The sequence below is a fragment of a genome, unplaced genomic scaffold (assembly GCF_019419815.1).
Source record: "Pyrus x bretschneideri cultivar Hongxiangsu unplaced genomic scaffold, Pyrus_bretschneideri_v1 Contig25, whole genome shotgun sequence".
Classification (NCBI taxonomy): Eukaryota; Viridiplantae; Streptophyta; class Magnoliopsida; order Rosales; family Rosaceae; genus Pyrus; species Pyrus x bretschneideri.
In genome coordinates, this window is record NW_025999557.1 from 2,546,557 (window position 1) to 2,610,702 (window position 64,146).

General features: G+C 35.8%; 3 protein-coding genes and 1 long non-coding RNA gene across 4 annotated transcripts in view; 2 read left to right on the plus strand and 2 right to left on the minus strand.

Moving 5' to 3' along the window:
* LOC103949957 overlaps window positions 1-5,349 on the plus strand; it is a 5,527-nt gene extending 178 nt beyond the window's left edge. The window contains exons 1-7 of the mRNA XM_009361095.3: window positions 1-839; window positions 1,813-2,052; window positions 2,562-2,651; window positions 2,770-2,919; window positions 3,068-3,192; window positions 4,010-4,139; window positions 5,084-5,349. The exon at window positions 1-839 is cut by the window's left edge and continues 178 nt beyond it. Of these exons, the coding sequence (XP_009359370.2) occupies window positions 273-839; window positions 1,813-2,052; window positions 2,562-2,651; window positions 2,770-2,919; window positions 3,068-3,192; window positions 4,010-4,139; window positions 5,084-5,209 (1,428 nt within the window). The 5' untranslated portion in view covers window positions 1-272 and the 3' untranslated portion in view covers window positions 5,210-5,349. The remainder of the gene's footprint in view (window positions 840-1,812; window positions 2,053-2,561; window positions 2,652-2,769; window positions 2,920-3,067; window positions 3,193-4,009; window positions 4,140-5,083) is intronic.
* A 3,520-nt stretch (window positions 5,350-8,869) lies between these two features.
* LOC103949955 (probable LRR receptor-like serine/threonine-protein kinase At1g53430) lies at window positions 8,870-16,848 on the minus strand. Its single transcript, XM_009361092.3, has 24 exons — window positions 16,651-16,848; window positions 14,356-14,527; window positions 14,196-14,267; window positions 14,012-14,080; window positions 13,844-13,909; window positions 13,691-13,762; window positions 13,405-13,476; window positions 13,250-13,321; window positions 13,060-13,131; window positions 12,868-12,936; window positions 12,711-12,782; window positions 12,536-12,607; window positions 12,359-12,424; window positions 12,147-12,206; window positions 11,981-12,016; window positions 11,851-11,894; window positions 11,389-11,756; window positions 11,066-11,264; window positions 10,835-10,969; window positions 10,636-10,757; window positions 10,228-10,438; window positions 9,918-10,155; window positions 9,556-9,706; window positions 8,870-9,423 (listed from the first exon to the last, which is right to left on the minus strand). The coding sequence occupies exons 1-24, from the start codon at window positions 16,763-16,765 to the stop codon at window positions 9,019-9,021; spliced, it is 3,030 nt and encodes a 1,009-aa protein (XP_009359367.3). The 5' UTR covers window positions 16,766-16,848; the 3' UTR covers window positions 8,870-9,018.
* A 19,002-nt stretch (window positions 16,849-35,850) lies between these two features.
* On the plus strand, window positions 35,851-49,388 carry LOC103949974 (probable leucine-rich repeat receptor-like serine/threonine-protein kinase At3g14840). The gene is made up of 24 exons (XM_048586901.1): window positions 35,851-36,155; window positions 36,538-36,718; window positions 40,631-40,702; window positions 40,851-40,919; window positions 41,198-41,269; window positions 41,372-41,443; window positions 41,574-41,645; window positions 41,757-41,828; window positions 41,916-41,987; window positions 42,073-42,144; window positions 42,229-42,300; window positions 42,516-42,587; window positions 42,973-43,029; window positions 43,648-43,707; window positions 43,794-43,829; window positions 43,968-44,008; window positions 44,112-44,497; window positions 44,653-44,848; window positions 46,797-46,937; window positions 47,294-47,412; window positions 47,540-47,750; window positions 47,868-48,105; window positions 48,383-48,533; window positions 48,673-49,388. The coding sequence occupies exons 1-24, from the start codon at window positions 36,053-36,055 to the stop codon at window positions 49,066-49,068; spliced, it is 3,033 nt and encodes a 1,010-aa protein (XP_048442858.1). The 5' UTR covers window positions 35,851-36,052; the 3' UTR covers window positions 49,069-49,388.
* Window positions 45,327-46,814, minus strand: LOC125478593. Its single transcript, XR_007259400.1, has 3 exons — window positions 45,934-46,814; window positions 45,673-45,696; window positions 45,327-45,522 (listed from the first exon to the last, which is right to left on the minus strand). It is a non-coding gene; the product is annotated as an uncharacterized LOC125478593 (long non-coding RNA).
* Window positions 49,389-64,146: the final 14,758 nt, after the last annotated feature.

The following is a 64,146-nucleotide window of genomic DNA, read 5'->3' on the forward strand; positions in this document are numbered from 1 at the left end:
CTCGGCAACTTCCATTTCCAAGCTCCAAATACATTTCACTGTTTTCGGTTTTTTCCTTTTCGATTTTGATCTGAAAACTCTTAAGTTTGAAAGCTTAAATTTCAAGCTTGGGATTGTAATTTCACTGTTTTAGGTTTGTTGGACCTAATCAGTAGCTAAAATTCCCAAATTTCATTGTTTTTGGTAACGATATTCGTCCCGTTGATTTGTGCTATGAAGAAGCTGTGATTGTTTCAGAGGAATAGCAGAAAAAGCATTCAAATTTCGTCGAAATGTCGGTCGAGAGCCCCTTCGAAGCATGGGAGGAGGTACAGCGCCATGGGCAGGACTTGGCGGACCGCCTCACGCAGGGCTTCACGGGTTTAATTCAGTCCCACATCACTCCGCCGTCGTTTCATTGGCCAAACCCTAACACATCGAAGCTCTTCGACCTCGAATTCCCGAACCAGAGTTTTGGCAAGAGGGATTTTGTTGGGTTGGTGGCTGAGAACCCGGGCATTAACGGGGTTTCTGCGATTCTTGATATCGGTAACAGGATTGGGCAAGCGGGGGCGGATTTTGGGGCGTGCTTGAATGGGATGGTTCAGCAGTTCTTTAGGGCCTTACCCGTGCCGTTTAGGCATGATGAGAATGTTGATTTGGCGGCAATTCGGATTGATTCGGGTAAGGCTAAGCACAGAGCTGATATGATTTTGAGTGGCAAGGAGGATTTGGGGCCATTGAAGGAACGGTTGAAGGATTTCAGGGTTGTGGAGGGTGATGGTGGCTCTGATGGTGTGGTGGATGAGGAGCTTGGCGGCTTGAATCTAAGGTCTGCCGGTCTTCTGGGTAGACCACTGGTAAGTTTTTTCAACCTATTGTAGTATGTAATTTATGGTCTTTATGTATGAACTAGTTGCACCTTTCATTTCTAATTGGAGCACCAAGTTACATTTTTAACTTGTTACAGAACCACACATATGAATTATGATAGAGCATAATTGTGTTTCATAGACAATCACTTAGTGCTGATAGAAGTGGAAATTTGCTCAAGTTGTTTTTTGAATGGAAAATATGTCATGTGATAAGTCCTAGATTAAAGTTTACCACTTTATTGTAATTAGTAAGGTGCTCAATAATTTCATGCAATGTTAGAATTCGTGATAGAATGTTATAGTCACTTTTTCATATATGCGGTGCAGTAAGGTCAGGATAAGTTGTAGGATTTTTTGTTCTGAGGATAGATTGTATGCTAAACTAGAACTCATGATGAGGGGAATTGTTGAAACGGATGCTATTTCGTTTTTCTTCTGGGAAGTTTTGTAGTGTTGTGATTGGTGGTAGAGTAAACTATAACCATTTGCCTATAATCTACAGGGTGTTTAATATTTTCATCAAATTCTAGGATTTCTAATGCACATTGTGTTTATGATCAGTAGAAGTTTGATTGATATGGGAAATTTATTCATGAAGTGTATTTGGAATGCCATTTACAGTTAACTGGTCAGGGCAACTAGTTGTGATCATTACCAATATCCTGTTACCAGCATCAATTTGTTGTTATCATTCTCATCACTTTGTCGTTATTCCTAATCACCCATACAAGTAGTTGCAATCCTTTGGAATTTTAGATGGTTGGTCTTGGTAGTATAGTGGTAAGTATTCCTGCCTGTCACGCGGGTGACCCGGGTTCGATCCCCGGCAACGGCGCATCGATTGTCATCTCCACTTAGTGGGAAAAGGCTTTGTTGTTGTTGTTTTTGTTGTTGTTGGTCTTGGTTATGCAATTATTGACTGCATTTTTTTTATTTTTTGTGGGGTTCTGGAGTGCAGGGGACTGTAAATAGCACAACAAGTTATGATACTAGAACCCGTAAGCTGGAAAGTTCTTTCCATGCAAGGGGAGACTTATGGAGAGTAGAGGCTTCTAGTGGCAGTTCCACATCTAGAAATGACAATTCATCACTTTTCCTTGTCCAGCTTGGGCCGTTACTCTTTGTTCGTGATGCAACTCTTCTTCTTCCTGTGCATTTGTCAAAGCAACACCTGCTTTGGTATGGCTATGATAGGAAGGTATGAATAAATTCTGTTGGCCAATTGTATTTTGTTACTTCAAGTGTAAAAGTAATTGTTTCTCAAATCTGAATAGTTATACTCTATCTAGAGATAAAATGATAAATAGAATATGAGTCTCATTTATGTTTGAGTTGTGCTCTACTTCTCTCTTTTCCCCCATCATCCAAAATTGACTATTTGGAATAGATTTTTGACCTAGCATTTTATTTGAAGATCTTGTCAATGCATCACTAATATCATAAGAAAGGAATAATCTTGTGCGTGACTGTTTCTGTAACAAGTGAAAGTCTCATTAGAAGTCACCAGTAGAGCATCCAAATGCACCAAAAGTATGGAAGAAGAAAAGAAAAACCTGAAACTGAAATATGTGAATCAATTGCAAGGTGTACAAGAGTAAAACTAATTGGGTGGACTGTTGAGGCATTATATCATGTATAGAAGCTTGATGCTTCCCCACATTTTCCAGTTTCCTTGCCATGTTCTCATATACTCGTTTCATTTATCAGAATAGGGTGCATTCTCTTTGTCCGGCTGTATGGTCAAAACACAGAAGGTGGCTCTTAATGTCAATGGTCTGCCTGAAACCATTAACTTGTGTAAGTTGATTCTTTAGAATACATATTTCTGTGCTTTCATATATATATTTTTTTTCAGTGTCGGCACTATTATTGGGTCTATGGCATTGGTTCTCACGATCACTCTCTCTGTGCCCAGTCATTTGTTGATTTACAGTTTCCAAACGGGCAGTTTACATATATATCTGGTGAAGGACTTAGTACAAGTGCTTTCTTACCTCTTTGTGGAGGCCTTCTACAAGCTCAAGGTCAATATCCTGGAGAAATGATATTCAGTTTCTCTCACAAGGTTAGATTGCAAACTATTAATATGCTTTTTACCAAGAATTGTAGTAGTTTTATTCACAATTTGTATGAGAATAGACTTTATAGATTATTTTACGCTTAGTCTTCTTGTTTGATTATAGTTAAGATTGTTTAAATCTTTTTTGTTTCAGAATAAGTGGGGAACACGCATCACACCCATGATACAATGGCCAGACAAGTCTTTTACACTGGGTCTTTCGCAAGCCTTGGCTTGGCAGCGATCGGGTCTTATGGTGAAGCCTACAATTCAGTTCAGGTTTGGTTAAGCTGTCTCTCTATTATTTTAGCTGTACATTATTGTCTTTCCATTCTAGAGGTTCTTCTCTTATATGCTATGTTGAGGGTTTACAAGAAAAGACGTATATCAGTTGTTGATACTGGTCTCTATAATAACTAACCACCCAGAAAAACTCAAATGAATGTTACTTATGCTGTTCTCTGATGATAATATGACGTTGAAGTGGTATTTCCATTCCCTTCTGGTCTCTGCACATCTCTTGACGCAAAATTATGCCACAAAAAAATGAAGAAGAGCATTAAAATATTTTTACCCTAAAAGGGCTGGGTCCGAAGGACGCCTTTGAGGCCACTGATTTGTTCCAGCAGGACTTTCTCATCCCAATCTTAATTCTTTCTCAGCTTTTTATGATTCTAGGGGTTGAGTTGGGCAAAAGGTATGTTCTCAAGTTGAACTGGGGCTTAACAAGAGTAATTTTGTTGTGATATTTCATAGAGTTACACAAGGTGATCATCATATGACGCATGTCTGCATGTGACTGTAGGAAATGGTTGGAAATTTTGGAATCTTTGACTTGCGCATGTTTATGTGGCCTAAGATGTGATATTAATCATTAGAGGTTAATTCGCATCTGATTTATTTTGCGGAGGGAAAATTGGTACCAGCATGTTTTAAACTACTTTCTTACATCCCTGTTAAGACTCTGCACATCAGTAATATTGACATCTTTTAACTACGTTAAGTTACACATGCAAATTCATCTTTCATCTTCATGTGCGCTTTTAACATTCATTAGTTGGTGTTGATATGTTTCATGGAATTTTACAATGGTCAGTTTATGTCCCACTATTGGTGGAAGCAATCCTGGTTTGCGGGCAGAGCTCATTCACTCAGTGAAGGAGCAGCTGAATCTTATATGTGGTGGTTCATTTACCGCACATCCTTCTGCTTTTGCTTCAATATCGGTATGTTATTGCTGATACCAGTGCTTATTCTATCATTTTTAGCCTTTAGTTCTCTGGGATCTCACTTATTTTCTTATGCAGCACAAACTTTGTCACCTTTATCCTTACTTAAGCTTTTAATTTCATGAAAACATCTCAAGAAAATTTTATTTCACTCTGATTTCCAAGTAAAATCAAAAGTTATTGACTTATTCGTTGGAAAGCTGTTTGCTTGATTGTGAAGTATGTACCTTCTGATTTTTTCTTGTATTGATATTTTGGCAAACTTGGCAATGTTTGGGTGAGGTATTACCAAATCCCAGGGAATTGTGGTCAAGTTAGTAAGGAATAGATCACAAAAAGTTAGGAGGGATTAGAAATGCATCGTATGAGCATAACCAAGGAATGTTGGAGGGATTTGCAAAAAAATCCCCTACTTGGAGGGAGTCATTTACAAATCCCGCCTATATGCTTGTTGATGCTCATATGATGTATATCTAAATCCTCCTATCTAATATTTTGTGATCCATTCCTTACTAACTTGGCATTAAACCCTTGGGACTTGGACATTCCTCACCTAAACATATCTTATAAGGAGGTGATTTGCGAAGCTTTTTCATTTAACTTCATTGTATTTGTATAAATCGTGAAACACACATTTACTAACAACTTTCCTACACGTTCACTAACAGCATTCCTTTATATGTTTATCCCGTATACAATTACTTTATATGATACGGTTCATTTCCATTAGCATTAAGTTGTGTTAGGTATTTGACCTTGCAATTTGGTTATGATACACAACGTATATAACATATTTGTTCGGGCTCTTGGATGTTTACTTTTTTGCTATAAGTTGTGTTTGAAATAACTTACGCACAAGTTACTTTTTTGCTATAAGTTGTACTTTGCCGTACTCGCTTGTCTCTTACTATCTTCTTCTTTGTCCGGTCTTGCATCGTCAGGTTGGCAGATCCAAGTGGAATGGAAATGTTGGGGACTCGGGGATCGTTTTAAGAGTGGATGCTCCTCTTTCCAATGTTGGTCGACCATACTTATCGATTCAGTTAAATAATGTTCTTGAATTTTGATGGCTTAGGTCCCAACAGAGTGCAAAATGCAAGTGTATATAGTCAGTCTCAAGCTCAAAAACACCCACCACATGTGAATATGTGAATACGTGAATCATGTTCTACTGCTAATTATACCAATGTTACCTGTTTTTGCTCCACTGAGACCTTTTTTGTTTTCTTTTAATTATTTGTTTTTTTTTTTTCAATATTTTTTTTGCTTGTAATGTTCACTAATTAAAAATTTTGCCCTTCTGGAGAGAAAAGTCTTATCACTATGTGTGCCTTCAGATGTTCCCTTGTACATAAAGCTAAATTGAAGTACGCAGTAAGATTTATTGCACAGGATATGCAAAATCATTGCATATCGTTTTTAGTTTTCATTTTTTGTGCTCCGACGATAAGTTCCTGTCCGGCGGCAACTGTTACGTCACTACCAAGTCCAACCCGTGTATGCCGAATGGGTTCATACGGACCAGCTCGTCCTTTCTTGGATAAATGGCTCTCTGGGTCATCAGGTTCTTGCCGCGACTGTCTGATATACGATAGCCCGTGGAGTTTGGCTTGCTCTTCAACTGCGCTATGCCCAGAAAACGAAAGCCACGTTCAACTTTGTGCCGCTTTCTTCCAGACCAGGAAGAAAAGTTGTCATTCCAATCCATCCAAAAATGAGAGGATTAGAATGGAGAAGAATTTTCACGTCTAATCCTCTCAGAATGAAAAATCACTCTCCTCTCTTCAATCTACCTTGAATTTCGAGAATTTTCCACTCTAGTTCAATCATCTATACCAAACAAGGCCTAATGGAAGGATTTCGGAATAGGAAAAACCAAACCTTACAACATTCAGAATGACAAAAAGAGTATTCAGCTCTACAAAAAAATGAAAAATAAAAAACGAGACACAAAATTGAGAAAAACCTTAATCATGCTTGCATTTCAATGGCTGTTGAGCAATTAAAATTGGTATTTGCTACAGTTCAGCTCAAAGATTTATTTAGTGTTCCTTGGATTGGAAGCACTTAACTGTTTTCTGCCAGAAAGTAATGTTTGAGTGATCAAATTTCTTAGTACTGTAGCCAATTTTCGGTCTTCCTCTTGGGACAATAATAGGTCTGAAAAATGGTAGGATGAACATCAACTCTGCCAAAAATGCAACAAGACTTGTCCACACAAATATTGTACTCCTCCACTTCCAAACAAACCTTTTCGACCAAGGAAGCTCAGATTCGAGCACTAGCGATGCAGCGTAAATTTGAGGTAAGCCGGCACCATTTTGGAACTCGGCTCTTTGCTCTAGTGTCACCTTCAAGCAGGCAGTCAGCTCGAGTCCTTCAATGTGTCCCCTCATTTTTATGTTCAGAACTTGGGTTTCTGATTGTAAACCGGCAATGAGAGGAGCAGTTTTGAGAAATGTTTCGATGAAGTGAATTGGCCAGCTTTTGTATCGCAGCATGCACAGATGGCTTGAGCTAGCTTTGACACTGCCGTTTGCTGACAAGAACTCGACCCTTACCTTGGGGCACAAGAAACGGTAAATGGTAAGTCACAAAAATGCTATTTCAATTAGGCATATAGAATTTACTTGGCTGAAAAATGTGGTGCATACTAACAATCTGTGATCAGATGTCATACCTGAAAAACACCCAGCTTGTGATTATATTCGGATTCAGGTGCAGTTAACGAGACAGTGAGCTGCAATTTGTGGTTATAAGGTATCGCACGGTCGCTACTGACACGAGAAGATGACATGAGTGGTGCAAAAGCAACTGGACTTGATTGGGTATAATCAAAGTTGAGGTTGTCTGAATTGGATTCTCAACCGTCTCATAATAAATCCACTTGGTACGAACCCGGATGCCAGAATTCCAAGAAGCATGGAACACACATAGAGTGACCCGAAGAAAGCAAACCCTACTGATAGGATACTGTTGATAATACTTGTACAAGGTTGTGATAGGTTGATATTGTTGGTGACAAGTGTCTGGGAATCATTGATTGAATGTGTGGTTGTTAATTGATGATTAGTTAGGAAAATATCTTGTAACTACCCTAGCTTGCAATCTAGTATAAATACTAGATAATTGTGCACATGCAGGATTATGAATTGTAACAGAAGTTTGTTAGTAATACAAGAGGAAATATCAGCATATGAGTAAAGGTTAGAACAGGGGTTCTATTACCTACATTCACTGCCACTGACTTTTGAGCTTGCACACGGCGGGATACCGCTGAAGTAACATTTTTAGATATGACACTGCACATTCTTGGTACATTTTTTATACTTTGAAATGGAAACAACAAGAGCATGAACAAGAGCATGAACAAGAAATAGGATAATCGAATTGGAAGCGTGAAAAATGCGACCACTAGACTAAGTTGAAAATCTATGATTTTCATCAGTAATGCCACAACGAACGTCAAAGTTTTCAAAAGAAACGGATTGTAGCTTCGTAATGGAGAATGTACCATTTCGGCCAAATTGATAAAATCTCTTCTTTCTTCAACCTCATTTTTCACACTCCAATCCGAACTAGGCCTCCTTTCTTCTCCATGTTCACTACCTGACCCCGAGCGAGATTTGCATGCAGCAAAGCTAGGTTTCAGCGTCCTTCGGTCCATGATCGCCTTGTCAGCTCCATCTAGGGCTAGTTTCAGCACAGAACATTTCAGGACATGGAACAATTGGTGTGAATTCACGTCACATTTGGGATCGAAACTCCATAAACCATTCTGGGTTTTTAAGAAACGATGATCGCCAGGAAGACCGGTATCAAGAATTTCTGGCTCATCCATGGTGATGAATTAGAACAAAAAAGTGGCACTTGGAACTGGATACAGTTAGACTAGGGAGTGAAAGGGCTGCAATTTGCAACCATAATAACTGTATGGAGGACCATTTATAGGCGGGAAAGAGATGACGTGGCAATAACTTTAATTTCTTGGGATGCTAAATGACAAGTAGGCGGTTCAGATTGGATGGCGCATCATGACACACAATTCAACACTGGACTTGTTCATGTCTCAATCTAAGAAATCTTCAAAAACTTTGAGCGATAGTGGGAGTGTTATCTGTCTGTTGGCGAGTGGCACACCTGCCCAGGTGAATCCCCGGCTAGCTCAATTAGGAATTTCCAGATTGTTTTCTTTCACCAACTTGTATGGAGTAATGGATGATACATCAAAACAAATCTTGAACGTTGAATCTCGAAACTAAACTCGTATTTTGTCTACTGGTAGTTGTATCTGCTTAGTTGGAGGATATCCCTGATTCAACTCACATAAATGTGAAGATGATACATATTTATGATGAGTTTGATTTGGTACATAACTTTTCCGCGGAGGTTTATCCCATTGTAAATTCTATCGTTCGTAAAAAATGTTGGATTTTGATGTATTATGTACAACAATGTCATGTCATTTGGCGATTGAAATGTATGAAAATGAATACTTGAACACTATTTTCAAGGGAGCTGCAGTCACACCCAGCATTTATCTCTTAACACCAGTCCACTGAACACTTGCAGAGATGTTCGGGGGAATGTGGCCGAACAATTTCGCGACAAGCAGCACCAAATTTCACACAGCATGCCAGAATTTGATTGTGCGGGTGAAGAAAGAAAATGCCGGTTTCTTTGCACCAAATGTGGGAGAAATATAATATTGACATTAACTGGTAGAATAAAATCAAGAAACCAATTCTTCTTCAATAACTTCAAAACATATTTGTCTCATAATCTCCTTTACAAAAAATATGGACCAATTGAATTGAGAAAAAACAATTGCAAAACCTTCATTTCTTCAGCTTTTCATCACTGAAAAGGTGAAAATTCACATATTATTAAGTAGCTTGCTTGTTGAAGAATGTTCCATATTCTCATCCTTACTAGGAAGAGAAACCGAGGAATCAACCCACGGACCCTCCATTGACATGCCTCGTACATGACTATCTTGTGAGAGCATGGAAACGTTGGTTTGACTGTCTTGTGATAGCCTCTCAAAGGCCTTAAACCTTGCATCTTGTTCCACTGGACCACGCTTCATTGGTGCTTGAACTGGAGTTTTTCCTTCGAGCATGCTTACTACAGAAGTCATGGTTGGTCTGAGAGTGGGAGATGGATTTGTGCATAAGAGCGCCAGGTTCAGCATTGTCATCGCCTCCGTTTTAGAGTAGTTTGAACCAAGATCTGGATCCACGAGTTCTAGCATGTTTCCTTGTTCTTGTAGAACATAGGCCTTCACAAACATTTAGCACCTCTTAGAACATATAAATTTTGTTTATTTTAAGGACATTTTGAATGTTCATAACAAGAAGAGTGGACCAGGAAGATCTTCTAAGGATTATGGAGTAGAATGGATAAAGCTTACCCCATCAAGAAGATACACGAACTCCTCCTTTGGCTTGTAACCCGTGTTGCTCTTTCCACTAACAATTTCTAAGGCAACGATACCAAAACTGTAAACATCTGCCTTGTCAGTTAAGTAACCTCTCATTGCGTATTCAGGAGCCATATAACCTCTGCAGAAATAGCATATAACTCCAGATCAGTGAGTGTGGTGCCATAAATCAACAGCAAACAAAGGCTAAGAGAAGCGTATATAAATTAGAGTATCAATATCTTTGGATACATAAACCATGCTGTCTTCCTGACCTATTAACACTGAATGTTGTAAAGCAGTCATACTAACGCATTATAGTGAAGTTCAAATATGTGAGAGATAACACTCACATTGTTCCAGCTATTCGTGTGCTGATATGCGTGTTTTCTTCTTCATCCAGCTTAGCTAAACCAAAGTCAGATATCTTGGCATTTAGATCCTTATCAAGCAGCACATTGGTTGCCTTTATATCCCTATGCACAATTTTCAATACTGATTCTTCATGAAGGTAAGCTAATCCACGTGCTATACCCAAGCATATCTTCTTTCTTGTTTTCCAGTCCAAATGTAGCCGTTGTTCCTCACGACCTACAAATTTACAGAGAAGTCAGATACAAATACCAAATTTGACATTCTGCTCAAGATGTTGCAAGTGTTTACCAAAAAGAGCGCGAGCAAGACTATTGTTTTCCATGTATTCATATATAAGCAACAACTGGTTTCCTTCAATACAGCAACCGAAAAGCCTCACGAGATTTGGGTGCTGCAAAGCTGATATCATGCCTATCTCGTTAACAAATTCACGGTTGCCTTGCTTTGATTTGGCCGAAAGCTGCTTAACAGCAATTATAGAACCATCTGACAGTACACCCTACGAATTGAGGAAGGTTATTTCAAATTCACATCTATATACAACGTATTTCTCTATCCGTTCAACAAACTCTCCCTCCGGCAGAAGATGGGTTTTGGAGGGAATTATTTCTTGCGCTAATAATCATTAAATTTCACATTCGTGCTATTACTGCCGACGCCAAATGTGAAAAATAATATTGTTGAAGTAATCATTACCTTGTAAACAGGCCCAAAACCTCCTTCACCAATCTTGTTTGAAGGATCAAAGTTACCAGTGGCTGCTTTAATTTGTCGTAGAGTAAAATAACCAGTTTTTTGTTCCAACCCACGACGCAGTTCTGCCACAAGGAAGAATCTTAGAAAATAACATACAACGAGGCATATGAAAAACTTTGTATGCAGAGATTATCCTTACCTTCATCCTCGTCTTTACCCCCTAAGTAACCAGCCTTTCGGAGGACTACCAAAACCAATACAACAGACACAAATGATGCTACTACAATACCGGCAATAGCACCAGCAGATAGCCCCCCAGTATCAACCTTAAAATCTGAGAAGTAAAAGTTCTGATGAAGTTAAGAGGCATGCAAGTAGGAAAAACAAAAAAAAATAAAAAATAATTTCCTACAACACGGGTGAAACTTACTTGGTGTCACAGTAATTGCAGATATAAGAGGCCCATAGACACCTCTGTTGGGAATGGCAGTAGTTCCTTTCCCTGCCCAGTATAAGTGAATCTCTAGAGTGCTGCCATTAACAATAACATTATCCAATTCTTTCACGACAACTTTACCAACACCTCCTGCTTCCTCCATAATATTGAAATCCTTCCAAACCAAATTCCCCTGCGCAAGAATCAAACTACAACATTACTTGCTAGCTTCCACCGAATTTACTGAATAGCCAAACCAAATCTTGTAAAACCAGCATATAGACGAAAATTCAACAATAATAAAAATCCACTCATACTTGAATTGAGATGTCAAATATGCGCTTCCCAAGGCTGCTGAATGTCTGGTCATCAGTATACATTATTTCAGAAAAGTGGAGCCGAACTTTGTAACTGCCCTTTAACATGCAAAGGCCATAGTACTTGAGTGAGAGAGGAGAAAGGCGAGCCGTTTGATAAAAGTCTGGACCATCCACATTAAGAGAAAATGTGTTTTTTGCGATGTAATCTGCATCATCGTTGTTCATATATACCCCTGTACTACTATAACCCCATCTTTCAGACGTTGAAATGAAGTGTGATTGTCCCACAGTGCTCAAGTCCTCTTCGTATTCATTACCCTCGAACTCGATCTTCCTCCCTCCACAATTGATAAATATGGAATGGTCTGTAGGTGTGACAAGAATCGTATTAGAAATTTATAAATGACATAAGTTGTTGCATGGTCATAGAAGAAGAAAATTAAATGAAACTAAACTCACGTTTCGGTTTTGACGAGCAAGGGAGGTCCTTCTTTAAGCACCATCTACACATTGAAAGAATTAAGGCTTAGTCATACATACATCTTGCAAAGGTTGATGAAAGGAGAAGTAAAAGTTTTAGAAAACTTACAAGTTTTCTGAAGACGAATAACTAGAAACTAGATTCCTGTTTAATAATCAATGGAATTAGCTAGTAAACAATATCCAACGAAGAAAGAGCATGTAGTAAGGACATAACAACTTGGAGAATAACATAGAAAGAATACAGTACTTGGGTTTGGATATTAACGACTTACACAGTCAACTGCTGGCAACTAACAGAAGGCGATCCTGTAAAATTGTTGTAAGACAAGTCCCTGCAACAGATTTTACATGGGATTGATTACAACTCTAGATTCATAGAGAAGCATAATTGAAATTGAAATCGAAGTTGGCTAGCATTTTGCACATAAAGAAATAAACATAGATAAACAGAACTTCATAGATTAGTAAAAGAGTATAGACTGACAAGTAATTTTTGTTGTTCAATATCCAGGTTGGTACTTCTCCGGTGAGTGAGTTGTTGGTCAAAAACCTGCAAGCGTAAATTCTTAAGATCAGTGCAGACATAGCTAACTCAATGAATAAATAAAACACGAAGCATTTGCTCGAATAAACGAATGCTTCTTTTATTTGATTGACTTACATATAACTTAGAGTGTCAACACGCTGAATCGTTTGTGGAATTTCACCAGTCAAGTTGTTAAAGCTCAGGTCTCTACAAGTTAGACAGAGGAAAAAGCCATCATATACTAGCTTACATCAGTGTGGTGACGATAAATTTATGCATCTATAAGTATACTGATTCTAAAAGCACTCACAATGTTTTTAATTGCCTCAGCTCGCCAAAATAATTTGGGATTGTACCACTAATTGAACAGTTTCTCAGAGTCCTGAGTCATAGATGCACATAAATTAGCATAACTGCATTACTAATTAAACGGTAGTAGAATTTTGATAGGGCTGTGTTATACTCACACTAGCTTGATATCCTTCATATCTTTCAAATTAGGAAACGGTGAACTTCCGTTTAAATCAGATATTCTCCTGATACAAAGGACACATCAGAAATATTTATTTGTTTTATTGTTGCAGATTTTGAATTAGCAACCAATCATTAGATCAATACCCTAAATATGTAATTACAAGATAGAGGAGCGGTGATCTCACAATTCAGTTAAGTTTTTCAACGAAGATATGATCGAAGGTATAGGGCCTTCCAAGGATGTGCCTTGCATATCACTGCAGTAGATTTAATACAATTCTTCAGCGGAAACAGTATAAACATTAACCAACATTCAAAAATTTGATTTAAAGAAGTGAATGATGGGAGATGAATATAATGAGGAGCAGCACGCACAGTCTTTCAAGTTTGGTCCAGTTTCCAATAAAACTCGGTATCTTCCCTGATAATCGGCTCCCATCTATCCTACTGCAGGCAGTAAAAGAAGATGTGAAATTGTCTGTTCAAGAATCCTACACATCTAAACAATTGAGTTGTGCCACATCACTTACAAATCAGTTAAGTTCTTTAGGTTTCCGTATGATTCTGGTATAGTCCCTGTAAAATTGTTGGCAGAAAGAAGGCTGTGGAAAATGAAAGAGACGGTTATGCATTTATTTCGAAGCTGATAGATTTCTCCGGTATTTACATACATAACAAGGAGCTGACGCTAATCATATGTACATGAAGAGCATAGTCTGATAGAAAATTTCTGATTAATCAACAAAAGTTTTCTACATTGTTTGGATAATTAATGAAAGATTTCGATGATGAATAGAAATGAGAATTTTGTCTTACAGTCTTTTTAAGTTAGTTAGCTTTCCGATGTTTTGGGGAAGATGCCCTTCAAACTGATTATCTTCCAACACCCTGGAAAATGCAATTTGGCAGTCAAGGTTATGCACATTCCTTCTCTTTTTGTCAATAAGCAAAGAACATTGCAATACTTACAACTCTGTAAGCATAGTAAAGCCATCAATGGGAATTGAACCATTGAGTCGATTTCCCAAAAGATTCCTGCAGCATACCAACAGTTAAATTACATGTTAGGCCTACACATGCTAAAAGTGGCCACACGACCACTACTTAAGGTCTCGGTGATATGAAGGCATCACTTACAGAGCGCGAAAAGGAGCACGAGAGAGGCTTGCAGGGATTGATCCATTGATGTAATTGCGAGTGAGATCACTGTTTAATACGGACAAACAATTGAAATTCATCTCCACAGTCCATACCCCAGCTAACGTCCATAAACAAATTCAATAAGCTGAGAGACAAAAAACGTAAAATGTGTATCACTTACATTGCTTCCAGATGTGTAAGATTTCCGAGTTCCTCAGGTATAACTCCAGTTAAATTGAGACCCTTCATCTCACTATAAAACCAACATTTAAGCAAAACTAATAATTAGAAAGGAACAACAGAACTAAGAACAATAGAACTTCAGACCAACAAAGTTATACATGATTGTGACATGGCAAGTGTTGCTTGGAAAGGAACAGTTGCAAGTGACATTGCTCAGAATATCATCAGTGAAGTATTTGTAGAAGCCTGCTCCACCATCTTGGCAAGAACTTTGACTGATGTTCCAGTGAGTGTTGTGTAACTTTTTGGAAATTGTTTCAAGAATTTTCACTGCAACGTATGCAAAAATCGATTAGCGATATTAAGTAAATAGGTTCAGTTGGAGAAACAAAGATTAGAGGTAACTAAAATAACACAAATCTACCACTTCCTACAACCAATTATGCTATATAGTACTTTTTATTGCTGCCTATAAAACTACTCATCGCACCCAACTTTAGATGAAATTAGCTTACTTCATGTTTACAGCTAATCAAAACTGTTCACCGCACCCATGAATTCACAAGTCGCACCCAACCCAAGCACAAACCCACACTTACTCAGAATCAACATTACCAACCCAAATCACATTACAACACTGAGGTTTTATGGGTAATTTCGGACCCATATCGAAGCATCAAACTGCTCCGGCTAGTAGGTCAGGACGGTATGCCCGCTTATAACCAAATTCAAATATCCCGACTCATAGTTTAAGTAATTTAAAATATAAACGGTCTTGTCATATACAAAACGGCTAAGAGGATCTTACGATATTAAATAGAGGTTATAAAATTACATTTCCGTGGGATTTATTGACAAATTTGAACAAATGTTTCGTAATATATTGACAAGTTCTGGTAGAAGACTTTTCAGCCAAAACCAAAACAATATAGCAGATTTGGAAGCAACTTGAAGAACATCACGTGGTCAAAATTCAATATGCAGAAAAACAATGGTCAATATTCATATATATTTAAAAATATCCTCTTTTTGGGTCTGACCATTTAATCAAAAAACTAGATCATGTGCCCCTGTTCACACTTCTAAGGCATTTACGTAGTCGTCCAACTCAACTATAACCTAATTCCGGTCGACCTAAAACTAATTGTGAAACTCTATCCAGGAAAATAATATAATTCATAATTTAATATTTTAAATAGTATATCAGCTACTTAGTACTAACGTCTAGTGGTACTCCTCTTAGTTTCTAGGTGAGAGGTCTTGCGTTTGATTCTCGCCAAAAAAGAATTTAAACCACATTATTGCTAACTCGTTGTGAGGCTTAGTCCGCTTCTTTATCTGCCTAGTGCAAATATTATTGTTTATTAAAAAAAATAGTAAATCGTTTGTCATTTTGTTTTGATTGGACACATTATGCAATCACTGTTATTAAGAAATTGCCACATTATGTAATTATTGGACACTTGTGAGGCAATCAACCTACAACATTTTGCTATATGATAATCAAATATGCTACAAACAAAACAGATAAAGATAATTGAATTAAATTAAATACAACCATGAAGATAATTAAATTAAAATTACTATTTTTTATTTTATGAAAAAGAAAGAAGATTTTGTAGATCTGGAACAGGCTTATGTCCTCGTCTCCTTCAAGGTTTCAAGACATGCAAATCAGTGCAGACAGATGGACTGCCCATTTTGCAACTTGTACTCATGTGAATTATATAAGGACTATTATGTCCCTTATCATCATCTTTTTTTCTCTCTCAATTGCACTGGTACAGCAGGGTAAAACTGTAATCTCAGATACAAATAGCACAGAGCCAACTGGGAAGACAATGCATGTGGCATCAAACAGAATTATTGTCATCGTTGCGTTCTGATTTAATATTGCAATATCATGTGAAGAAAAGTTTTTAGGTGACATTGTTTTATTTGACAAAAACGTCACGATAACAATGAAACTCTTTTATAAATCATTCCCCTAAGATGAGGATCCTATGTGTAAAACAAAGAAATGGGAATATTTATAAAGAAATACGGTTGAAACTGATCTTCTTAAGCCAAAACTAAAAGATGTTTGTTTTAAAATGAAGAAAGTAGAAAGATTTTAAATCTCTGATACTAATAGTTGCAGTTCCCCAATTATATTTTGGTTTGCAATTGTTTTATGAAAATTCATGGACCAAAAAGAGAAACGACATTGACAGCGAGCCAGAGAAGCTTGAAACATAGAGCAGTTAGCACAACACAGATGCAAATGAATTCAATCTCCTTGCTTTTTTGCAATTTTCTTAGCAACCAAGCAGAGAAGTTGTCACAGCTCACAACACAAAACCAACTGCAATGCAATGCCCTCCTCAATGAACGCTAAACCCAAAAACCTAGAAAATATTTGCAGTTAAAATTAAAAAAAGATTAAAGCGAGAATGAATGATTATAGCACTTACCTTCTTCCAGAGGCAAAAGTTGAGCATTCGATTCGAACTCAGTGAAGCAATTCAAAGCCAGAAACCCCAGCAGAAGAACGAAAGCAATCTCAGAACTCGTAAACATGAATCTCATTTTCCTCCAGGACACAATAACTGCTTTTCTTCGATGTTTACAGCAAAACCAAATTCCAATCTTATTGTCTTTACATTCAACAAACGACAACAAAACGGAAATAGAATGAAGAGAGAGAAAGAAACAGAGGGAGCGGATGGTTTTTGGCGTGGAGGGAAAGGGACAAAGAGGTGAGTATGTTTTTTTGGAGAGATATAGGGAGGTAGAGAGAGGGAGATTCTGGTTCATATACAATGTACGGAGTCAAAAGGAAAGAGATGCGAAAGAGAGAGACAAAGAGAGAGAAAAAGAGTACCGCCGGCCCGCCGGTAAGGAGTGAGAAAAATCAATGTTTTTGCTTTGTGGTTATGGAAAGCGTCAAACTGCTTTGGTCATGGCGGTCAATAAAATAACACGCAAAAGTTTCAGTTTTCTGTGATATCCCTCCGCCCTCCTTCCTTTAAAGCACCTTGACCAAAATGAAAAATACGATAGATTAAATTTTGTAAATTAAATAACATAGAAGTTGATGATTTAATTATTACTTAAACGTACTCATTTTCTATTGATAACACATCATTTAGTTTACAAATTTAGCCTCCTTAACATTACTCAATGAAGAAATGAGATAATGCTAGAAATATTAAATTTGCAAACTAAATGATGTGTCACTAATAGAAATGAGCACGTTAACGCTTAAATAATAAACCAATCATCAACTTTCATATCCTTTAGCTTCTAAAATTTTGTCTACAAATTTAATTTTCATAACATTATCCAACGAAATGTGATGTTCCAATACGTGCTGCGACTTTTTTTTTATTATTATTTTAAACAAAACGTGTTGTGACTTTTAGAGACTCATTTTTTAAACTTATTTCTTTTGCTTCAGACCATTGATTTATCATTGATTCGTTCAATTCTATGACTAAAAAGCTAGAGTGATGGAAGACAAAAAAAGGTGTACAAATCAATCCGGTCTATATGATGTATGGTGTGTAAATTTTTGTTCATTTTGATGAATTTTTATATGTAATGTCTTAAACTATCATTCTTTTATACAAAAATATTATTTTGCTAAGGAGTGAGATATTTTGGCCTAAATCATACAGTGAGGTGGTCATAATAAATTATTGTAATTAATTTTAAACTCATTATCCACGAGATTCGAATCTTAATTTTTTTTTAATAGAAAAAAATATTATCATGACTGGTAACTACATATTTGACAAAGAAAAATATTTGCATCTTAGTTAAGAAAAAAAAAATATTTGCCTCCACCCCATGGGATTTACTGTGACAGCCAATTCCGGATTTTTCGAACTGTAGGGGTGAAATGACGTTTTTGCCCCTAGTGTGGTTATTTCGTTGTGTGGTTGTTTTTGGATTTTGTTGGCAGGTTTTGGACCACACACACACTCTCCCACACCCCCTCACCCTTTCCCCTGTCCTGCATCCCTGTCCCGAGCCCTCTCTCTCTCCCTTTCCTATCCTCTATGTACGGACACACCCAAAAACCATCCAAACCTTCACAGATCGAGGAAACAAATTACATATTCGTGCTCGTGAGGTCCTTGGGAGTTCAACCATACCCATTTCAGGTAAGGATACCTTCGTTTTCACGTCGAACTCGGGATACCCCGATTTGGTCACTGTTTATGCACACGTTAATTCTTGTGTTTTTGGGAATTTCAAGCTTGTAGGAAGCTTGGTGAGGTCCTTAGGAGGCTCGGGGTGGTTCGTTTGAAGGTTTTGGACGTTGGGATCGTGAGTTACAAGGTTGGGCGGAGTTGGTGGTGTTTTCCCGGCGAGATTCCGTGTGTTTTAGTACTTGAAAGTGGTATGGATTTGTTCCTCTCGTTGTAAGCTTCATTTTGGTATCAATTTTGTGAAATTTGGTTGAAAAACGAAGAAGTTACAAGGTTTTAAAGTTTTCCCGATTTTCAGGCGCCGGAGCTTCGCCGGAGAAGATAACGGAATGTTCCGTCAGTTTGGACGGAATATTCCTAACGGCGTTAACGGAATCCGTTAAAGTTAACGGAATATTCCTGATGCCGTCAGTGTGCCAGGCACGTGCCGGCGCGTGTGGCCGTGCCTTGGGCGGCGTGTGGGGGCGCGTGCGGCGGTGGAAAATTTTTCTAAAAATATGGGGATGTTCCTGAGGTTGAGTAGATCACGTTGGTGTATTTATACACCCCATTTGAGCATTGTATGAGAAGTTATTTCGTGATGTTGGTTATGTGCTTTAAAATTAACGTTTTTATAGTAGTTTCGCATATAGGTGAGACCTATCCCGAGGACGAGCGCGGTCACTCGAGGCAAGGGGGTTACGACCCTTCTACATACCAGTGAGTGGGCTTTTGTTTTCTATATATACCTATATACTTACGTTTTTCCCAGAAAGTGATTGGAAATGTTTATACGTTTATATGTCATGCTTATTGTTTGCCATTTATTACGCATTATTAGTCGTATATGTGTGTATATATATATATATATATATATATGTTTGGTGCTGCGGACGCACAGGTAAGTGCCAGGTGAGTTATGATTTATGTTTATGTTTAGCAGTGATTTGAGATGCATAAAGAGCTCATAACCTGCACCCCCAGTGTTAGTGCTCCCGCCCAGAGTTAGGCACAGTCCTTCACATGATGTTCACCTCCCACACCACACGCTCATCTTGGATCCAAGTTAGGTGCACAATCCTGTCGTACAGACCACTTTAGGTGGTTCCGACTCATAGGTGACCCGCGATTATTCGCCCAGCCTTCACGTGATCGTAGCACTTGAGCGTACTTATATTACACTCAGTCCTGTCGTACAGACCACTTTAGGTGGTTCCAACTCGTGTGCAAGTATAGTTAGTGAGATGGAGATTTGAGCTCTAGATTCAGCCGTACAGGTCACGTTAAGTGACTCCGGCTGACAGATTACATGGCATTGATTTGACATTACCTGAGCACTTGCATTTTACTTCGAGGCTTTTGCCATGGCATATTTCTGAGCATGAATTTTATAGATATATGTATACTCTATTTTCTGGGAGGTATATAGGTTTTACGGCGAGGGGTTAGAACTTTGTTTATGAAATGGTTTTCGAAAAGCTTTGTTTTTGCCCACTCACACTTTTTGTTTTGCGCCCCTCCAGGTTCTAGTTGGCTAGCACTTTTGGTGGTTTCCTAGAGGATTTCCCCGGCATATCTGACAGATTATTACCAGTGTAGGACCACCTTTGGGTGTGTTTTTGTAGCGTTATTTCTCCCGGACTGCATTAGGTCTTCGAGCTCTGAACTTTGTTTTTTTTCACACTTACGCTTGCACATGTATGTTCTTATGTTGTGTAAAGCTGGTTTTTATTTATTCGTACTTTTATTATTATTTTATTAGCTTCCGCACTATGCACATGGTTACGTCACTTCCACGTGACGGCCAGCATGCCCTGATTTCGATCGGGGTGTGTCATTTACCACATTGTCCACCCTTTATAACAAAATTATTTTACCATACAAATTTCATAATCACAACCATTATTTTCTTAATTGTTATCTAAATATCATTTTTATCAATCAAATCAAAGATCATTTAGGTATCCATATTAATTGAACAAAATGATAGTGTTGCTACTAAGTAACATATTCATTAACCATCCATATATTTGATACATATAAATGACTAAACGATCTCAAATTCAAATAAATTTTTAAATGATTATTGAGAAATTAAACAATTTCAATTATAAATTCGTTTGATTAAAAAAGGCTAATCTTGAGGGCTGGATGAGGTGGTGCACCCCATGAGGTGAATGCAAGTATTGTCTTTTTACAAATACCGTTTCCGTTTTAGCGATCCTTCAATTAAATTTTCATCACTGTGATTTTAATTTTATTAATCAAGATTTCAACTTCATTACAATAAAGACAAACATACAGGGCTTCCTTGACCTTGCTAAAATAGGGTATTTTTAACCCTGACAGGCCGAAGGAACATAGGCCCAAGGAATGTCAAGGCCCAGAGAACCTGGAAAATGTGAGGTCGAGCGCCTCCAAGGACTCAGGGCCTTCGAGTGTCTAGCCTTCGATCACTCCGAGCACTTCCCCTGGAAGCCACTCTTGAGCGCTTAAGGATGAAGTCATTTCTGACAACTTTTAGGCACGAGGACCTAGGAGCAGAGGAGACATGCCCATTCAGATGTTAACTTTGAGCCACATAATAGTTTACACAGGAGCCAGAAAGCCTACAGAATGGCATAAATGTTGACATATGGGGCTCTCGAGTACGGACTCCCACCAAGCCGAGCAAGACGCTCGGCCGGCTCATCCCTAGACAGGATGCAAGTGGATCTAGGAAGAACCCACATCGTTGCCACGTATTGGCTAAAGAAGAGGATTAGACAAATATACTGTTCTATAGCCAAACGCTAGTGTAATTCAATTCATCATAAATAAATAAAAAGGAAAACTAATGAAAAAAGCTTGAAAATTTTGAGTTTTAACAATAAAGACAAAATAAAAAGTAAAGTGAATAGTACCAAGATTGACTTTTTAGTGTAAAAATATGATTTTTCATTAAAGTGAATAGTATCGGAAGCTTTTCATTAAAGTTTCCTAAATAAAAACCAGTAGACGTAATCCAATTTTATGGGGTGAACCACTTAAACTCTGTGTTCATTTTTCTTAATTGCAAAGCCCAAATCCACTAAAGGACCAACTCTTATTCAACATTTGTAAGCCTCGCTAGTTTGAGCGTTAACATGCTTATCATGTGAGGAATGATAAACAAAAAATAGATAAAGACAACAAAATTAATATATGGAGGTTTCCGAGCATATAATTGGGGTTAATTCAATTATAATAATTAAATATTCAACGCAAAATAAATAATAAACACTATATTTAATCTCAGTAACATATCTTATTGATTGAAATCGATAATGCAACAAATAAAGAAGGGGACGGAATTACTTACATGAATCATAGTCATGTGCGCACTACTTTGTAGATCATCATTGTGCTTGTATTCTATCTCTTCATGATTATTCACGAGAAAGTTCCTTGAGTGTTGAACTTTTAAGAGTATCTGCACTGATACACCAGTAACGAAATATGGAGTGAGGGATTCGATTGTGCTAGTAAGATCACTAACTTGGACTAAATCTTTGGCACAATAGGAAAAATGCCTAGGGGAATTTTTTTATTTTTTTATTTTTTATATTCTTGTCTGAGAGGACAAATCTAATCGTTTGGGACATGGTCACTTGGTAGTGTTTTTGAAAAATTAATTTTAGTATTTTAAAAATAATTTGACTTTATGATATTCATTTCCAAAAGACTTTAATGCTAAGCACCATCACACATGCTATTCTTGTAAGCGGCCGGGTATTACAAGAGAACGAAAACAATCATGGTGATTATTGGTCTCTGGCATCTCCAATTCAAAGGCTACATCATCATTAAGTTAAAATTTTCATGTTGTTCTGCATTAGATTGGATAAAAGTTGGCACTGAAAGAAGGAATTTATCTTATTAAAAAATAGTTGAAACTAAAAATTATATTAACATTTATAATTATCTATTAATTTAATTAAGATAGCCAATAATGGGCTTGAGCCCGAAATGTTTTCACATATGACTAAACTGGGTCGGTCTAGTCCGCCTACTCTTACGTACTATTGTAACCTTATTTATCAGAAGAAGTACCTTCAAATTGAATTAATAAAGTTAAATATTGTGTCTTGCACATCACACTACTATTTATATTCTACTTTATATGCTCATATTGTACGTAATTTATGTGGTTAAGGTTATGGAAAGAAATGAATTTACACATAATAATTACCATGCTGAAAAACTTATTTAACTCTTCTATTAACACCATGAGCATGCTTGCAACTAAATGCATGGTAGGCCTTCAATTACTTGATGAGTAATTTGGATCTAAGATGAACTCTTGAATAGTAACCACATATTCTAGCATGCTCACGATTGAAGGCATGGTAGGCCTACATTTCGAAATGACATTACAATAATGGAGAGCCACATATAAATATACAATACAAAGTAAAAAAAAATTATATGAATGTACCAAAGTACAATATACCAATTTTTTTTATATAAAACGTACCAATTATTTATGTACCAATATTTTATGTACAATGTACCAAATTTTTATGTAAAATGTACTAAGTTTTATATGTAAACTGTACGATGTACCAAATTTTTTTGTAAAATGTATCAATTTCTATGTACCACTTTGTTACATGTAAAATGTTCCAATTTTTTTTTGTAAACTGCACCATATATTTCATGTAAAATGTACCTATATTTCTTTATGTAAGATGTACCAAATCTTTCAACCATAATGATTTTGCATTCTCTGCAAATTCCAACTTAACCCAGTCTGTGTTGGCCTTATCCAAGTCGTCTTAAATGGCATCATGTACGCCCCTCTATAGTGAATGTCTCAAAATCCATGGATGTTAACAACCTATAATCTTTTGTAGCTTCAATTGGCGCACAACTTGAAGTGAGGCAATAAATCGTTCTTTGTTAGCTCATCAATCAATTCAACTTTCTTTTTCAGTATATAGATGATATTGTCTTCAGCATCCTTGATTGCCATTACAGTGCTTATCTCATTCTTAAGCACATATTCAACAAATTTAAGCTTGCACTACAATATCTTTACCTCATCGTTCACTTTCAATTGTAATGTTTGCTACATAAATTACAGAGAGAACCAATTAATGGTTGTACCTTGGTACAAAGGTATAAACAAAATATAAACATCAACAATTTTGTACTCAAGGTAAAAAATAAACTCACCAATCTCTTCTCGTTAGACATAGGTCATAAAAAATATAAACATTAAAAAAGCTAGGGGCGGGAGGCAACGTAAGTCTTAAACCATGGTCATTTGGTAGTGTTTTTGAAAATTTGATTTTTAGTATTTTAAAAAGGATTTGACTCTATGATATTTATTTCCAAAGAACTTTAATACTAGGAACCGTCACAAATGTTATTTTTGTAAACAACTGGTTATTACAAGAGATAAAAATAATAATTATGATTTACTACCAGTTATTCATCATTTTGAAAGAAAAAAAAAGAGAAAAAAAATAATCGTGGTAGTTATTGGTCTATTGGCATCTCCAATTCAAGAGCTACAATACATTATTAAGTTACAAAATTACATATTGTTAGCATTAGATTGGATAAAGATGGCACTTGCATTGGGAAAGAACGATTTATCTTGTCAAAAAAGTATTTGAAAACACTAAAAAATATATACATTAACAATTGTAATTATCTATTAATTTAAATAAAATAGCCAATGACTAGCTTGAGCCCGAAATGTGCTCATCTATTACCAAAGTTCTAAAAGACGCTAGGCACTAGTCATGCAGTGGGTTGGGGCTTAGAGCCTAGACGGATTCTTAGTGGGCGCCTAGGCAGACTATGCAGATTTAAGTAAATCTATTATATTTCGTGTAAATAAGTGTTTGTTTATACTTAAAATATATATAATTTCATCATAAACTATAAAATAGAATGACATATATATATATTATGAAGTATTGGAACATAATGAAAACGTGAGGAACAAGCATATAATGTGTGTTCATTTAACTATTCAGTAAGTCTCTTATAATTTATTGAAAAAAATAAAAATACAAAATGAAAGTTATATATTTTCTGTCTAAGTAAGTCGCAATCTAAGCAGGTGCCTAGGCGGGTCTAGCGGGCTAGGCAGGTGCCTCATCAGGTATAGGCGCGATTTCTTAATTTTCATACTCCTAGGCATTAATCGGGATGGTAGCCAGCTGTCTAGTGCCTAGATGAGGATTTTTAGAACAGTGTGTATGACTAACTTGAATCGGCCCGGCCCACCTATTTTTACGTACTGCTATAACCTTATTTTTAAAAGAAGTACCTATAAAATTGAATTAATAAGGTTAAATGATATGTTTTGCACATTAAACTACTATATATATATATATTCTACTTTATGTGCTCATATTATACTAAATTATGTGCTCAAGATTATGGAAAGAAATGATTCACACATAACAATTATCATGCTGGGAAACTTATTTAACTCTTCTATTAACAATATTTTTAAACAGAAAATATGTGCATATATATGTATATATATAGGAAGTAAAACTAACAATTTGTGAGCTTGTACGTTTAAGCGCTAGATTTAGCTATATTGATAATCTATTTAATAATGTGTCATTTTCTCACTTTTTCGGTGTCCCAACAAATTATATGAGGATTGACTAGATAGATATCATAAGAGTTATAGATGAAGCAATTGATGACCCTTCAATTAATCTAATTTGTATTTTACTCACGGCCCATTATAAATAGGATTGAAAACCAACTTTATCATTGGATCCATCTCATTACTTGATTAGTGATTTGGGTCTAAGACGAACTCTTGAACAGTAACCTTGTCTTCAAGTATGCTCACAACTGAAGGCATGAGAGGCCTAAATTTTGAAGTGACATTACAGTAAAGAGAGACATATTGATTGTTACCATAATCTCTTCTTTGTTGAAGCATGAGCCTAACCTTAGATCCATTGGGTTCATCAAATTCCCATCTGATTTTAGAACATTTGGCTTAAAACGCGAAAGGAATAGAAGCAAAAAAAAATATTTTCTTCAAAAATAACTAGAGAACTTTCAACAAAAAAATAAAATAAAAGCAGTATGTGTTTGTCTACTGATGTTAGTTCTTCTTCCACTACTAATCTCCAATGCAACAATTCCAAAGTTATAAACATTTTCTTTATCAGTCAAGTAACCTATAATTGCATATTTCGATTCCATATATCCATTGCAAAATCATAAGACCATGAAATGATTAGCTGAAGAAAATACAAAGGATACTACTAAGCTTACTAAAACAAGGTATTTTTCTCCTAATTAAAAGCTTCACATCCATACAATAGTTAAAGAGATATGCGGTAATACAACTATACTGAAAGCAAAATTATAACAAGATAAGTTAAAATATAGACTCACAAAGTTCTAGGAACATGGGTACTTATGTGTGTTTTAACCTATTCATCAAGTTTGGCCAATCAAAAGTTAGATATCTTTGGATTAAGATTTCCAAGTAACATATTAAGTAGCATTGATATCTTTATAAATGGCCTTCAAACTTATTCCTCATGGAGTTAGGCGAAACCTTTCGCTATACCAACACATATCTTATGCCTTCGTTGGCCAATCTAATAACGGGCTTAACCTCGAAATGTGCTTGCCTATAATTGTTGGGTCAGCTTGGCTCGCCTATTCTCAAGTACAATTGTAATCCTATTTTTGGATGAAGCAACTTCAAAATTGAATACTAAAGTTAATATTGAATCGTGATGTACACATGACACTAGTATTTATATTCTATTTTATGTCTTCATGTTGTGCTAGAAATTGGTTAAGAGAGGCTGAAATGGAATTAACATGCTCATTGAGTGAAAGGTTCACTTCGAGAAAAAGTGAAAATCTAATAGAGTAAACTTGAATCTAAAAGGGTATAGACAAATATGCATATTTGTGCTCTAAATTTACATCTTACATTAAACCTCTTCTTTATGAATGTTTTCTTTAAAGGCGTTGGATGAGCATAACTAATTTAAATAAAGCATGACATGACATGATGCCGTTTAAATAAAACTTGACATAACACGATCCCTTAGAATGAGTAGCTAGAGTCGGCTTAATATTTAGGTGCAATGGGCTAGGGTTGCACGATAGGATGTGGGTGTTACCCATCTAACCCTAACAACACTTTGATTGTCACTTAGTACTACGATCTAGTGGTATTTCTCTTCACTTGTAAGTGAGAAGTCTTAAGTTTAATTCTCGCTAAAAACAAATTTAAATCACATTTTTGCAAACCCCTTATTCTAGATAATAGTGTTTGTTTTTTTTTTTTTTTTTAAAAAGGAAAAAAAAAACTTTGATTAGAACTCATTGACATGTTGTAGGGCAGCATTACAAATTAACATATATAATTCATAAGATCATTAATTCCACCCTTATCTTTAGTCGCGTTGTTGAAAATCTTTTTAGAGAAAAATAAAATCTTGATCACACAAGTTATCCAAATATCGATATTCTATCAATTTGAGATAATTGAAGTTCTAAGATCATCTTCAACCGAAGGAGGGCAAGATAGCTCGTTTTAGCCCTTTGGTTATTCAAGAAATTAATATTTTAATGAACAGTGCATGACTATATTTCTTATCATCTCCAACTGAGGGTCAAAGGGCCATAGTGCTCGTTGTAACACTATCACAAAAACTCGTCTCCAACCGAAAGTCAAAGGGTCATAGTATGGAATATGAAGAATTGAAATAAAATGAGGTAAGATGATATGAAATTATGAAAAAAATGTGAGAAATGATGTAGGAAAAAAAAGAGTGGGCTGAGACAAACCCTAAAATGGGCTGGGCAAAGGGAAAATAACAAAATAATAATAATAATAATAATAATAATAATAATAATAAGTGGCTAGCCAACAGGCTAGCTGGTTGGCCAAAGATGGCCAGCCGGTTAACCCTTTGGCGCTTTTTTTGTCCCGTAAGATCTTTTAGCCTAACTCTCATTGAAGATAATTTTTGAATTATTTTCAATTCTCTGATTCTCTAGATCCTTCGATCGTGATGGTCTAAGGTCATCCTAGTTATAGCCCGTTTTGGTCTTTGGACTGAAGTTTCCCTTTATTTTCTTGCTCCACGATTCCATCCCTGTCATCACTGGAAAGTAATTTTGGCTTTTGCGAATAAAGTTAGAAAATTCACAGGTTTAGAATTACGGGGATGAATTTAAAATGTGTGAATGTGTCAGACGACCACATGGCTTTTTACGCAAGTTGTATATGATTATATTATTATTATTTCTTGGCACGATACTTTACTTTTGATATTTGTTGGATTAATTGGCATCCCATAACTCCCATCCTAGCCGTCAGCTCAAAACCGTCGGCTTGACCAGCGGATTCAACTCGAAGTCAAAAACATCATGCTTCAACGCATTAACTGGTTGATTCGGAGACCAAAGACGTTGGACCAAAAAGTTGTTAATAATGGAAAACAGATGGAAGCTGTGGCCTTTTATGTGGTCTAGGCAAACAACTTTTCGTAGGTACGTGTTTGCATGCAGACATGAGAATTAAATAATTAATTGCTGGAAAATGAAATGACGAAAAAATCCATGATGAAAAGTATTCATGCTCCTGAGTGGATGCTGACCTGGCATTTTCCACACGTAATATTATTGGTTGGAGAAAACTGCACGCATCCGAGTTATTTCCACATGCATTCATTGCATTCGTACAGGTTTAGATCCTATATCACAATATAAAAGCAAACAAAGAAACAAATCAAAGTTAAAAAGTGTAAACGAATAATTGCAGAAAAATACCCTACAATCGTGTGGTACATTACAATAAAAAAAAAATAAAAAAAAGTTATCGTGACATTCCATTCTTACAAATTTTTCAAATCGATTATTTTTTATATATCGTAACGAACGATTTCAACATTTATAGTCGAAAAGAATAATCATAATAAGTTTTTTTCAAACCAGAAGATATCTCTTTATAAACCAAAAGGGTAATGTCAAGGAGACCAAAATTTTAAACCAAATTTACAAACCAAATGATGTATCACCAATAAAAAATAAGCATGTTAATCGACGCATAATTAATAATCCAATTATCTACAACCACATTATTTGGTTTGCAAATTTGGTTTAAAATACATATGGCTTGCTCTAATAAGTCAGGATATAAAGGGAACTTTAACGAAAAACTCTCGATATTGTTCACCTTAACGAAAAACCACATTTTTACATTAAAAAGTTAATTTTGGTACTATTCAATTTACCATTTATTTTGTCTTTATCATTAAAACTCAAATTTTTCAAATTTTTTTTATTAGCTTTCGTTATTTTATATCCTGATAGAGATGTGCCTTCGTAATCATATGAGGTTAGTTTCATGTAATTATATAATTGATCATTACAATTGTGGATAATTACAAAAGAGTATAATAAATATGGATGTGCCATCGTAATCGTATGAGGTCAGTTTTATGTAATTATATCATTGATCATTACAATTGTGGATAATTACAAAAGAGTATAATAAATATAAAGGCAGATTCTCTGCTCTCTCACTTTCCATGCCCACCTCTATTTTTTTGTTTGTGTGGTCACGATTAAGTCACGTTAACATTTTATATTACTATTTTTTTTGTCTTATTATCTTTCTAAAAAAATATAAAATGTTGACGTGATTTAATCGTGACCACACAAAACAGAAGGGCACGAAAATGAGAGGACAGAGAATCTGCCTTCAATAAATATACACTGAGTTGCACATAGTCCTAAATCAGTACTTAGTCCTGAAAACGCCAATAAGGCATAGACCGGAAGATTCAACTTCTCGTCCTCGTCATATCAGATCAGCCTATTAAGCCACCGTTACCAACACCTCCACAATGTGCAGATAAATTCCCATGTAACAAAACAGATACATCAAGGATCTTACCATGTAAGGTAGACCAACCGCAAATATGTTGAAAGAAGAAAATCAATGACAAAATCCAGCGTATCAGAAGGTAAATTTGGAAAGTTTCTGACCAAACTCGCCTGATCCAAAGCCCTATAACCTAGGGAGAAGACAAAACCTTGCAAAAGAGGCAATGAAGAACAAGCCTAGCACAAGAAGGCTAGGGAGTAAAAGCTCTCCACATAAATACGGGAGACAGGCCCTATAGACCTAGGACTCCTTGTCAAAATTAGGCTTGGGTGAGTGGTTTTTCAAAGGGACGGATTGTCTGCCCTTCCACTTTTGGTATCCTTCGGTGTCCTTCTATTTTGTGTGGTCATGGTTAAGCCACGTTAACATTTTATATTATTTTTTTATAGAGATAATAAGACAAAAATAAATAGTAATATAAAATGTTGACATGGCTTAACTGTGACCATACAAATAGGAGGGCACGGGAGAGCACCGGAAGTGGGAGGGTAGAGAATCCTTGTCCGTTTTGAAGGGATTGAACATTGAAGCACAGATGGTCATGAAATTATCATAAAATTTTATATGGAAGAGATTAGAAAAACGTTATATGAGCATCACAAAAACATGTGAGAGTCGAGAGTGATTTTTAAATCCTTACTTGGTTTAAGTCATTTACAAATTTTTTTTACATGTCTTTTACAATGCTTATACGGTGGTTTTGTAATCTCTCATATCTAGCATTTTATAATTCATTTTTTACTAATTTGGTCTTTAAGTTCACAGGGCTAGAATCCTTTCCCCAAACAAAGCTCAAAGGACTCACACCCTCCAAAATATAGACAACAATACAACAATTGACATAAGTATTTGTGTTGTAGTGAATTATTATCACATGCGCTGATGCAGATATTAATATGTAGATAAATTATGGGAAGTGAATTCTATATGCTTCTTTTCGTTGCACTCTCTTTTCATTTTTTTTTTATTTGAATTGAATTTGGAAGAATTCAGAAAACAAAGTAGTCCAAAAATGATCTATGTGAAAATTATTTCTATAAACTCTGTACACATACGCACACAAAACAATTAATGATGTTCCATACCAAGCTATACAGTCAACCAACTGATAAACTGGAGAAAATGATTATAATGATAGCATCCAATTCCTATCAATGACTTTATACTTGGAGAACTAAATATTAATATTATATACAAATTATCTTAGTATTGTTTTTTTTGTAGAATCATATATGTTTTTAATTATAAATTATTTTTTTAAATTTTTTTACAATGATGATATATGAATGATAAATTGAAATATAGGTGATTCCGATCTTTAAAAAAAAATTATGAAATGAAAACCACAAAAAGTTGTGTCAAAATACGCACACACACACATTTAAGGATGTGTAGCACTAGGTGTACATGGCATCAGGTATATTTATTTTTTTCATATAGTCATGGAATGCTGATCAAAGTACAATGAAAACAAAAATACAGAACATTTGTATATTGCTTGCAAGCAATTAGCTTCAGTTAGTCAACTCCAGCAACTTGATCAAGAAAGCATGTGCATAGAGCTGCGCAATTACCATGTCCACATACCCTGATCAGGAAATTTCCCATGCTTGGCTTATTATAGACCAGTGGGTGACTTAATTATTTTAATTACGAGTGGGTGTACTTTAAATTAGGCCTGATTAATTATTTTAAATTTCATAATCATGGAAAACTAATAGCATATTATATACTGTTGTCAAAATCGTGAGTTCGGTTGTTGGAAAGGTTTTTTAATTAAGCTGACTATGAGCTGCAAATAATATGCGTCGACACTGTTTTGCCACAAATCGGTGTATTGAGCAAATAATACTAGTTACTTCAACAACAAAAAAACAGTTACAACTAATTATTTTTTATCGTCGTTTGTTCGTTACAAATATAGTTCAAGTCCCGTGATCTCGTAATATTTTTATGAAAATTTTCATTTCCTTTGTCAACTAAAAAAAAAAATCTCTTTGTTTTTGTTGTTAAAAAACGGCTTTCCAATATTATAGAATTCCCACTTGATCAAACAATTGAGATAATTATTCGACAAAAAAAAAAAAAAAAAAAAAACAGTTGCGATAATTATAATCCATCCATATCAACTATTTCAGTTGTACTTAAAAACAATTATTCCACATACGTCTTAGTCATCTATTTATGATCACATGACTAAATTTTCACATAGTCTCAAATCAACCATTTATGAATTAAAATCTTTAAATTGGATCCTTATGAAAGGGTGTCACTTGGGTGTGTCTGCATATCTTTAGCTGCATCTGGCCAGCCATCGGTATCGGTCAAAAAACAGGTTTTCAAAATCTTTTTTATGATATTTTTCTTCAAGAATTTGTCTTTGATTAGTCTTTTGCATGGACTATGTTCGAGGGAGCTCCCAAACTTGACCTCGACAGGCGTTCACTGTTTAGTAATACATAGTCCGTACAAATGTTTGTTCTGATTATCTGAACTACATATTAATAAAACTCTCATTGTCAGTCAAAAGTTTATAAAATTACCATTCTAACCCTTTAATTAAAACTGAATATTTATAAGAAATGTGGGCATTAATGTAATTTCACACAACCATTTTTTTTTTCTTTTCAAAATCTCACCTATATGTGATTCTAACATATTTTTAATTAAAAAATAAAAAATAAAGCTATCTCCCCATCCCACGCTCTCTCTTCGTCTTTTCCTCTCTCCTTCCATTTTAAATAAAAAAATACAAAATTTTCACACATTTTGTGTGTGGATATATGCTAGTATTCCACAGTATGATCCAATACTTTTTGGTAATTTTGGTCATGATAATTAATTCAATAACCCCCGCCTTATACCTATACAACGAAAGTAATATAAGGGGCAAATTTGTGTCACCATATTTCTACACAACTTTTGATACTTGTTTTTGTGGGGCTCATTTCGTAATATATTTCAAGGATCCAAATTGTCTATCTTTTTAAGTTTTCCTTCAACTATCATGTCTACCAAAAATCACCTAAATATAAAATCATATGATCATTGAATATCTTAACAGTTTTATATTTGGTTAATTTTTTGCAAAGAATGATCTATGAATAATTTTCTGAAAAATAAACAGTTCAGATTGTTAAAAGTACTTTACGTAGTGGAAGCCACAAAACGGTTGTCAAAAATTGTGTAAAAAATGGTGTCACAAATTCAGTCCAAATATATATGTTAGAGTTTTATTTGATAATGAATATCTACCCTTTTAATTACATTTTATTTTCTCTAGTATGTAAGAATGATTATGCTATTTACACACTTCTTTTTACTTTTTACACACTTGTTAATTTTTATCATTCGATCTTCTTCAATTAATTCGATCTAATGGCAGAAAGTTAAAAAAGTGTATAAAAAGTAAAATAAATGTGTGTAAATAACAAACCCCATCTGAGAAACCATTAACGGACTGGTCTGTAATTCTAAATTTACAAGTTTTTACTCCCAAAATGAGGCAGAGCTTCGTAATTTTTAATTTTTTAAGTTTCTGATTGACTTGGGTCTGCGGTACGTACGGAATACAATGCTTGATCTCAGCTGATTAGTCAATTGATTGTATTCATTCAGCAACCAATCAACCTTTGCTTTTGATTGAGTGTTAGTGAAGAAGTCCAAGTCCAATAAGATTAATTTCGAACGACATTTATTTGGACCTGACTTCTCTGCCTTCTCAGTCTTATACATTTTTATTCTTTTTTATTTATATAATCACGATTAAATCACATTAATATTTTTTATCATTATTATTTTTTATCTTATTATCTTTATAAAAAAAAATTAATATAAAATATTAACATGGCTTAACCGTGATTACACAAAACAGAAGATGATAGAAGTGTATGAAACTGAAAGGGCAGAAAAGCCGGATCCCATTTATTTAGCCTTCTGTCACTCTGTGCCATTCATTTGCTTGATGTAGACGTGCACTTAATTTCATGCACGGTTTTTTTTGTAGTTTTTCTTTTTTATTTCTTTTATTACATTATGTAAGTGTCGGATTGTCTGAAGAATATGACTTTTTTCTTTAATTTATTGTGTCGCTGGTTTAAGTGCTCTAATCATTATAGTGTAATTTAGATTATTAATAAAAGGATTGATTGTAATAATATATATATATATATATATATATGCATATATTCTCAAAACGGAAAAAGGGTTATTTTTTTCGTTTTCAGATGGCGTTGGACGCAATTTATTTCTTAGAAACTTGACATGAACAACACTGTTAAGCTAATAGATAAGATTGAGACACAAATATGGATTTCTTTTCTAATAAGTTCATCACTTAGACATTCTAAATAATTAACATTTAAATAGGTGGCCAAATTATATCTTAAAAATATTGATTGTATTAAATACATGTAAATATTGAAGTCAAATTCATATTTTTATCACAGATGATTCTTGAAATTGACAAACACATCAAAATGATATCTGAAATTGAAAATTGATCAAAGTTGTCTACAAATATGGAGATTGTTGTTAGTGGCTGAGTTCAAAGAAGAAGAGAAGATGAGAGCAATTCTGCCCCTAAAAAAATGCGCTAGCACCCAGCCTATTTAATTCACTCGATGAACAGTGATAGACCATAATGAACAGTAACAGGCCAAATGCAACTCCATCCCTAACAAAAAATAACCTAATCAATTTTATTAAAATATTATTTTTTATTATAAAATAATAAAAAATAATAATTTTATTTTTAATTTCTGACTTTATAAAATAATAATAATAATATTACTATTATTATTAAAAGGGTTCTTCAGATTCATAGGACCAAATTGCCAGCTGCATATCCCTTCCACACCTCTTCCTTGTCCCCACCGCCATCCACCCCTGCACTTCCCTTCCATTCCGACCATCGTCACCTTCCTGTCCTTCAAATCCCAAGCCGACCTCAACAACAAGCTCATCTACACCCCCAACGAGCTTCGACTACTGAATCTCCACACCAAATCCCACGTCGTCGTCTTTCCGTCTTTCTCCTTCAGTGGCTTCTTCTCCCTTCGTCAACCTGCGTCATGTAGGTCGTCCCATAGGTCTGTCGATTTTGGGCCGATCTCTTGCCTAGCTTGGGCTGGAGGGTTTTAGCTAGGTGCCGGGTTGTTTAGGGGACTGGGTGCGGGGCTATCAAGCCCTGGTGGAACTACTTTGAGGATTTTTAGTTTGTTGTTTTTCTTCTTTTTACCTTTTTAAATTTTTGAAACACTTTCTTTAGTCCATGTGTCATCATATTATTGGAGTGCAGAATCTTATGTGTGTCACATCAGCTCATAAATTTTTTTTTAACAGAATTCAGACAGAAGACGACATTGATTTGCAACACACATATCTAGAGACGATATTATTCAATTTTTAATTTCAGATATCATTTTGATGCTGTGGGTGTAAGATCCCACATCGACCAACGAAAAAGGAGTGATGTGTCTTATATGTACATGTTCCCTTCCCTATAACACGAGGCATTTTGGGAACTCACTGGCTTCGAATTCCATCAAAACTTCAAAGTTAAGCAAGTTTGGGTTAGAGCAATCTCAGGATGGGTGACCCACTGGGAAGTTGCTTGTGAGTTCCCAGAAACAAAACCATGATGAAATGGTAAGCCCAAAGCGGACAATATCATGTTACGGCGGAGCCGGTCTGGGATGTGACAGAATGGTATCAGAGTCACTATGCCGTTCAGTACGAATGTGCCAGCGAGGATGCTGGGCCGGTCTGGGATGTGATAGAATGGTATCAGAGCTACTCTATCGTTCGATACGAATGTGCCGGCGAGGACGCCAGGTTCCCCTTAAGTGGGGTGGATTGTAAGATCTCACATCGACCAACGGAGATGGGGTGATGTGCCTTATATGTACATGCTCCATTCCCTATAGCACGAGGTCTTTTAGGAACTCACTGGCTTCGGATTATATCAGAACTTTGAGTTAAGTGAGTTTGGGTGAAAGCAATCCCATGATGGGTGACCCACTGGGAAGTTGCTCGTGAGTTCCCAGAAACAAAACAGTGAGGGAATGGTAAACCCAAAACGAACAATATCGTGCTACGACAGAGCCAGTCTGGGATGTGACAATGGGTCAGTTTCAGAAACCACTTACAATAAAATTTTAATATAATGTAATAACATAAGTTTAACAAGTCACTACCCGTGAAACCAGTCTTTTTAACATGTTACTAAAACGTCTATCTATTGTCAAACGATAATATAATTATATTAAATTTAACTAAATTATGGCAAGCGGAATTCAAACTTGGTGCATGATAAAACACAATGACATAACTAGCTTGGCTAAACTCAAATCTTCTATTTTAAATTAATTATTTTACAAGTAATTTATGTAAATGTATCTTTAATTATATAAATAATTAAATAAAAATAAATAGAGTAAGTGGTTGGGAATAATTTTTTTTTCCTTTCTTGTTTGGTCTTTGGTTTTAAGGGCAAGTAAGCTAAGACAAGTCATTGACTTCCGTTTCTGTCCTTCGAGGGGCCACTCCTTCCCTCCTCTCAAGTGAATAAAAAGCTGTAATTCAGACTCATTCTCCTCACAAATCTTTCCTTCTTCGCTACTCTCACAAATTTTCAGACATACAATCCAACAACTTCCAAAACCTCTCAACATATTCCATCCAGCTAGCTGCGCAAACTGATCCTTTTGTCTCTGGTTTTCTCTTCAAATGTGAAAGACTTTGCCTAGAAAAATGATGAATATGTTCTTCCCTCGACTTCTTCCTCATTCTCTTTTCTTTGTAGCTTGCTTTGTAACTTTTGCCTTTGGAGCTGCTCGATTGCCAAATGATGAAGGTACGAGTAATTCACCTCAATATCTCTATGTCAAAGATCTTCCTTTGTTTCATTCTATAAATGATAGTTATAAGTTCGTTTGATAATTTTTTAATTTTCAATTCTTTTTGAGTTTTCAAAATTTGGTTTGGGTTGATTTTGATTCTCAGTTTACATTCTTCCGAGAAGTGAAAACAGTTACCAATGAACTAAAAATTAAAAATTAAAAATTAAAATGGTTATCAAATGAACCTTAGGTAAACAGATATTTGCGTGAACTTGGTAGAAACTTTCAATCATATAAGGTGCACTCTGTAGTTCTTGTCTAGCATCAAAATTTTTTTTTTTACTATTTTGTTGAGCACAATGTTAATTTGTTGCCTTTTATTTTGCGTATATGCAGTGCAAACTTTGGAAGCCATAGCAAAGGCATTGGGGAAGAAGGGCTGGGATTTCAGTGGAGACCCAGATCCATGCAGCGGCCAACTTCCATGGACTAATCCAAGCGCAGCCAAAGGATTTGAGAATGCCATCAACTGTACTTGCTCCGACAAAAACTCCACCGTCTGCCATATTACAAGCATGTAAACCTCTCTCTCTCTCTCTCTCTCTCTCTCTCTCTCTCTCTCTCTCTCTCAAAAACAAGCATTCCCGACTCAGAACTGAGTGAGATTAAAGGGTAAACTGCCAATTTAGTCCCTGAATTATCACCTTAGTGAAAATTAGGTCTCTAAACTATTTTTTCAGAAAAATTAGTCCCTAAATTATAAGAATCTGCCAAATACATCCCTAATGATATTCGAAGCTACTATATTCAATTTTCCATCAATTTAAGTCACGTTACTTGCATGTAATACATATTGGATAATAGATTGGTTATTTTTCATAAAGAAATAGTGTATGGAGTTAACTTTGGAGGATAAATTGGTAGTTTTTCAAAAAGAAATAGTGTAAGTTAACTTTTGAGGGTAAATTAGACATTAAATTCGCAACCTATATAAAAAGTTAAGGACTTATAGACGAGAAAATGATGATGTTACTCTAAAGTGTGTCAAGTAACTTAAGTTGATCAAAAATTGAATAAAATAGCTTTAAATATACTAGTAGGGATGAAATTAGCAATTTCTAATGAATTTAGGGACTTATTTTACCGAAAAAATAATTTAGGGACCTAATTTTCACTAAGGTGATAGTTCATGGACTAGATTGGCACTTCACCTGAGATTAAATATAGGCGTCTCATTTTTTTAATTTCGATGATTAAATATCGGTTCTTTTTAAGAATTTGATTAAATATTTTTTACACAATTTTATTAGAGGTACATTTGATTATATTGGTGCATTTGATTTTATGGTACATTTTATTTCTTGGTACATTTAGAATCCAAATTTCTTTTTTTTTTTTTTATATAAGTATTAATGACTTTGTTCTTTTTTATGAAAGAAGAGACTAATTAAATATAATAACTGAAATGAAAAGTTATTTTTCGGTGATATTGATGAATTACTTAAATTAATGTTTTTAATAAAACTACGAATTTGAATCACATTATAACTAGTTCATTGTGAGACTTAGAGCATTCCTCCACCCCTATCGTTTGTTAAAAATAAATAAGTAAAAAAATAATGCCGCGAATTTAAAATTCCTAGATTGTAGGAAATTAGTTGTTAGCTAGTTTAAGTGATTATATATTAAATGAATAAATAAAATGCTAAGTTGGCAATTGATGAACGCATCTTCATAAAATTTTGTAAAAGAACATATGTTTAATCTAAAAAAGTTGGAAAAAAAATGCAGGAGATTCTAATTACTCTTTTTTTTTTTTCATCATAGAGAACATATCGTTAATATATATATATATATGTATGAATAATTGTATGTTTGTTTAGTTCTCTTGTTTGAGACCCGTTGTGAATATAAAATGTTACTGTACAACGGAAAGAGTTGGAAAAAAGTTGTTAATAATAGATTACCGAGCGAAATAGATGATTCTTTGTTTTCAATTTATTTGACACATAATATGCACATGAGATTATAGCGTTAATAAACACCAATTTAAGCACTTAATGTGTCACTTAGTCTTTTTTTACTTGTAAGTGAGAGGTTTTAAGTTTGATTCTCACCAAAGGTGTATTTGAACCATATTATTACTAACTCAATGTGAGGTTTAGCCCACTTTCTCATGTAGATAATATTGTTTATTAAAAAAAAAAAAAACTTAATGTGATAAACATAACATAAGTTGGAAAATAAACGTTGGGTTATATAGAATTGTCATTGATTAACTTATTTCTTAAGCCATTAAAATTGCTCATTATATTTTTCTTTTCTGGATAAACAGTTTGCTCGTTGTGTGTGTGTGTGTGTTTTTTATTTATGAAAAGATAGTTTTGCTCGTTGTGTTTTGAACGAATTCCATCTCATGATATATAGAACTATTAAGAGAAAAAGAAAGAAACAGTTGAGAAAATAAAGAAAAAGCAAAGTACGGATTAGGCGCCTTTGTTGTGAAAGGTTGAGAAGGATAAGATCAAAGTTTTTCAGTCTTTGTTATAAGAATAACATTAAAAGAAAAAAAAAGAAAGGTTTACGTCCACGTACCATCCAGTGACATTGTATAATATCTACATGAAAACTTTTTTAGGGCAATGAAATTCAATGAGCAGAAAATTTTGTAACTATTCGGTATTCAAGTGAATAATTTAAGTGTTATAAAATAGGTGAGGGAATACGAAAAAAAAAAGAAAAATCATTCTCTATGTGTAATATGATATTTGGTATGCCGCTTGAAAAAATCCCTTCTCAATGAGTGTTTTCTCCTACAAAAAAAATTAACTATGCATGTAAGAGAGGAGAATAACTTACATTGAACAATTTTTTTTATTAAACAAAGCTTCATATAAACACAGCTTTATAAAATTTACGTTGATTCATATATTTAATACGTGTAAATTTTTCTTAGCGTGATATATATTATTATATTAAAAAAAATTCGTTTTATTTATTTATTTATGACCCCACGTCTATTTGCCATAAGGATCAATCAAATTCACTAAATGTCCCCAAACCTAACCCCATGCCCATGAAACCTCCAAAATAAAGTACGAATTATAAGGCCTAGTGTGGGCCTCAGCGAGTTGTCTATTGGCAACTTGGCACGTCGTATTCACTCATTGAACCTTATGTCGGCCAAGTAGCTAGGCCAATTGATTCCAGTTGGATCTGAGGGATGTTAGTTTAATAGCACAGTCGAGCTCGTTTGTTTCTTTATGATTTTCTCACGCCCCGACCCTAGCTTTTGAGAGAATTTTTAATGCTTCGAGAATATGGTCCGGTATATTAAGTATTATAATATAAGTATTTGGATACATGAAATTTTTTTGTACCACTTGAATTACGACACTTAGTATATAGAACATTTTTCCTAACACACTGAAAATTTTGCCTAGGTTCGTGGCGTAAAAATTTTGAAGCTTTATTGTGTATGTGAAGTAAGTAAATGTTGCTACTGTTTAGAGCTATGAAAAGTGACTAGCACTCATCTTTTTCTCTTCATGCACACTGTTAAATTCTGTATTTGACGAAATAAGGGGCATAAATAAAAATAAAATTGAATCAAATTTCTTAGAACTATAAACTATTCTTGACTTGCAAGTCAGGATTGAAAATTTCGATTTCGATCAATTCAGTTTTTGTTGGAACAAAATTATGATGAAAATTGGTATACATCTTAAAATTCCCAAATGGGCTTATGGCCGCCTTACACTAGAACGGGCTTAGCCGTCCGTACACTAGTTGGGTTTCCATCTCCCAATACTTTACCCCTCCAGATTTTTTATTTTTTCTTCAACCCGCAACCAATTGGAAGTTTTTATTGATCTAATAAGAACTTCTTGTGCCTTGAAATTCAAGAAACGTTCAACCCTACCATGTACAGCAATTCAACTTATCTGTAAAATCGAGTTATGGTATGTGGCCAATTTGCTCAATTTCTATAACAATGTGTTTCTGATCTGGTTATGAGCCAGCATAGATGTTCCATGGCATGCTGAGTTGTTAGGACTTGGTATTACCGCTGTGCTGTATTTAGGCTTGGTTCTTGCATACTTGATCAACGTATAATTGAACGTAGTCACCATGATTCTTGTATACTTATTATACACATACAGCTCTGTATCGACAAAGTTATTAGTTACAAAGTTAATGAAAGAATGATTCACAGTGTGCTTGTAACAAATACACATTTACCGTTTGTGTAATTCCTCAAGTTTTATTATTTCTAAAGAACATTGGACATTTTCCTTCGGTTTTAAAGTAAGAAAACCAGTTCCCTCTTCCTATTTAATTCCCTGACCAAAAGTAAGCATTTTCTGTGATAAATTAGTGTTTTACCTGTTCTGTGGCAACTTTTCCTTTTAGTCACAGTATAGATGCATAGTGGATATCTGTTAATTTGCAACTAATCTTTGAAACTCTGTTTTCCGATGAAACACAGAGTTCTAAAAGCCCAAGATTTGCAAGGAACACTCCCACCAGAGCTGGTAAATCTCGCCTATCTTCAAGAAATGTAAGCACATTTTAACCCCTCCAAGTTTACATTATTTAAAGTAAAATAACTATGTGTCGTGTAAATGGTTTATTCTAATTTCATATATAGCTTATCTTTATTTATGTTGTCAGTGAGACAATAACTGGTTTCTTTCTTTCTCCTTCAGCGACCTCACCCGCAACTACCTGAGCGGTACCATCCCTCCAGAATGGAGCTCTCTTCCACTTCTGAACATGTACTGTCTTCTCTCAAACTGCATGCATTTTTGTGTTTGATGTTCATGTCATGTTCTTATTGCTTTATTTGGTCACTCCAATGTTCTTCAGCCATTTCTTTCTTAAACTATGAATCTACTACATTGGGTTTTGTTCATGATGATGGGCTTCCGTGGTCATGAGGCATTTGAATCATAAATTTTGAATCGAACACATGGGGGTGTATTGACGAACATGTTAATGTTATTGATCCACTTGCTTGATAAAAGTGATCTTAAGACTACAGTTTTTGATGCAGATCCCTTGTTGGAAATCGTTTGACAGGTTCTATCCCCAAAGAGCTCGGAAACATCACCACTCTGCAGAGTTTGTGAGTGTTGATTGCGCATTTGTTTCTTGCTTACCCCATTTGATTCTATGATGATCCTTAATGATGTTTTTTTAATCAATGGAATTGAATTTGTTTGTATAGGGACATCAGTTTCAATAATTTCTCTGGACCTCTCCCTCGGGAGCTTGGATCTTGGGCCAACATAGAAAGAATGTAAGAGCCCTGTTCAAATTTTACCGTGTTAAAAAGTATTTGGTTTATTTGGAATTTTCTTTCTTGTAGACAAATTCTGGATGTTTTCACCAGTAAATCATCTACTTCTTTATATCTGTTTCATACTTAGGTTGCTTTCCTCAAACAACTTTAGCGGGGAGTTGCCAAAAACATTTGCAAAGCTTACCAAAATAAAGGACTTGTAAGCTTCTGTGGTTCTTTCTTCTTAAAGGTTTCCTGAGCACTCATACAATTTTTTTATTGCTTTCTGATACTAATTCGTAGTATTTTCCCTTTTTCAATCATTATGCAGTCGGGTTAGTGACAGTCACTTTTCCGGGCAGATACCTGATTTTATTGGGAACTGGACAAATCTTGAAAAACTGTGAGTGTTTTTCTTTTGTGTATCATATTTCTGCTATTTGATTCTGAATATTATCACTAATTCATATGTTATGACTCATTGAAACAGATTGATTCAGGCTAGCGGTTTGACAGGGCCAATTCCTTCTGGCATTTCTCTTTTGACAAACTTAACTGACTTGTTAGTCTATCTCGTCTCTGTTTATAAATCCAAAACGATTAGTGAAATGCGAAGTTTATGTTCATGGCCCAATTTTAACATGCAGGAGAATCACTGACTTGAGTGGACCTGAATCACCCATTCCAAAGCTCGATAAGATGAAAAACATGAAGACACTGTGAGTTAATGGTTCCATGACACAAAATTTCCGTCTGTACCGGAAGTCTTCTATAAACTCAAAGCTTTGGTGTTTCTGTTGCAGGATGTTGAGAAGTTGCAACCTTACTGGACAGTTACCTCCATTTCTTGAGAAAATGAAAAAATTGAAAACTTTGTAAGCACAAATGTCTTAGTCCCTATTTTTTCCGTTGTCAAATAAAAAAATTTCTTCTAGATGTGATTCTACTACTTCAAGGATTATTGACGTGACTTAGACGATGTTGAGCGGACTTTATGCTTCTGTATTTATTAAGAGAACATCTCTTTCAGAAGTCATTTCCCTCTCTGCAGGGAGCACATCTAAATTGCATTTGCTATTTGTTTGTGCAGAGACCTCAGCTTTAACAAGCTGACCGGAGATATTCCAGACAGCTTTTCTAGTCTAGCAAAAGTGGATTATATGTAAGCAATTGGAATGACCAATCTAGTCTTTCTTACTTGAAATTCACGCAGACATTCTTCAGTGGTCTTGTTACCCCCCCAGCCTGACAAGCTGGAAATATTTCAAATCACGATTACTATAATTATGAGTCACAGGCTATACTGCAATGAAAATGAAAACGGCTCTTCTGCTCAGAAATGAAATGTTTAGTTTATTCATTAGAGTCATTAATACTCATGCAATTAACTGACATAAGGTGATCACCCTTAGGTGTGTCTTTCAAATGGAAGTAATGATCTAATGCACCCAGAGTTGGCAAACTCAAATTTTCAGACCTTTACAAAGAAATTCCTAAGAACAAACACTATATTCTTTACTGAGTTTTTCTGTATTCATTATTTTTAGATTCTTAACTGGAAACTTGTTGACTGGACCTGTACCTGCTTGGCCGAAAAAAAACGTGTAAGCTTCTCTTCCAAATGCTAAGGAAATTTATGCTGTTTTTTTTTTTTTTTTTACTAATATAGATATAAAACTATTATATTAAAAACTTCATTCGAACCGTGTTAATGCCTACCTCTTTCTCCTCACCCTTGTTTCCTTTTGTACTGACATACTACATCTGGAAAAGAATTTGTTAGTGCTTCTTTGATTCTGGTTTATGAAACCTCAATGAATATGAGGACTGGGAGGAAGATGATTAATAATGAAAATGAAAGGATGAAGAAAATCACACAGAATGTAGGTCCTCGCTGCTCTGCAGAACACAGTCGAGGAAAATCCTTCTTAATTTGACATTCTCCCACTCTCTCTCTCTCACACAAGTCGTGCAAAGAGAATATTACCATTAGCAAAACACAGCCGGATCCTTGGACATCACAAAGTGATCTCAACCACACATCTAACTATATTCTAGGATCATCACACATGGCATTATTTGCCTTACATCTTTGAACCTCACACTTGGCAGTGTTACAACTCAAGTGAATGCACACTTAAGCTCATAACTTATTTCACTAAGTCTAATCAGCTAGAGAATTACAATTCAACAGAATTTGCATCATAGCTCTTTTTGTGCAGTGATCTTTCATATAACAACCTCACCATAGGGGATCCAAATTGTCAACCACGAGGCGGCCTGTAAGAATGTCTTCATTAGCTTGAAGTTAATCTGTTTGTGTTATGTGGAGAAAAGCTTAACTTTTCGTTTGTGTTAATTTCTGCAGTAACTTGTTTACAAGCTCGTCAAAAGGCTATAGTTCGTAAGTTCAAATTAATCGTCTCAAAGCATGCACCTATAAATTTACTTTGGTATCCAACGGTGTATTATGTACTAATTTTTTTTGCAACTTCTCATTTATGATTGCTGACAATTTCTGTTCCTTGAATTATTCTATTAGGACAACTGCTTCATGTTTGAAAACTTCAGAGTGTCCAAAACGTAAGCCGAGTTTCTACACAAATAATTACCTTTATTTTCTCGGTTCATTCTTTTTTAGTTTTCCTCCTCAATGCCTACTAATCTCCATTTTCTTTTTTCATAGATTTGTACTCTCTCCATATAAATTGTGGTGGGAAACAAGTTACTGTCCCTGGAGAGAAAGATACAGTATATGATGGTGACACATTTCAAGCTGGACCTTCATCATTTTACCAGAGCACAACAAATTGGGCATTAAGCAGCACCGGTTACTTCCCTGATGACGACCAAACTGCGGACACCTTTATATCGACTAATGAAACTAGACTCTCTATGACCGATCCTCAACTGTACATGAACGCTCGCCTTTCTCCCATCTCTCTAACTTATTTTGGGTTTTGTCTGGGAAATGGAAACTACACTGTAAGCCTCCATTTTGCAGAGATAATGTTTAGAAATGGCTCAACATATAAAAGCTTGGGAAGGCGCATATTCAATATTTACATTCAGGTAACTAATCGCATCCACTTCCATGTATACCAGTGAAATATTCTAATTTTCAACAAGCATTGTTTATATTTTGGTCGATTTGAATGTTAACTTTCACATTTATAATCATGAAATTTAAGCAACTAAATTAGTATATATACATGTATGTATTGCAGGGAAAACTAGAGGAGGAGGACTTCAATATCATGGATGAAGCCCCTGAGTTTGGTGATGTAGTCATAAAGAACTTTACTACTCTTGTAACTAATAATACATTGGAGATTCGTTTATATTGGGCCGGGAAAGGGACGATAGGCATCCCTCTTAGAGGAGTCTATGGTCCTCTTATTTCAGCTATTTCGGTAAACCCAAGTAAGTTTTCACTAATCTGAGCTTCGTCTAATTACTATGTGTTGATCATATGCATTGATATATCTACTAAATTAAGAGATCCGACTTCAGTTCTGCAGGGTTCTTCTTCTTCAATATTTCCTTTCCCTTGTATTTCCGCATAAACTAGAAGCAATCATTTGCTGAAGTATAAAGAAAATCTTAACAAAAAAGTGTAGTTCGAAAAATAAATGAAACCCAAAATTTCTTGATAAAAACTAAAAACTTGAAAGCTTAAGAAAACCCCATGAATCCAACAAAGAAAAGATGCAAACTTTTGCATTGGCAAACCATTCATAAACCAAAAATGATATCTTAAATGAAACCCATGAATCCAACTGAAAAACGCCCAAATTTAAACAAATCAGGACAAACAAAATATCAAACACGATTCATTGTCTCTCTTTGAATTTTAAATCACATGATATATTATCGTCTTAACATTTCATAAACTCATGCATTACATAAAAAATGATATCTATGTTAAAATTACTTGGACTGCTTTATCATGGTTTAAGAAAGCAACCCCAAATCATAGTATCTACATATTCCTTCAGATTATCTAAAACACTAAAACAAAATCCTCACTTCTCACTACATGTTTAAGATACATGAGCCCATACAAACCGCTTCACCGTTCACCTATATCCTCAGTGCTATAAATCCAAATAAAAAAACCAATAAATAAAACTGGCTGCGAACCAACACACACCAACAAAATAAAGATACGCTTGAATTGTTAATCAAATCAACGCACACAAAAAAAAAAAAAAAAAAAATTGCGCGAGAAACAACAGCAAGCATACCCAGCAGCAGCAAGCAGGCACATCCTGTCACACATACACATTGAAATTGAATGCACTTTCATACATGTGTTGTCATAAGGATGCAAATTAATTGCTGCATCTCGTGTTTATTAATTTTTATTCTATAATTAAATATAAATCACATACATACTCCAAAAACAAAAAAGAGAATGCTGGAAAGGAGAAATTAGAAAATCATATTGAAGAGCCTTCCATAGTACATTAATGATCAAACTAATGAATGTGATTTGAGAAACAAACCTCTTTTCGGGTGTGACTGATCACATCCTGCTCTTGCATTGCTGGTTCTACATAATACACAAAACTCACAAAAAGAAAATCTGAACAGAAAAACCATTTGTAAATTGAAAACCTTACTATAATACTTGGTTTTTTTACACAAAAATATACATAAAAATAAAAAACCAGAATCCTAGGTTTTTTTTAGAGAGAGAACTGGAATTGCACAGCTAACCCTCGTTCAGGAGAAGTGGTGGTATTCTTCAGGCTCTCTCTTTCTCTCTCCCTCCATCCCTCTCTGCAAGCTGACAGCTCTCTCTATCTTTTCATAGGTTTTTTTAGAGAGACAAAATTACCCTCCTATCTTTTCCTAATTACCCTCCAACCCAGCCCCAAATCAGATGGCTTTCTTGCAAATAAGGTGAAACCAAGGGGGCATTTTCTTGACTGTAGCCATGAACATGCCAATCCCGCTCCAACTTTAGAATAGATAATGCTTATGTGTTTTTCGTGTTTTACTCCACGTAGTTTGAGACAAGACTTGAGGAAATACTCTCTTAAATTTTCTTATCGCATAATATGTTGTTTTTTTTTTATTGGTAACATGTTGACGCTTTTAAATACAACAAAATTCAACTTCAAGGATTTTTAATATTTACATGGAAACTAACCATTTCACTTGAGGAAACATTAAAAATTTACAACCATCCAAAGAAAGTTTGTTCGAGGGATTACTTCATATACTATCTGCTTATTTAAGGATGCCTCAAAGATTGGGTTCAATCTTCTGTTTCTGTGTGCATTAGATAGTTGGTTGAATAATCCACTCTCATATCAATTACATTTACATTTATTCTAATTTAAGCTACTCTTTCTTTTGGCAGACTTTGTTCCCCCGACAGAATTTTCTATGCCTGTAGGTGCCGTGGTTGGAATTGTGGTTGGAGGAGTCTTCATTATACTACTGATATTTGGTATTCTTTGGAAGAGAGGCCTCCTAGGACGAAAAAAGACATTGGAGGATGGTATTAATTTGCAGTTTATTCTGTTGTACTGGTTTTTCCTTTTTGTTTCTCCATTACTTTTTCTTATCGAACTTTTTTTCGTGACTAAGAACAATATTTGTGCTATTTTTTGCATGGTTCTCTTGCACATTGACGTGCATACACAAGGACAGTAATTATTTAGATATTGAGCTTTCTGGCACTTTGATGTTGCTATAATATATTTATAGTCCAGACTCATGATGCACAATGTCTACCTATGGATCCAATTACTAGTTAAATTCTAGAATCATGTACAAAATATTAAGAACTAAGAATGCTATTGTTCTCAAAGTTTTATTTGACACAATTTCTTATGAGTTTTACTTGTTATACAGATTTGAAGGGTGTGGACCTGCAAACTGGTAAATTTACCTTCAAGCAACTCAAAGATGCCACACACAACTTTGACAAAGCCAATAAGATTGGTGAAGGTGGTTTTGGTTCTGTTTATAAGGTATTCTTCGGAGCCAATATTTATTTATATATTACATTTTTTTTTTCTACTTTGATATTGTCCATTCTAATGAAAGTTAATTTGCTCCATATAGTGATGAGAGTTTGACTATCTTTCTCAACTGTAGGGTGTTCTAGCTAATGGAACCGTAATAGCTGTTAAGCAGCTGTCTTCCAAATCAAAGCAAGGAAATCGTGAATTTGTTAATGAGATTGGCATGATTTCTGCTTTGCAACACCCTCATCTTGTCAGGCTCCACGGATGTTGTATTGAAGGAAATCAACTATTGCTCGTCTATGAGTACCTGGAAAATAATAGCGTCGCTCATGCTTTGTTCAGTAAATATCAATCTCGTTTGCCAAAAGTTTATTTCATTCATACAGTGGGCATAAAAGATCTTATGCACTAAAAATATGTCCTTTACAACTAACATTGTTTAATTTGGCAAATTGAAGGGGAAAAAGAAAGTCATTTGAAGTTGGATTGGTCAACAAGACACAAGATTTGCATTGGTACAGCAAGAGGTTTGGCTTATCTTCATGAGGAATCAAGATTGAAGGTCGTTCATAGAGACATCAAGGCTACTAATGTTCTGCTTGATAAAAATCTTAACCCGAAAATATCTGACTTTGGATTGGCCAAACTTGATGAAGAGGATAATACACACATTAGCACTCGTATTGCTGGAACTTAGTGAGTCCCTACACTTTTATTTATCTTCTTATTCTCTTGTTTTAATCTTTTTCCACCCTGAAAAAAGAAGATAGAGCAAAAGGAAAGTCTCTAACTTACATAATTTTCAACCTAACCAAATCCTTGTTGTTCAAGAAATTTGAAGGGCAGATATGTTCTTGCAATATAGTTGTATTACTGATTATCTCTCTAACTATTGGAAGTATTCAATTAGCAATATTTTTACTAATTATTTTAGCTCAATATGGGTTAATGATATGATTTCATGATATTGCAGTGGATATATGGCGCCCGAATATGCAATGCGGGGTTATCTGACTGATAAAGCAGATGTCTATAGTTTTGGTATTCTTGTATTGGAAATTGTTAGTGGGAGAAACAACACAACTTACCGGAAAAAGGAAGAAAGCTTTTATCTTCTTGATTGGGTAACATGAATCTACTACTTCCTAATTTAACTTTCAAATTTTCTTAATATGCCTTATATGTGTGAAAGTACATTTGAATCGATGAAGTTTAATCCAAAGACAGAATTTATATTGCTTTTGTTACTTCCATTTTTTGTAGGCACGACTTCTAAAAGATCAGGGGAATTTGATGGACCTAGTTGATCCAAGGTTGGGATCAGACTTTAATAAAGAGGAGATGATTGTTGCAATCAATGTGGCTCTCCTTTGTTGCAATGTTACTTCGACAGCTAGGCCTACCATGTCTTCAGTTGTGAGCATGCTCGAAGGAAAGACTGTTGTTCATGAGTTGGTCTCGAATCCAAATGCACAGAGTATTAAGATTAATGCAATGACGAAACATTTTCAATCTAGTTTTGGAAGGGGCACAGGCGAGAAACAGATAGAAATGGGGTCAACTGAAGGGCCATGGACTGCTTCGTCTGCGTCTGCTCACGATCTATATCCCGTCAATCCTGATTCAGATTACTGGGAGAACAGAAGCAAGAGAACTTGAGTTGCACGGTTATCAGTTTGACTCAACCTTAGCACACTCAAACATATCAGCTAATTAATCATTTGTATTTCCTTTATAACTATTTGTTGGTGTGAATCAACCATATAGTTTGGGAATGTGATCATATGATTGATTCCTTGTATAATTGGAATTTTTATTTCCTATTTTATAGGACCTCTTGTACCACGATCATTGGGAGTGGTACTAAGAGGAGAGGGTTATATTATGTGGATGAAGTGGTAATGGGCCGAGTCAACCAAGTCTGCAGTGGTCACAATAACAATATCAAGTAAATTTGGCTATGACATCGTCACTTAGGACATGCATCCTTCGTTATTTAGAAAAAAAAAAAAATACTTTTGTCTTTATTTAATGGTGTTTCAAACTCTGATTTTCAATATAATGATTGCATTCTTGCAAAAAGTCATCGTACTTCTTATCATTTGAGTTTCAATAAAAGAATAGTGCCTTTTGAGTTAATTCATTCAGATATCTGGGGCCTTCACCAATAGCAACTCACCATGGTATTCGTTAGTATGTTAAGTTTGTCGATAATTACACTGGAATGACTTGGCTCTATATTATGAAACAAAAGATTGATGTTGGGCAAATCTTTCAATTGTTTTATCGCATGATTGGAAGTCAAATTTCCCTTTTGTCCTGTCAAAGTTCTTTTAGGGTTTAATAGCCAACTACCATCCACCCATAAGCAATTTTATGTCATCATGGATGTCACATTTTTCGAAACAGAGATGTTCGTCATCACTAATCAAACCACTCTACTCTTCAGCGGGAGTTGCGTAGTACAAATGAAGAATATGGTGGGTTTGATGTCCCACTTGAACGGGACAGCTCAGGACAGCTCAGGCAGCCCATCTGATGGATCTGGGCCCGACAACAGTTCTGGAGAGACTGAGATGGCAGATTTAGATTTCAGCAATAATTCAGGCTGAGTTTCAAGAGGAGTGGGCCACGACATTAATTCATGCAAGCCAGCATGTAGCCCAGTAATGGACCATAGCACACCGATCCAAATAAGCCCAGAAATGGGCCACGATACCACTAGTCAAACAGGGCAAATTCCAACCCACCTTTGCTTTTGATTTGAGTGTTGGTGAAGAAGTCCAAGTCGTGTAAGATTAATTTCGAACTACGTTTATTTTGCCGTCTGTCACTCTGTGCCATTCGCTTGCTTAATGTGGACGTGCACTTAATTTCATGCATGGTTTTTTTTTTTTGAAGTTTTTCCTTTTGATTTCTTTTATATCTTTATGTAAGTGTCGGATTGTCTGAAGAATATGACTTTTTTCTTTAATTTATTGTGTTGCCGGTTTAAACGCTCCGATCTTTATATTGTAACTTAGATTATTAATAATAAGATCAATTGTAATAAATAAATAAATAAATTAAAAAATATATATATATAAATATATTCTCAAATCAGAAAAAGGGCTATTTTTTTCGTTTTCAGATGGTGTTGGACACAATTTATTTCTTAGAAACTTGACATGAACAACACAGTTAAGCTAATAGATAAATTTGAGACACAAATATGGATTTCTTTTCTAATAAGTTCGTCACTTAGACATTCTACATAATTAACATTTAAATAGGTGGCCAAATTATATCCTAAAGATGTTGATATATTAAATACATGTAAATATTGTAGTCAAATTCATATTTTTATCACAGATGGTCCATGAAATTGACAAATGCATCAAAATGATACCTGAAATTGAAAATTGATCAATGTCGTCTGTGAATATGGAGATTGTTGTCGGTGGCTGAGTTCAAAGAAGGAGAAGATGAGGATTGTTAGTTTGTTGTTTTTCTTCATTTTACCTTTTAAAATTTTTGAAACACTTTCTTTAATCCATGTGTAATCAGATTATTAGAGTGCAGAATCTTATGTGTGTCACATCAACACATAATAGATTTTTTTAACAGAATTTAGATAGAAGACAACATTGATTTGCAACATCTATATTCAGGGATAGAATTTAGATAGAACACAATTTGCAGAGAAATTCCCGTGTAACAAAACAGATCCATCAAGGATCTTACCATGTAAGGTAGACCAACCGCAAATATGTTGAAAGAAGAAAATCAATGACAAAATCCAGCGTATCAGAAGGTAAATTTGGAAAGTTTCTGACCGAACTCGCCTGATCCAAAGCCCTATAACCTAGGGAGAAGACAAAACCTTGCAAAAGAGGCAATGAAGAACAAGCCTAGCACAAGAAGGCTAGGGAGTAAAAGCTCTCCACATAAATACGGGAGACAGGCCCTATAGTCCTAGGACTCCTTGTCAAAATTAGGCTTGGGTGAGTGGTTTTTCGAAGGGACAAGGATCGTCTACCCTTCCGTGCCCTCTTGTTTGTGTGGTCACGGTTAAGTCATATCAATATTTTATATGAAAGAGATTAGAAAAGCATTATATGAGCATCACAAAAACATATGAGAGTCGAGAGTGATTTTTAAATCCTTACTTGGTTTAAGTCATTTACAAATTTTTTTTACATGTCTTTTACAATGCTTATACGGTGTTTTTGTAATCTCTCGTATCTAGCATTTTATAATTCATTTTTTACTAATTCGGTCTATAAGTTCACAGGGCTAGAATCCTTCTCCCAAACATAGCTCAAAGGACTCACGCCCTCCAAAATATAGACAACAATTGACACAAGTTTTTGTGTTGTAGTGAATTATTATTACATGCGCTGATGCAGATATTAATATGTAGATAAATTATGGGAAGTGAATTCTATATGCTTCTTTTCGTTGCACTCTCTTTTCATTTTTTTTTATTTGAATTGAATTTAGAAGAATTCAGAAAACAAAGTAGCCCAAAAATGATCTATGTGAAAATTATTTCTATAAACTCTGTACACATACGCACACAAAACAATTAATGATGTTCCATACCAAGTTATACAGTCAACCAACTGATAAACTGGAAAAAAATGATTATAATGATCGCATCCAATTCCTATCAATGACTTTATACTTGGAGAACTAAATATTAATATTATATACAAATTATCTTAGTATTGTTTTTTTTGTAGGATCATATATGTCTTTAATTATAAATTTTTTTTTTAATTTTTTTACAATGATGATATATGAATGATGAATTGAAATATAGGTGACTCAAATCTTTGAAAAAAAAATTATGAAATGAAAACCACAAAAAGTTATGTCAAAATACACACACACACACATTTAAGGATGTGTAGCACTAGGTGTACATGGCATCAGGTATACTTATTTTTTTCATATTAATAAATTTCTTTCGTACCTCGTAGTTTTCTTTAAAAAAAAAAAAAAAAAAAAGAAGGATACTATTAACCATGAAATTGATTAGCTGAAGAAAATACAAAGGATACTACTAAGCTTACTAAAACAAGGTATTTTTCTCCTAATTAAAAGCGTCACATCCATACAATAGTTATAGAGATATGCGGTAATACAACTATACTGAAAGCAAAATTATAACAAGATAAGTTAAAATATAGACTCACAAAGTTCTAGCAACATGGGTATTTATGTGTGTTTTAACCTATTCATCAAGTTTGGCCAATCAAAAATCAGATATCTTTGGATTAAGATTTCCAAGTGGCATATTAAGTAACATTGATATCTTTATAAATGACCTTCAAACTTATTCCTCATGGAGTTAGGCGAAACCTTTCGCTATACCAACACAGATCTTATGCCTTCGTTGGCCAATCTAATAACGGGCTTAACCTCGAAATGTGCTTGCCTATAATTGTTGGGTCAACTTGGCTCACCTATTCTCAAGTACAATTGTAATCCTATTTTTGGATGAAGCAACTTCAAAATTGAATACTAAAGTTAATATTGTATCGTGATGTAAACATGACACTAGTATTTATATTCTATTTTATGTCTTCGTGTTGTGCTAGAAATTGGTTAAGAGAGGCTGAAATGGAATTAACATGCTCATTGAGTGAAAGGTTCACTTCGAGAAAAAGTGAAAATCTAATAGAGAATCACTTCCAGTAAACTTGAATCTAAAAGGGTATAAACAAATATGCATATTTGTGCTCTAAATTTACATCTTACATTAAACCTATTCTTTATGAATGTTTTCTTTAAAGGTGTTGGATGAGCATAACTAATTTAAATAAAGCACGACATGACATGATGCCGTTTAAATAAAACTTGACATAACACGATCCCTTAGAATGAGTAGCTAGAGTCGGCTTAATATTTAGGTGCAATGGGCTAGGGTTGCACGATAGGATGTGGGTGTTACCCATCTAACCCTAACAACACTTTGATTGCCACTTAGTACTACGATCTAGTGGTATTTCTCTTCACTTGAAAGTGAGAAGTCTTAAGTTTAATTCTCGCTAACAACAAATTTGAATCACATTTTTGCAAACCCCTTATTCTAGATAATAGTGTTTGTTTTTTTTTTTTTAAAAAAAAAGGAAAAAAAAATACTTTGATTAGAACTCATTGACATGTTGTAGGGCAGCATTACAAATTAACATATATAATTCATAAGATCATTAATTCCACCCTTATCTTTAGTCGTGTTGTTGAAAATCTTTTTAGAGAAAAATAAAATCTTGATCACACAAGTTATCCAAATATCGATATTCTATCAATTTGAGATAATTGAAGCTCTAAGATCATCTTCAACTGAAGGAGGGCAAGATGACTCGTTTTAGCCCTTTGGTCATTCAAGAAATTAATATTTTAATGAACAGTGCATGACTATATTTCTTACCATCTCCAACTGAGGGCCCAAGCGCCATAGTGCTCGTTGTAGCACTGTCACAAAAAACCGTCTCCAACCGAAGGTCAAAAGATTATAGTATGGAATGTGAAGAATTGAAATAAAATGAGATAAGATAATATGAAATTGTGAAAAATATGTGAGAAATGATGTAGGAAAAGAAATAGTGGGCTGAGACAAACTCTAAAGTGGGCTGGGCAAAGGGAAAATAACAAAAAAAAAAAAATAATAATAATAATAATAAGTGGCTAGTCAACAGATGGCCAACCAGCTAGCCAACAGATGGCCAACCAGCTAGCCCTTTGATGCGAGAATTATACGCACACAAATTAAACCCTCTTTTTGACAGTTGTAGTAAGTATGTAAGTAGGGATCGTTCTGGACCGGGGATTAGGAGGGATTGTTAATCACTTGGATTTGACTTCAAAAACGTAAAAACAAGTTTAAAACACTATTTGATGCGAAGAATGCAAAACTAAAAATAAGAAAGATTAAGACTAAGACTTAAAAAGAATATGGGGGGGGGGGACTTAGGTTTGGACGAGATTAAACTAAAATGGATAGATTGCAAAGAAAACAAATTGTAAATACGAATTTGACGGAAATGAATGGATGGGAAGCTAGCTAAGGGGTTCATCTCCACACATGTTACACTTGCATAATAAAAAGATTTCCAATTGCATTTCAATAAACCATGAATTCTCAACACCCCAAGTTAACCGTGATGCACTAATTAACCTTCAAATCTTCCTAACGTTATTGAATTGGATGATTGCATACGACAACCCAAAACATTCCCCACAAGTCCCCTACATGATTGCATAATAGAGATACAAGCAAGAATCATTACGCTCTATGAAGATTATAAGTGTTGACGAGGCATTCGTTACTACGATTGCATGAAACTTATGCCAAGAATTTATTTAACGCGATTGTTTATAAGCAACCTCCACTACTTGTGAATATAAGTTCATAACTATTACGTGAAACTCACTTATATTCTAGCGTCATATTCATGCATGAAAATTAAGCGTGCACTCTCAATAAACATACATAAATAGGTTATCAATCAAATAGTTAAACAAATTGAATTCACAACTTATGAAACGCAATTAGAAGTAATCAAATCATATTGCAAGCATAAACATGTATTTCGAATCCCCCCCTAGCCAAGGGGGGTTTAGTTCCTCATACGTACAAGACAAAGAGAATTGAAATTAAACATTGGAATCGAGGAAAAGCAACACCTAAAAATTCCAACAACTCAAACTTGAATTGTATGAACGTTTAGGCACTCTTCTCCTCCTCTTCGTTGTAGCATAAGGTCTAAGGATAGTGTTTTGGAGGGATGGAAGTGTGGAATGGAGTGGGGAGTTATGGAAATGGAAGTGGAGGATAGAATGATGCAGAAAATGGATGGGGAGCTCACGGCAACAAGGTTGCTTGTTGTGTTGTGGTGTGTTGTGAATGGAATTAGATGTGTTTAGGTAATGGGAATGCAAGGGTTTTTATAGGAAGAATGAAGGTGAAAATGGCTGTTTGTTTAAACATGCAAGTGGCTAGTTAATGATGGAAAAACAGCTAGGAAAGCATGTGAAAAGCTGGAAAGCATAAGGATCCCACGGCATGGCTTGTTGTTGGTGCTGGAATTGCATGTGTGTGCATGTGTTTGGGAAGTTTTTGATGATTTTCTGGCTGCAATGATGAAGAGTTTAATAAATAATGCATGTAGGTGGCTGCAATGATGAAGGAATAATCTGGAAATGCAAGGTGGAAAGCTGGAAAGACATGTGAAGATGCTGGAATTTCAATGTGAAGTGCACGGCAATGTGTGGTGGATGAATGAGATTGCATGTGGCTTTTATGGTTGAATGATTAAAGGGTGCATGTGGGTGAATGTGTGGCTGATTTGTGGTGCAATGATGAAGGAATAATCTGGAAATGCAAGGTGGAAAGCTGGAAGTGTGAGTGAAGGCCACGACAAAGGTGTTTTCTTGATGGTTTTGGGGTTGTGATGCATGTGAATGCATGTGAATGATAGCTAGGGTGTGTGATGATGAGTGTATGTGGAATAAAGAATAAATGGTGGCTGAATTGAAGGAGTGGGAAGCTGGAAAGTGGAAGGGGATACACGGCACAAGGTGTGGAGTGAATGATTGAATGTGCAATGATGAAGTGAAGTGCTGAAAATCTAAGGGAAAGGCACGGCAAAGAAGAATGTTTGGTGCTTGAAATGCATGTGAATGCATGTGAGTGAATGTGTGTGTGAATGGTGGTAGCTAGGGTGAATTATGATGAATGCATGTGAGTGACAACTAGGTTAGTTGGTGGAAATCTGAAAATGGCATAAAACAACTAGGCTAGGGGAAAGGCACGGCAAAGAGATGTTTGTTGGTGTAAAATGTGCAATGGTTGCAATGATGAAATGGATGGGAGTGCATGTGGATTAAAGGGGGAAGGTATGGTTGTGGTTATGATAAGTGATAAGTGAATGGTAGTGATAAGTGATTGGTTATGATAAGTGATAAGTGAATGGAAGTGATAAGTGATAAGTGAATGGAAGTGATAAGTGAATGGTTATGATAAGTGATAAGTGAATGGAAGTGATAAGTGAATGGTTTTGATAAGTGATAAGTGAATGGTTTGGTCTTCAATTTCGTCCATCTACTTGGCTTTAAGCATATGCAATCCATTCCAATCTCTAATTTGCTCCAAAAGGCTCCAAAAGGCATCCTTTTGCATACTTTGCCCTTAGAACCTGAAAACACACAAAAGAAGCATAAAGGACTAAAATAACTATGAATTAACAACATAGATGCACGAAAACAAGCTAAGTAAGTCGCCTAATATGCTCCTATCAAACTCCCCCACACTTAGCTTTTGCTAGTCCTCGAGCAAAACATAATAAAAACAAATAAACAAAACGACACTAAACACGTAAAACACAACCTAAACCTTCCAACAACCGTCTTAGGGATTTCCAATGCACATGACATGTTAAAAATCATCATTCTCACAGATTTTAGTCATCTTCACACTTAAATACATTCTTAATCATAGTCACCACATACTATTTCACAATTAAGCATTTAAAACCATGTTTTGAATGTAGTAACATGCCTTAGAGAATTTGCTTAATTCCTTACAAGATATGCACTCGATTTTCACTCAGATTTTCTAACTACACACCCTAATCTAGTCATATGTGAGAAGATTAATGAAAACGAACACTCACATATATATATTACAAAGAGAGCAATTTCTGGAGTTAATAAGCATGTTTAGATATGATCTCATGAATGGAATGCTACCACTTAGATGTGAGAACCAGTGACACCATATGCTCATACCAAGTTCAAACTCCACAAATTGAAACACATAACACTCAATATTGAAGTCACGGGTTGTAATGGGGCTTGGGGCGTGTGGATAACAAAGAAGGGATATGGAAAACAAAGGTTCTTAAAGAAATAGTGAGCAAAGCACTTGAATCAACTTAGAATTCACTTTTGAATGAAAACTCAACTTTTGAACAAAAAGGGAGAATTTAGACAATTTACGGCCAGAATTGGTGTTTTGGACCCTTTCTTCAATCACTATTTTTTTTTCAAGCTCTTTTTTTTTTTCTTTCTTTCTTTCTTTTCTTTTCTGTTTTTCTTTTCTTTTGAATCTCAAAACATACATAAACACTTAAACATTCTCTCCCCCACACTCATTTTCTTTCATAATGTAACTCAAAAGGAATTCAATTAAGTCATGCTCACTATCTTTTAAGAACAAGGGTGTGGACTGTCCTAAACTAGGCTAGGTGAGGATAATGTGGGTTAACAAGGAATAAAGGCTTAACAAGGCTCAACGGGGTTAACTTAAACATAAAATGAATGAAGGGCACATGGCTATTTGGCTTTGATGGTGGTCACTACACAACTTCATCTTGAATATGTGTTATGCAAATCAATAACATGCTTTGAATGAAATGGGCATGAGTTCTAGCATTTGGAACTATATGATGAAACGCCTTCTAAGTAGTAGCCAAGCAAAGAATAATGAGATCATGCAACGACTTTGGAAAACAATAATGCACAGATTTTAACTCTCCAAATAACGTTTAGGCTCAAGTCTCACAAGGTTGTAGCGTTTGTTTGAGTTCCTTCCTTCAAGCATGTTACAAAACCCAATTTTTCTTTTATGATTGCACGTGAAGTCATACATTATAACCATAACCAAGCATATACCAAGAGTATATCAAACTTTTCTCCATGTTTATAACTCTTTTTAACAGTCATGCAATTAAAAACCGAATCCTCATCATTGTGTTGGAAGGTGACCTACGACACAAACACACAAAACGACTCAAAACACTCTTTTTAGACTTTTCAAAACATGTTTTTTTTTTCAAATTTTTATGTGATTTTCGGAGTTATAAAACAAAACACACTAAAACACTCCAAATCAGCTCAAAACATTTTAAAACAGCAAGGAACAACACTTGAAGTTATGGGTGATAAAATCCCACGAATTTGCATCAAATATACTTAGTTACCCCCCCCCCCCACACTTAAATCAAACATTGTCCTCAATGTTTTAAGCTTAAAACACACCAAACAAAAGTAAACACATAAACAGCAACTAAACATACTAAACATGGCAGAATGTAACTAACAAAGAGAAGAGTTTAGGGACGCAAATCTGGTTATGGAGTGTAAATTCCATCTTCTCCTTGGTGATTGCAGTGAGGCTTCATCTTGAGTTTTTCCACAGGCTACTCTTGAACTGAGCTGGAGATTCTTTTAGTTTCCTCCGATCGTTGATTTTCCTTTGTGCTACTCTTGAACTGGGCAGCAGGATTCTTTTGGTCTCCCCCGAAGGTCTGAGCTTACTCCTTTTATCTGTTTCTTTGTTCAATCTCTCCAATTCGTATTGAAGAGGGTTAGAGGATAGCTCAGCATATGCTTGTCTCCTCATGCTTCAATGTATCATTTTCCCTTGCCTTACTTACTCCCCTTTTCAGAAGTGGTCCCTTCTCTGGAAGTGTATCAACCGTTGAAGATGACTACTCGAGAGCAACGCTAGGTAAGCAACCAGGGAATAGAGTCCAGGTAGACTCCAAGTGCCGGCTGATTGCTTCTTTCACTTTGCCATGCAAGTAATATCAAGGACAAAGGAAAAGACAGGGAAAGAGCATGATATGAGATACCTTTGCTTTCGCCCTTGATGATATGAGATACCTTTGCTTTCGAAGAGGCAACGAATAAATCAACACATATATTTGTTGCGCTTGTCTCCACATGCTTCCATCCACCGTTTCCTCTTGCCTCATCCTTACTCCAGGCATCTGGTATCTTCTTTGGGGGATACATCCATGGTTGAAAGTGTGTTCTCAAGAGAAGGAGAAAACTGAGCATGTTTGAGAGGGTTGGTTGCAGCTTACATTTTCGGCCGAGAAGGAAAGTTATGCGTTTGTGGGTGTATGCCTTGCCATGAATGTTGATGTATATAGGAATTGTAATGGCAAGTGGCAGTGCGGATGCGGCAATGTCCTCCACGCGTCTTCTGAAAAGCCGGGAGCTTTTGACAAAGTGGCACGCGCTTTCTGAAAAGCCGGGAGCTTTTGACAAAGTTGCACTCGCTTTCTGGAAAGCCGGGAGCTTTCGGCTTTGTCACCCACGTTTGTCGGCAAAAGTGTGCAGCTGCTTTCTCGCCTTCCACGCGTCTTCTGAAAAGCCGGGAGCTTTTGACAAAGTTACACACGCTTTCTGAAAAGCCGGGATTGCGTCTGAAGAGCTGGCGATCTTTACGCTGGAAATTCCGGCTTTGAAGAGTGGTGTCTCTTCATTTCTGAATTGGTCATTGTGTCGCCTCTCCTTTAATAGAGGTGATCGATCACCTCTATCATGCACACTCTGAAGATTGCCCAGAAATCGTCTCCGGCCCGTCGAGGTTTCACTCCATCCAACCCTTCTCTTTTAACTTCTTGAAAAATGGCTAGCTCATCTAACCCATCGAACATTTGCTTAGATTTGAGTCTAAGCAATGATCCGGTTGCGCCGCGTCAGGATAAGGTATGGTGCCCGTCTTTCTTATCTTCTCATGGCCCTCTTACAGGTGAGGACTCTGTGATGACAGATGCAACAACGACTACGATAGTAGCTCGGAACCTCCTCACTCCCAAAGATAGTCAGTTGCTTTCAGGACGGTCCGATGAGTTGGCCGTTCAAGAGTCCTTGGCTCTTAGCGTTCAGTGCGCTGGCTCTGTGTCTAACATGGGCCAACGCCTACTTGCTCGCTCCCGTCAGGTTGAATCCTTGATGGCAGAGGTGGAGAGTCTTAAGCAGGAGATCAAACAGCTTAAGTACGAGAATCGAAGTTTGCACGTGCTTGCCAACAATTATTCGACAGGCATGAAGAGGAAGCTTGATGAGCTTGATGATCGTCAAAGGCTTGCGGCTTTCTTCCAGAGGCACCTCTTTCCTGGGTCATCCAGCGTTTCACCAAGGGTTGGGGCCTTGAATGATCTATCTTCGGTGCATCCCGCTCCTATGGCTCCTGCTCCGATGGCTCCCTCTCCGATGCCTCCTTCTCCTAGAGTGTTGCCACGTAGTGGGGCCTCACGTACACAACCCTTGTGAAGGCTCCATCTTTCTGCCATGTTTTTTTTTTTTTTTTTTTTTTTTTTTTTTTTTTTTTTTTTTTTGTAATCACTCGGAATTCAAAGAACAAGCTTTATTCACTGTATTGGGTTGCCTCCCAAGTAGCGCTTTCTTTTACGTCTTGCAGCCAGACGAGACCTTCTTAGGCTCAATTGGAACCCATGGCATGGAATAGATCGGGTACCTACACCAAAGAATCAAGAATATCAATAGAGAAACATGAGTGATTATCATTAGGAAATTTCATAGTTTCGGAAATATTGAAATCAATCACTTCCCCATCGAATTCCATCGTTAAAGTGCCTTTAAACACATCTATCTTTGTTCGGGCCGTCTTCATGAATGGCCTCCCACGAAGAATCGGCAAGGGTGGAGCATGGGTGGTTTCCTCCATTTCAAGGACATAGAAATCCGCCAGGAAGATCAAATTATTCACCTGTACTAAGACATCTTCCAATACGCCCTTTGGATAGGCATTAGATCTATCGGCCAACTGAATAATCACACCATCATTTTTCAATTCACCAAGGTTCATTGAAGCATAAATAGAGCATGGCATGACGTTAATTGAAGCACCTAGATCTAACATGCATTGTTCAAACTTAGTATTACCAATAACGCATGGAATTGTAAAACTACCCGGATCTTTGCATTTAGGGGGTAATTTCCTTTGTAACACAGCAGAGACATTTTCACTTACTTGAACCACCTCTTTGTTCGAGATCCTTTTCCTTGTTGTACAAAGTTCTTTTAAAAACTTAGCATACCTCGGAACTTGCTTAATCGCATCAAGGAGCGGGATATTGACTTGAACTTTCCGAAAGGTCTCTAGAATGTCCTTCTCGGCTTCTTCCTTCTTTGATTGCCTAAACCTGCTAGGAAAGGGCACGTTTAGTGGAATAGAACTAGAAAAAGTTGAATTGGGACTTACCTTGGTGGTTTGGGATGGTTTAGGAGGTCTAAATGAATTTGGCAAGGTTTGGTCATCCTTGGCCGTGGGCTTTGCTCCCTGTGCTTCTTCTTGCAACAACTTGTCCTCCTCGTCTTGACTTGATTTTGGTGGTTGTGAGGTGGTTCCAACTTCCTTGCCACTTCTTAAGGTGATTGCATTGGCGGTTTCAAAGCCACCATTTGGATTGACAATTGTTGAGCTTGGAAGCTTGCCTTGATCTCGGAATTGTCCCACAAACTCCGCAATCTGCCCTATTTGCTTCTCTAATTGGTCCACCCTTTGGTCTTGGTTTTGCATCGCCTTGTTTTGATTTTCTTGTCCCTAAGACAGACTAGTAAGTAACTTAAGAACTGTAGCATTATCTAAAGACGTACCTTGATGGTTTTGGCTGGATTGTGGTTGGTTTTGGTCTTGGCTGTGGGTTCTGGTGTAAAACCCCGGGGGTTGTTGTCTAAAGCCTCCTTGTTGTTGAGGTTGTTGGGGTTCCCTCCACTTGAAGTTTGGATGGTCTCTCCAACCCGGATTGTATGTGTTGGAATATGGATCATTCCTTGGTTGATTGTGGCTTGGAAATCCAATGGCATTTGCACTCTCCCATCCCCCATTCTCAATCAATTGTGGGCACGTGTCTGTAGGGTGTCCTTGCATGGAACATACGCCACAAGAAGCTACAGTTTTGACTTTTGGACCTTCCACCACCTGAGAAAGCAACGTAGTAAGGTTAGCCATTTGATTTTGAAGTTCGGTTATGGCACTTACCTCATTGACTTGGTGTTGCCGTGGGGGGTTTCTTTGTCCAACACCTTCGTATTGTTGTGCATTATGTGCTCGGTTGGCAATTAGAACTTTTGCAGCCCACGGAGTTTTATCCACCAACGCACCTCCCGCCGAGGCATCAAGCATTTGGCGTTCCATTGGAAGGAGTCCTTCGTAGAAGTATTGAATGAGCAGCTCCTCCTTCATTTGATGCTGTGGACAAGAAGCAACAAGTGATTTAAAACGTTCATAATAAGACGGAAACGATTCACCTTGATTTTGTTGGATACCACTAATCCGTTTCCTCAAGAGAATGATTCTTGAAGTTGGGAAAAACTTCTCCAAGAAAGCTCTTTTCATACTATCCCAAGATGTAACCGTTCCGGGTGCTAATTCGAAAAGCCAATCCTTCGCTTTTTCCAAAAGTGAGAATGGAAAAGCCTTCATCATCAGAATGTTCCCGTTGACATTTATGGGTGTCATGCTCGAACAAACAACCTCGAACTCCTTGAGATGCTTGTTGGGATCTTCCATGGAAAGCCCATGGTATTTCGGAATGTGGTGCAACAAGCTTGACTTCAACTCGAATTCATCGGTTTTGCCTTGGGCAGCCACGGGGTATTGAATGCATAATGGTGCGGCATTGGCCAATCCCGAAGCGGAAAGCTCCTTGATTGTTCGGTTGTCTGCTGCCATGTCTTCTTCACCCACTGTTGTCTTGGGTTCTTCTTCAGATTCAGAAACGGACTCGGAGCTTTCACTTGATTCGCTAGGTTCTGAGTTCTTTCTCTTTCGTCTTAATTCTCGCTCGAAATCGGCGTTAAAGCTCGAGATATGTTCAAGAATCGGATGAGAACTCCGAGTCATAAACTAGTACCTAAAACAAGAAACAAAACAAGAATAAGAATCTGGAATAAAATAAAAACAAAAGAAAATAAAACAATCCAAGAGATTAGCAAAGAAATTAAACCCTCTTTTTGACAATTGTAGTAAGTATGTAAGTAGGGATCGTTCTGGACCGGGGATTAGGAGGGATTGTTAATCACTTGGATTTGACTTCAAAACGTAAAAACAAGTTTAAAACACTATTTGATGCGAAGAATGCAAAACTAAAAATAAGAAAGATTAAGACTAAGACTTAAACAGAATATGGGGAGGGGGGGACATAGGTTTGGACGAGATTAAACTAAAATGGATAGATTGCAAAGAAAACAAATTGTAAATACGAATTTGACGGAAATGAATGGATGGGAAGCTAGCTAAGGGGTTCATCTCCACACATGTTACACTTGCATAATAAAAAGATTTCCAATTGCATTTCAATAAACCATGAATTCTCAACACCCCAAGTTAACCGTGATGCACTAATTAACCTTCAAATCTTCCTAACGTTATTGAATTGGATGATTGCATACGACAACCCAAAACATTCCCCACAAGTCCCCTACATGATTGCATAATAGAGATACAAGCAAGAATCATTACGCTCTATGAAGATTATAAGTGTTGACGAGGCATTCGTTACTATGATTGCATGAAACTTATGCCAAGAATTTATTTAACGCGATTGTTTATAAGCAACCTCCACTACTTGTGAATATAAGTTCATAACTATTACGTGAAACTCACTTATATTCTAGCGTCATATTCATGCATGAAAATTAAGCGTGCACTCTCAATAAACATACATAAATAGGTTATCAATAAAATAGTTAAACAAATTGAATTCACAACTTATGAAACGCAATTAGAAGTAATCAAATCATATTGCAAGCATAAACATGTATTTCGAATCCCCCCTAGCCAAGGGGGGTTTAGTTCCTCATACGTACAAGACAAAGAGAATTGAAATTAAACATTGGAATCGCGGAAAAGCAACACCTAAAAATTCCAACAACTCAAACTTGAATTGTATGAACGTTTAGGCACTCTTCTCCTCCTCTTCGTTGTAG

What these genes read in the sequence shown, in the direction of transcription:
- LOC103949955 (XM_009361092.3), bottom strand. Translation starts at nt 16,765, where the DNA reads ATGAGATTCATGTTTACGAGTTCTGAGATTGCTTTCGTTCTTCTGCTG. An exon ending in ACTTGCCATGTCACAATCAT is followed by an intron (nt 14,268 to 14,355) that starts GTATAACTTTGT and finishes TTGGTTTTATAG; the next exon opens with TGAGATGAAGGGTCTCAATT. An exon ending in CGTGCTCCTTTTCGCGCTCT is followed by an intron (nt 13,910 to 14,011) that starts GTAAGTGATGCC and finishes GGTATGCTGCAG; the next exon opens with GAATCTTTTGGGAAATCGAC.
- LOC103949974 (XM_048586901.1), top strand. Translation starts at nt 36,053, where the DNA reads ATGATGAATATGTTCTTCCCTCGACTTCTTCCTCATTCTCTTTTCTTT. An exon ending in ATGAAAAAATTGAAAACTTT is followed by an intron (nt 42,301 to 42,515) that starts GTAAGCACAAAT and finishes TTGTTTGTGCAG; the next exon opens with AGACCTCAGCTTTAACAAGC. An exon ending in AAAAAAGACATTGGAGGATG is followed by an intron (nt 46,938 to 47,293) that starts GTATTAATTTGC and finishes CTTGTTATACAG; the next exon opens with ATTTGAAGGGTGTGGACCTG.